The sequence below is a fragment of the Homalodisca vitripennis genome, unplaced genomic scaffold (assembly GCF_021130785.1).
Source record: "Homalodisca vitripennis isolate AUS2020 unplaced genomic scaffold, UT_GWSS_2.1 ScUCBcl_1234;HRSCAF=4599, whole genome shotgun sequence".
Taxonomy (NCBI): Eukaryota; Metazoa; Arthropoda; class Insecta; order Hemiptera; family Cicadellidae; genus Homalodisca; species Homalodisca vitripennis.
In genome coordinates this window covers 83071-155159 of record NW_025777402.1, presented here as the reverse complement: position 1 = coordinate 155159, position 72089 = coordinate 83071, and the positions used below count along the sequence as shown (strand labels likewise).

The window sequence follows — 72089 nt, the reverse complement described above, 5'->3', positions numbered from 1 at the left end:
TCTCGGAGCCGACCCTGACCGTATCGTAGAGTTGGATGGCGAGCAGGTGACGCTTCTGCAGCTCGCAGTGAGTTTGTACAATTTTAAAATCGTACGGCTGTTGTTGGAGAATGGTGCGGATCCAGACAAAAGTGCCCCCGCGACGGGAGAAACAGCGTTACACGTCGCCGCACGCGCCCGTCCACTCGAGAGAAGAAAGCTGATAGCTCTGCAATCCACGTTGTACACATTGATTGCGCGCGGCGCCTCACTCGAGACGACACGAAACGATGGTTTTACCCCATTACAGGTGGCCATATTGTATAGGAGATATGATGAGGCAAGGATTTTAATCATCGGCGGATCAAGACTGAACAGTACAATCGAACGAGGTGAATTTCGGGGGCGTACGTCATTTCATTTAGCTGCAAGTTCGCTGGACGTCGATTTGATCGATCTCTGTTTGAAGTATGGAGCCGACGTGAACGTGTGTGACAGGCACGACGGGATAAACCTTCCGGCCAGTACTTTGATGGCCGCGATATACGATTTTAAAGATAAAGGAGTGGACAATTCCGAAGTCGTGGTGGAAATTTTAAAAATGTTCACGAGGTGCAACTTTCCAGTCAATGTTATACAGGATTTTTGGGAGTGTGTTAAAATATTTACATTAAAAATAAAATCTAGAATTGTCTTTAAAATGTTGGATTCTGCACTAAACACGCAAAATGACTTTTTAATCAAATTGATGCACCGGGATGTAAGGTGTATTGAGAAGATCGTCGCAGCGGGTGCCGAACTAAGGTGTTGCAGCCTAGGAACCCCGTTTCCTCTCAATTATATCGCCTCGAAAGGGGACGCGAGGATAATGATAATACTTCTGAGCGGAGGCGTACAGACAAACCGCTTGGATGAAAGCGGAGAGACCGCCCTGCACAAAGCGGCGAGTATGGGTTACGTCGACTGCTGTCGTCTGTTGCTGGAGTATGGGGCGATATACAACTACAAAAGTCGTCACAAGTGTCATAGGACGCCCGCACAGTTGGCGAAGTTCGTTGGGCACACGGGGGTGACATCGTTGTTGTCCACCATTGACAGATATTCCAAGCGACTGCAGATTGGTAAATTTAAACAGCCCAACCCCGACGACGAACTGTTTACTGCCGTTATGAACTGTCGTTCCAGTGGAGGAACCACCCTGCTAGGAAGCGCCGTCCACCTCGCACTGAAAAGAGAAGCCGAAATTTTGATGGGTCTAAGGTTAGGAATGAGTGATGGTGATTCATAATCTTTTGTGAAATAAAGCTAATATTTCAACATTGTTGTACATATTTTCAGACATCCTCCTATCCCTGTCCTTTCACGAGGGCACGTGTTGAAAAACCTCCCTCGTATTGTTCCTAATGGTAGGTTCATTGGTCATGTTTGATGTATAGAGGAGAAAAACGTGATACCCGAGAAGTTATTATCCATTCGCTTTTGCCCGAAAAATGAACGGTCGTATCTACAGCCTTGATGTTTATATCTAATAGCGACAGATAACTCGTGAACTTGTTATAAATAGACAGTAGGGAAAAGAAATTGTTGATATTGACTCTATCATGACATTGTAACCCTAGACATGATCTAAACACCGACAGTCTTCTGGTGAAATAAATTACAAATCAATACAATGTAAATCGTTTATTATTCATATATATATATTTATGAAAACAGGTACTGGTTTTGTGAACAGCCGCTGCAGATACGATACACGTGGTTCCATTTCTCACAGTACAGTCGCCAGAAATATGCACAGAAATTTTCGTCTCCTCTGACAACGCGACGAACGGTGTTGTAAGGTAGCCAAGCTAAGATCTCGTACTGAACTTCCAGTGGCAGGTGTGCGACGGCTTCGAGAACAAATACGCTCTCATCGGCTTCCAGAGGTTATGGAAAAAGAACCTTTACGCACCCGATAGATTTTTCAAAACGAAGATGTACGAAAGTATCAAGGAACTACGTTGGGACACAAAGATGTTAACAGTAAAGGGAAACGACGGTCACGAACAGTCTAACCATCGTCTGGGCTCGGACGTGAGACGAGGAGATGTGGTCTCTATTTACTATTAGTTTTATTTTGTACGACATAGGATTTTGTACGATTTCATGTGGGTGACAATAAAACATTTTATACGTTTTGTACACATTCTGTTCTTTGATTGACCCTTGAATAACGTTCCTGCAAGCAAAACAGACATTTCCCAGTGAATGAATATTCTCAGGCATTATTTTAGACTTGTATTGTTGTTTCGTTCAGAAATTCAGAAACTTCTGTAATTTGCAACGGAACTATGTGTAGTTTTTCATCATAAGTATAGATATTTACAGACATTTTTTGATAGTAGTACTTTGAATTGTGGCTTCGTTTCTTAAATAATCGTATATTTTTCAAAGACATTGGATACTCAAAACCAGAAAATATATCACCATTCGTAAATTTTTCGTATTGCTTTGATCTGTCGACATGAGTCTCGGGTTTTTCAATTGCGCATCTGATCAGAGTAAATAAAACAGAAATCATCTTTATTCTTTATATTTACACAAGCTTTTTTCACCTTTATCTCCCGTGGTAAGTCGATATATGGTCCAGCATTCATAACTTCGTGTTTATTAAGGCTCAAAATTAGTTGTTTACATCTTATAAATGTCCAACCAGAACCTCTATTTGGATGATTTGTTTGTTCACGATGTGTTAATTTATTTCATTGCCTAAAAATAAAGTAGTTTACGTCAATGATTTCGTCAGCTATTATAGCAAAGTACATTGGACAAGTTTGTGGTTCACCGTTCACTAAAGTTCTTTCATATTCGCATTCCAAAGAGAGATAACCTTTCATATTTTTAACATTTTCTTAAAAATTTTGGATGAAACTTTTAATTTCTGGACGAATAATGGAAAGATATTTGTAAATTGACATGGAATTATTGTTTAAATTTGTTAAAATGTATTGCTTATATAGACCGTGCATAGATGACAAAACTTCGACATCAATGATATTATCAGGATTTTCGTTAAGAGTTTTGCCTATTTCTTCGATCATTTCAGACTTAGTTTTATCGTTTCTTTCAATGGACAGTTTTTCAGCGATTAAATAAACTTTTTCATAATTAAATAGATCAAAATTTTTCTTTTCAACTTTGAAATTTCTCTTTATACATGTTTTGGTGATCATCGATTTGATTCTCTTTAGCCCACAGTCTTAAAAAATTCAGTTCTTTCTCGTAAATTTCTTTGTTTTTCAGATGATTTTTCGAATTATAATGTCGGGTATAATGGTGTTCAAAGATCTTTTTTGCACTATGGACATGATATCTTTTTTCGCTCCATTTAAAGAAGAAAAATTATACGTATGTCAAAAGTTTCCCTATTTAGTAAAATTTAATGAAAAGAATAGAGTAAAAATGAATGTGTCCGGTCACTCAAATGACTGAAGAAAGAATGGTGTGTCGTCTGGTTCAGTGCTGCTATTCTTTATTGTGTAGCACAAAAATTCCCATTCGAGTATTGCCAACATAAATTCCATGGAAAATTCCACACATTGTCCTTGAAAGGTTTCTTGAATACAGATTATCATAGTTATTTTAGATTTCTATGGTAAATTATTTCTTCAAATTTATTGTTAGCACTGTATTGTAAATTGTTTTTTTCATACTTGTCTTTTAAACAGTAATTATATTGATTTTCGGTCTGTCCCAAAAGTGGTCTAGGAACCCCCTATTACTATCTACTTGTATATATAAAATAGCCATCGCTCCATCGTAATATATACGATAAGAAAATGTTTATATAATCAAACTGAAACACGAAAATCCAACAGTTCGAGGTCTTTACAGATCGGGATACCGATCCGGACGGTTGACAGCCTCGTAGTCACGCCGGAAACAAACAACATACCATTGACAGAAGTGGGAACGAGGTGGGGAGGGGTTGTCACGAACACGACGACAACTCAAATTTGTCAGTAAACGTCGGTGACTCGATAGGTAATATTGTTTCAACTCGGGTTACCGACTGCCACGATTAAGTTTTTTTTATCGGGGTCTTTTATATATAACAGGGAACCGTATCACTACTGCCCAGTTAATCTCCAGTCCCCTCAACCGGAAGATATCGTCCACTCTTCACGGAATTGGCCTACAGTTGTGCGAGTTGGGCGCGAAAATATACTCAATCGAGTCTTCACTCTTAACAACGGAGTTGTCAAGATACACAGTGGTCTTTCATCGAGCAGTCTTTCAAGTAGAACCAACACGTGGTCGATCTAGATGTCGCGTCGAGTTGTGTCTTCTACTCGGGAGAATAAACGGATAAGGATAGATGGAAATCCGAAAATGGAGGAGAACGCCCTTAAGGTCTTCCGCATCACATTCGAGTCGGGCAGCCTTTTTAGTGTCCGGTGTGAAAAAACTCATCAGTGTGGGATTTAACATAAACCGTATAATCGATCGGGAAACAGGATTGAGCATCTTACACTACGCGGTGAAATCAACCGATTTCCAATTTATTACATTTCTACTGAGTGTTAACGCGGATCCAAACAATCCAGACAAAAACGGACGGACGCCTTTGCATTATTCCGTCTTCAATAACCTACCTACCCGCCTATGTGAAACTTCTGGTTAAGAACGGTGCCGACCCGAACCGCGAGTGCAACGAACATCTTACACCAACAGCACTCGCCATCATCGAAGACAATTCAGAGATGCTGACACTCCTAATATCTCTCGGAGCCGACCCTGACCGTATCGTAGAGTTGGATGGCGAGCAGGTGACGCTTCTGCAGCTCGCAGTGAGTTTGTACAATTTTAAAATCGTACGGCTGTTGTTGGAGAATGGTGCGGATCCAGACAAAAGTGCCCCCGCGACGGGAGAAACAGCGTTACACGTCGCCGCACGCGCCCGTCCACTCGAGAGAAGAAAGCTGATAGCTCTGCAATCCACGTTGTACACATTGATTGCGCGCGGCGCCTCACTCGAGACGACACGAAACGATGGTTTTACCCCATTACAGGTGGCCATATTGTATAGGAGATATGATGAGGCAAGGATTTTAATCATCGGCGGATCAAGACTGAACAGTACAATCGAACGAGGTGAATTTCGGGGGCGTACGTCATTTCATTTAGCTGCAAGTTCGCTGGACGTCGATTTGATCGATCTCTGTTTGAAGTATGGAGCCGACGTGAACGTGTGTGACAGGCACGACGGGATAGACCTTCCGGCCAGTACTTTGATGGCCGCGATATACGATTTTAAAGATAAAGGAGTGGACAATTCCGAAGTCGTGGTGGAAATTTTAAAAATGTTCACGAGGTGCAACTTTCCAGTCAATGTTATACAGGATTTTTGGGAGTGTGTTAAAATATTTACATTAAAAATAAAATCTAGAATTGTCTTTAAAATGTTGGATTCTGCACTAAACACGCAAAATGACTTTTTAATCAAATTGATGCACCGGGATGTAAGGTGTATTGAGAAGATCGTCGCAGCGGGTGCCGAACTAAGGTGTTGCAGCCTAGGAACCCCGTTTCCTCTCAATTATATCGCCTCGAAAGGGGACGCGAGGATAATGATAATACTTCTGAGCGGAGGCGTACAGACAAACCGCTTGGATGAAAGCGGAGAGACCGCCCTGCACAAAGCGGCGAGTATGGGTTACGTCGACTGCTGTCGTCTGTTGCTGGAGTATGGGGCGATATACAACTACAAAAGTCGTCACAAGTGTCATAGGACGCCCGCACAGTTGGCGAAGTTCGTTGGGCACACGGGGGTGACATCGTTGTTGTCCACCATTGACAGATATTCCAAGCGACTGCAGATTGGTAAATTTAAACAGCCCAACCCCGACGACGAACTGTTTACTGCCGTTATGAACTGTCGTTCCAGTGGAGGAACCACCCTGCTAGGAAGCGCCGTCCACCTCGCATTGAAAAGAGAAGCCGAAATTTTGATGGGTCTAAGGTTAGGAATGAGTGATGGTGATTCATAATCTTTTGTGAAATAAAGCTAATATTTCAACATTGTTGTACATATTTTCAGACATCCTCCTATCCCTGTCCTTTCACGAGGGCACGTGTTGAAAAACCTCCCTCGTATTGTTCCTAATGGTAGGTTCATTGGTCATGTTTGATGTATAGAGGAGAAAACGTGATACCCGAGAAGTTATTATCCATTCGCTTTTGCCCGAAAAATGAACGGTCGTATCTACAGCCTTGATGTTTATATCTAATAGCGACAGATAACTCGTGAACTTGTTATAAATAGACAGTAGGGAAAAGAAATTGTTGATATTGACTCTATCATGACATTGTAACCCTAGACATGATCTAAACACCGACAGTCTTCTGGTGAAATAAATTACAAATCAATACAATGTAAATCGTTTATTATTCATATATATATATTTATGAAAACAGGTACTGGTTTTGTGAACAGCCGCTGCAGATACGATACACGTGGTTCCATTTCTCACAGTACAGTCGCCAGAAATATGCACAGAAATTTTCGTCTCCTCTGACAACGCGACGAACGGTGTTGTAAGGTAGCCAAGCTAAGATCTCGTACTGAACTTCCAGTGGCAGGTGTGCGACGGCTTCCAGAACAAATACGCTCTCATCGGCTTCCAGAGGTTATGGAAAAAGAACCTTTACGCACCCGATAGATTTTTCAAAACGAAGATGTACGAAAGTATCAAGGAACTACGTTGGGACACAAAGATGTTAACAGTAAAGGGAAACGACGGTCACGAACAGTCTAACCATCGTCTGGGCTCGGACGTGAGACGAGGAGATGTGGTCTCTATTTACTATTAGTTTTATTTTGTACGACATAGGATTTTGTACGATTTCATGTGGGTGACAATAAAACATTTTATACGTTTTGTACACATTCTGTTCTTTGATTGACCCTTGAATAACGTTCCTGCAAGCAAAACAGACATTTCCCAGTGAATGAATATTCTCAGGCATTATTTTAGACTTGTATTGTTGTTTCGTTCAGAAATTCAGAAACTTCTGTAATTTGCAACGGAACTATGTGTAGTTTTTCATCATAAGTATAGACATTTACAGACATTTTTTGATAGTAGTACTTTGAATTGTGGCTTCGTTTCTTAAATAATCGTATATTTTTCAAAGACATTGGATACTCAAAACCAGAAAATATATCACCATCCGTAAATTTTTCGTATTGCTTTGATCTGTCGACATGAGTCTCGGGTTTTTCAATTGCGCATCTGATCAGAGTAAATAAAACAGAAATCATCTTTATTCTTTATATTTACACAAGCTTTTTTCACCTTTATCTCCCGTGGTAAGTCGATATATGGTCCAGCATTCATAACTTCGTGTTTATTAAGGCTCAAAATTAGTTGTTTACATCTTATAAATGTCCTACCAGAACCTCTATTTGGATGATTTGTTTGTTCACGATGTGTTAATTTATTTCATTGCCTAAAAATAAAGTAGTTTACGTCAATGATTTCGTCAGCTATTATAGCAAAGTACATTGGACAAGTTTGTGGTTCACCGTTCACTAAAGTTCTTTCATATTCGCATTCCAAAGAGAGATAACCTTTCATATTTTTAACATTTTCTTGAAAATTTTGGATGAAACTTTTAATTTCTGGACGAATAATGGAAAGATATTTGTAAATTGACATGGAATTATTGTTTAAATTTGTTAAAATGTATTGCTTATATAGACCGTGCATAGATGACAAAACTTCGACATCAATGATATTATCAGGATTTTCGTTAAGAGTTTTGCCTATTTCTTCGATCATTTCAGACTTAGTTTTATCGTTTCTTTCAATGGACAGTTTTTCAGCGATTAAATAAACTTTTTCATAATTAAATAGATCAAAATTTTTCTTTTCAACTTTGAAATTTCTCTTTATACATGTTTTGGTGATCATCGATTTGATTCTCTTTAGCCCACAGTCTTAAAAAATTCAGTTCTTTCTCGTAAATTTCTTTGTTTTTCAGATGATTTTTCGAATTATAATGTCGGGTATAATGGTGTTCAAAGATCTTTTTTGCACTATGGACATGATATCTTTTTTCGCTCCATTTAAAGAAGAAAAATTATACGTATGTCAAAAGTTTCCCTATTTAGTAAAATTTAATGAAAAGAATAGAGTAAAAATGAATGTGTCCGGTCACTCAAATGACTGAAGAAAGAATGGTGTGTCGTCTGGTTCAGTGCTGCTATTCTTTATTGTGTAGCACAAAAATTCCCATTCGAGTATTGCCAACATAAATTCCATGGAAAATTCCACACATTGTCCTTGAAAGGTTTCTTGAATACAGATTATCATAGTTATTTTAGATTTCTATGGTAAATTATTTCTTCAAATTTATTGTTAGAACTGTATTGTAAATTATTTCCTCATATTTAACGTTAGCACTGTATTGTAAATTGTTTTTTTCATACTTGTCTTTTAAACAGTAATTATATTGATTTTCGGTCTGTCCCAAAAGTGGTCTAGGAACCCCCTATTACTATCTACTTGTATATATAAAATAGCCATCGCTCCATCGTAATATATACGATAAGAAAATGTTTATATAATCAAACTGAAACACGAAAATCCAACAGTTCGAGGTCTTTACAGATCGGGATACCGATCCGGACGGTTGACAGCCTCGTAGTCACGCCGGAAACAAACAACATACCATTGACAAGAAGTGGGAACGAGGTGGGGAGGGGTTGTCACGAACACGACGACAACTCAAATTTGTCAGTAAACGTCGGTGACTCGATAGGTAATATTGTTTCAACTCGGGTTACCGACTGCCACGATTAAGTTTTTTTTTATCGGGGTCTTTTATATATAACAGGGAACCGTATCACTACTGCCCAGTTAATCTCCAGTCCCCTCAACCGGAAGATATCGTCCACTCTTCACGGAATTGGCCTACAGTTGTGCGAGTTGGGCGCGAAAATATACTCAATCGAGTCTTCACTCTTAACAACGGAGTTGTCAAGATACACAGTGGTCTTTCATCGAGCAGTCTTTCAAGTAGAACCAACACGTGGTCGATCTAGATGTCGCGTCGAGTTGTGTCTTCTACTCGGGAGAATAAACGGATAAGGATAGATGGAAATCCGAAAATGGAGGAGAACGCCCTTAAGGTCTTCCGCATCACATTCGAGTCGGGCAGCCTTTTTAGTGTCCGGTGTGAAAAAACTCATCAGTGTGGGATTTAACATAAACCGTATAATCGATCGGGAAACAGGATTGAGCATCTTACACTACGCGGTGAAATCAACCGATTTCCAATTTATTACATTTCTACTGAGTGTTAACGCGGATCCAAACAATCCAGACAAAAACGGACGGACGCCTTTGCATTATTCCGTCTTCAATAACCTACCTACCCGCCTATGTGAAACTTCTGGTTAAGAACGGTGCCGACCCGAACCGCGAGTGCAACGAACATCTTACACCAACAGCACTCGCCATCATCGAAGACAATTCAGAGATGCTGACACTCCTAATATCTCTCGGAGCCGACCCTGACCGTATCGTAGAGTTGGATGGCGAGCAGGTGACGCTTCTGCAGCTCGCAGTGAGTTTGTACAATTTTAAAATCGTACGGCTGTTGTTGGAGAATGGTGCGGATCCAGACAAAAGTGCCCCCGCGACGGGAGAAACAGCGTTACACGTCGCCGCACGCGCCCGTCCACTCGAGAGAAGAAAGCTGATAGCTCTGCAATCCACGTTGTACACATTGATTGCGCGCGGCGCCTCACTCGAGACGACACGAAACGATGGTTTTACCCCATTACAGGTGGCCATATTGTATAGGAGATATGATGAGGCAAGGATTTTAATCATCGGCGGATCAAGACTGAACAGTACAATCGAACGAGGTGAATTTCGGGGGCGTACGTCATTTCATTTAGCTGCAAGTTCGCTGGACGTCGATTTGATCGATCTCTGTTTGAAGTATGGAGCCGACGTGAACGTGTGTGACAGGCACGACGGGATAGACCTTCCGGCCAGTACTTTGATGGCCGCGATATACGATTTTAAAGATAAAGGAGTGGACAATTCCGAAGTCGTGGTGGAAATTTTAAAAATGTTCACGAGGTGCAACTTTCCAGTCAATGTTATACAGGATTTTTGGGAGTGTGTTAAAATATTTACATTAAAAATAAAATCTAGAATTGTCTTTAAAATGTTGGATTCTGCACTAAACACGCAAAATGACTTTTTAATCAAATTGATGCACCGGGATGTAAGGTGTATTGAGAAGATCGTCGCAGCGGGTGCCGAACTAAGGTGTTGCAGCCTAGGAACCCCGTTTCCTCTCAATTATATCGCCTCGAAAGGGGACGCGAGGATAATGATAATACTTCTGAGCGGAGGCGTACAGACAAACCGCTTGGATGAAAGCGGAGAGACCGCCCTGCACAAAGCGGCGAGTATGGGTTACGTCGACTGCTGTCGTCTGTTGCTGGAGTATGGGGCGATATACAACTACAAAAGTCGTCACAAGTGTCATAGGACGCCCGCACAGTTGGCGAAGTTCGTTGGGCACACGGGGGTGACATCGTTGTTGTCCACCATTGACAGATATTCCAAGCGACTGCAGATTGGTAAATTTAAACAGCCCAACCCCGACGACGAACTGTTTACTGCCGTTATGAACTGTCGTTCCAGTGGAGGAACCACCCTGCTAGGAAGCGCCGTCCACCTCGCATTGAAAAGAGAAGCCGAAATTTTGATGGGTCTAAGGTTAGGAATGAGTGATGGTGATTCATAATCTTTTGTGAAATAAAGCTAATATTTCAACATTGTTGTACATATTTTCAGACATCCTCCTATCCCTGTCCTTTCACGAGGGCACGTGTTGAAAAACCTCCCTCGTATTGTTCCTAATGGTAGGTTCATTGGTCATGTTTGATGTATAGAGGAGAAAACGTGATACCCGAGAAGTTATTATCCATTCGCTTTTGCCCGAAAAATGAACGGTCGTATCTACAGCCTTGATGTTTATATCTAATAGCGACAGATAACTCGTGAACTTGTTATAAATAGACAGTAGGGAAAAGAAATTGTTGATATTGACTCTATCATGACATTGTAACCCTAGACATGATCTAAACACCGACAGTCTTCTGGTGAAATAAATTACAAATCAATACAATGTAAATCGTTTATTATTCATATATATATATTTATGAAAACAGGTACTGGTTTTGTGAACAGCCGCTGCAGATACGATACACGTGGTTCCATTTCTCACAGTACAGTCGCCAGAAATATGCACAGAAATTTTCGTCTCCTCTGACAACGCGACGAACGGTGTTGTAAGGTAGCCAAGCTAAGATCTCGTACTGAACTTCCAGTGGCAGGTGTGCGACGGCTTCCAGAACAAATACGCTCTCATCGGCTTCCAGAGGTTATGGAAAAAGAACCTTTACGCACCCGATAGATTTTTCAAAACGAAGATGTACGAAAGTATCAAGGAACTACGTTGGGACACAAAGATGTTAACAGTAAAGGGAAACGACGGTCACGAACAGTCTAACCATCGTCTGGGCTCGGACGTGAGACGAGGAGATGTGGTCTCTATTTACTATTAGTTTTATTTTGTACGACATAGGATTTTGTACGATTTCATGTGGGTGACAATAAAACATTTTATACGTTTTGTACACATTCTGTTCTTTGATTGACCCTTGAATAACGTTCCTGCAAGCAAAACAGACATTTCCCAGTGAATGAATATTCTCAGGCATTATTTTAGACTTGTATTGTTGTTTCGTTCAGAAATTCAGAAACTTCTGTAATTTGCAACGGAACTATGTGTAGTTTTTCATCATAAGTATAGACATTTACAGACATTTTTTGATAGTAGTACTTTGAATTGTGGCTTCGTTTCTTAAATAATCGTATATTTTTCAAAGACATTGGATACTCAAAACCAGAAAATATATCACCATTCGTAAATTTTTCGTATTGCTTTGATCTGTCGACATGAGTCTCGGGTTTTTCAATTGCGCATCTGATCAGAGTAAATAAAACAGAAATCATCTTTATTCTTTATATTTACACAAGCTTTTTTCACCTTTATCTCCCGTGGTAAGTCGATATATGGTCCAGCATTCATAACTTCGTGTTTATTAAGGCTCAAAATTAGTTGTTTACATCTTATAAATGTCCTACCAGAACCTCTATTTGGATGATTTGTTTGTTCACGATGTGTTAATTTATTTCATTGCCTAAAAATAAAGTAGTTTACGTCAATGATTTCGTCAGCTATTATAGCAAAGTACATTGGACAAGTTTGTGGTTCACCGTTCACTAAAGTTCTTTCATATTCGCATTCCAAAGAGAGATAACCTTTCATATTTTTAACATTTTCTTAAAAATTTTGGATGAAACTTTTAATTTCTGGGCGAATAATGGAAAGATATTTGTAAATTGACATGGAATTATTGTTTAAATTTGTTAAAATGTATTGCTTATATAGACCGTGCATAGATGACAAAACTTCGACATCAATGATATTATCAGGATTTTCGTTAAGAGTTTTGCCTATTTCTTCGATCATTTCAGACTTAGTTTTATCGTTTCTTTCAATGGACAGTTTTTCAGCGATTAAATAAACTTTTTCATAATTAAATAGATCAAAATTTTTCTTTTCAACTTTGAAATTTCTCTTTATACATGTTTTGGTGATCATCGATTTGATTCTCTTTAGCCCACAGTCTTAAAAAATTCAGTTCTTTCTCGTAAATTTCTTTGTTTTTCAGATGATTTTTCGAATTATAATGTCGGGTATAATGGTGTTCAAAGATCTTTTTTGCACTATGGACATGATATCTTTTTTCGCTCCATTTAAAGAAGAAAAATTATACGTATGTCAAAAGTTTCCCTATTTAGTAAAATTTAATGAAAAGAATAGAGTAAAAATGAATGTGTCCGGTCACTCAAATGACTGAAGAAAGAATGGTGTGTCGTCTGGTTCAGTGCTGCTATTCTTTATTGTGTAGCACAAAAATTCCCATTCGAGTATTGCCAACATAAATTCCATGGAAAATTCCACACATTGTCCTTGAAAGGTTTCTTGAATACAGATTATCATAGTTATTTTAGATTTCTATGGTAAATTATTTCTTCAAATTTATTGTTAGAACTGTATTGTAAATTATTTCCTCATATTTAACGTTAGCACTGTATTGTAAATTGTTTTTTTCATACTTGTCTTTTAAACAGTAATTATATTGATTTTCGGTCTGTCCCAAAAGTGGTCTAGGAACCCCCTATTACTATCTACTTGTATATATAAAATAGCCATCGCTCCATCGTAATATATACGATAAGAAAATGTTTATATAATCAAACTGAAACACGAAAATCCAACAGTTCGAGGTCTTTACAGATCGGGATACCGATCCGGACGGTTGACAGCCTCGTAGTCACGCCGGAAACAAACAACATACCATTGACAGAAGTGGGAACGAGGTGGGGAGGGGTTGTCACGAACACGACGACAACTCAAATTTGTCAGTAAACGTCGGTGACTCGATAGGTAATATTGTTTCAACTCGGGTTACCGACTGCCACGATTAAGTTTTTTTTTATCGGGGTCTTTTATATATAACAGGGAACCGTATCACTACTGCCCAGTTAATCTCCAGTCCCCTCAACCGGAAGATATCGTCCACTCTTCACGGAATTGGCCTACAGTTGTGCGAGTTGGGCGCGAAAATATACTCAATCGAGTCTTCACTCTTAACAACGGAGTTGTCAAGATACACAGTGGTCTTTCATCGAGCAGTCTTTCAAGTAGAACCAACACGTGGTCGATCTAGATGTCGCGTCGAGTTGTGTCTTCTACTCGGGAGAATAAACGGATAAGGATAGATGGAAATCCGAAAATGGAGGAGAACGCCCTTAAGGTCTTCCGCATCACATTCGAGTCGGGCAGCCTTTTTAGTGTCCGGTGTGAAAAAACTCATCAGTGTGGGATTTAACATAAACCGTATAATCGATCGGGAAACAGGATTGAGCATCTTACACTACGCGGTGAAATCAACCGATTTCCAATTTATTACATTTCTACTGAGTGTTAACGCGGATCCAAACAATCCAGACAAAAACGGACGGACGCCTTTGCATTATTCCGTCTTCAATAACCTACCTACCCGCCTATGTGAAACTTCTGGTTAAGAACGGTGCCGACCCGAACCGCGAGTGCAACGAACATCTTACACCAACAGCACTCGCCATCATCGAAGACAATTCAGAGATGCTGACACTCCTAATATCTCTCGGAGCCGACCCTGACCGTATCGTAGAGTTGGATGGCGAGCAGGTGACGCTTCTGCAGCTCGCAGTGAGTTTGTACAATTTTAAAATCGTACGGCTGTTGTTGGAGAATGGTGCGGATCCAGACAAAAGTGCCCCCGCGACGGGAGAAACAGCGTTACACGTCGCCGCACGCGCCCGTCCACTCGAGAGAAGAAAGCTGATAGCTCTGCAATCCACGTTGTACACATTGATTGCGCGCGGCGCCTCACTCGAGACGACACGAAACGATGGTTTTACCCCATTACAGGTGGCCATATTGTATAGGAGATATGATGAGGCAAGGATTTTAATCATCGGCGGATCAAGACTGAACAGTACAATCGAACGAGGTGAATTTCGGGGGCGTACGTCATTTCATTTAGCTGCAAGTTCGCTGGACGTCGATTTGATCGATCTCTGTTTGAAGTATGGAGCCGACGTGAACGTGTGTGACAGGCACGACGGGATAGACCTTCCGGCCAGTACTTTGATGGCCGCGATATACGATTTTAAAGATAAAGGAGTGGACAATTCCGAAGTCGTGGTGGAAATTTTAAAAATGTTCACGAGGTGCAACTTTCCAGTCAATGTTATACAGGATTTTTGGGAGTGTGTTAAAATATTTACATTAAAAATAAAATCTAGAATTGTCTTTAAAATGTTGGATTCTGCACTAAACACGCAAAATGACTTTTTAATCAAATTGATGCACCGGGATGTAAGGTGTATTGAGAAGATCGTCGCAGCGGGTGCCGAACTAAGGTGTTGCAGCCTAGGAACCCCGTTTCCTCTCAATTATATCGCCTCGAAAGGGGACGCGAGGATAATGATAATACTTCTGAGCGGAGGCGTACAGACAAACCGCTTGGATGAAAGCGGAGAGACCGCCCTGCACAAAGCGGCGAGTATGGGTTACGTCGACTGCTGTCGTCTGTTGCTGGAGTATGGGGCGATATACAACTACAAAAGTCGTCACAAGTGTCATAGGACGCCCGCACAGTTGGCGAAGTTCGTTGGGCACACGGGGGTGACATCGTTGTTGTCCACCATTGACAGATATTCCAAGCGACTGCAGATTGGTAAATTTAAACAGCCCAACCCCGACGACGAACTGTTTACTGCCGTTATGAACTGTCGTTCCAGTGGAGGAACCACCCTGCTAGGAAGCGCCGTCCACCTCGCATTGAAAAGAGAAGCCGAAATTTTGATGGGTCTAAGGTTAGGAATGAGTGATGGTGATTCATAATCTTTTGTGAAATAAAGCTAATATTTCAACATTGTTGTACATATTTTCAGACATCCTCCTATCCCTGTCCTTTCACGAGGGCACGTGTTGAAAAACCTCCCTCGTATTGTTCCTAATGGTAGGTTCATTGGTCATGTTTGATGTATAGAGGAGAAAACGTGATACCCGAGAAGTTATTATCCATTCGCTTTTGCCCGAAAAATGAACGGTCGTATCTACAGCCTTGATGTTTATATCTAATAGCGACAGATAACTCGTGAACTTGTTATAAATAGACAGTAGGGAAAAGAAATTGTTGATATTGACTCTATCATGACATTGTAACCCTAGACATGATCTAAACACCGACAGTCTTCTGGTGAAATAAATTACAAATCAATACAATGTAAATCGTTTATTATTCATATATATATATTTATGAAAACAGGTACTGGTTTTGTGAACAGCCGCTGCAGATACGATACACGTGGTTCCATTTCTCACAGTACAGTCGCCAGAAATATGCACAGAAATTTTCGTCTCCTCTGACAACGCGACGAACGGTGTTGTAAGGTAGCCAAGCTAAGATCTCGTACTGAACTTCCAGTGGCAGGTGTGCGACGGCTTCCAGAACAAATACGCTCTCATCGGCTTCCAGAGGTTATGGAAAAAGAACCTTTACGCACCCGATAGATTTTTCAAAACGAAGATGTACGAAAGTATCAAGGAACTACGTTGGGACACAAAGATGTTAACAGTAAAGGGAAACGACGGTCACGAACAGTCTAACCATCGTCTGGGCTCGGACGTGAGACGAGGAGATGTGGTCTCTATTTACTATTAGTTTTATTTTGTACGACATAGGATTTTGTACGATTTCATGTGGGTGACAATAAAACATTTTATACGTTTTGTACACATTCTGTTCTTTGATTGACCCTTGAATAACGTTCCTGCAAGCAAAACAGACATTTCCCAGTGAATGAATATTCTCAGGCATTATTTTAGACTTGTATTGTTGTTTCGTTCAGAAATTCAGAAACTTCTGTAATTTGCAACGGAACTATGTGTAGTTTTTCATCATAAGTATAGACATTTACAGACATTTTTTGATAGTAGTACTTTGAATTGTGGCTTCGTTTCTTAAATAATCGTATATTTTTCAAAGACATTGGATACTCAAAACCAGAAAATATATCACCATTCGTAAATTTTTCGTATTGCTTTGATCTGTCGACATGAGTCTCGGGTTTTTCAATTGCGCATCTGATCAGAGTAAATAAAACAGAAATCATCTTTATTCTTTATATTTACACAAGCTTTTTTCACCTTTATCTCCCGTGGTAAGTCGATATATGGTCCAGCATTCATAACTTCGTGTTTATTAAGGCTCAAAATTAGTTGTTTACATCTTATAAATGTCCTACCAGAACCTCTATTTGGATGATTTGTTTGTTCACGATGTGTTAATTTATTTCATTGCCTAAAAATAAAGTAGTTTACGTCAATGATTTCGTCAGCTATTATAGCAAAGTACATTGGACAAGTTTGTGGTTCACCGTTCACTAAAGTTCTTTCATATTCGCATTCCAAAGAGAGATAACCTTTCATATTTTTAACATTTTCTTAAAAATTTTGGATGAAACTTTTAATTTCTGGACGAATAATGGAAAGATATTTGTAAATTGACATGGAATTATTGTTTAAATTTGTTAAAATGTATTGCTTATATAGACCGTGCATAGATGACAAAACTTCGACATCAATGATATTATCAGGATTTTCGTTAAGAGTTTTGCCTATTTCTTCGATCATTTCAGACTTAGTTTTATCGTTTCTTTCAATGGACAGTTTTTCAGCGATTAAATAAACTTTTTCATAATTAAATAGATCAAAATTTTTCTTTTCAACTTTGAAATTTCTCTTTATACATGTTTTGGTGATCATCGATTTGATTCTCTTTAGCCCACAGTCTTAAAAAATTCAGTTCTTTCTCGTAAATTTCTTTGTTTTTCAGATGATTTTTCGAATTATAATGTCGGGTATAATGGTGTTCAAAGATCTTTTTTGCACTATGGACATGATATCTTTTTTCGCTCCATTTAAAGAAGAAAAATTATACGTATGTCAAAAGTTTCCCTATTTAGTAAAATTTAATGAAAAGAATAGAGTAAAAATGAATGTGTCCGGTCACTCAAATGACTGAAGAAAGAATGGTGTGTCGTCTGGTTCAGTGCTGCTATTCTTTATTGTGTAGCACAAAAATTCCCATTCGAGTATTGCCAACATAAATTCCATGGAAAATTCCACACATTGTCCTTGAAAGGTTTCTTGAATACAGATTATCATAGTTATTTTAGATTTCTATGGTAAATTATTTCTTCAAATTTATTGTTAGAACTGTATTGTAAATTATTTCCTCATATTTAACGTTAGCACTGTATTGTAAATTGTTTTTTTCATACTTGTCTTTTAAACAGTAATTATATTGATTTTCGGTCTGTCCCAAAAGTGGTCTAGGAACCCCCTATTACTATCTACTTGTATATATAAAATAGCCATCGCTCCATCGTAATATATACGATAAGAAAATGTTTATATAATCAAACTGAAACACGAAAATCCAACAGTTCGAGGTCTTTACAGATCGGGATACCGATCCGGACGGTTGACAGCCTCGTAGTCACGCCGGAAACAAACAACATACCATTGACAGAAGTGGGAACGAGGTGGGGAGGGGTTGTCACGAACACGACGACAACTCAAATTTGTCAGTAAACGTCGGTGACTTGATAGGTAATATTGTTTCAACTCGGGTTACCGACTGCCACGATTAAGTTTTTTTTTATCGGGGTCTTTTATATATAACAGGGAACCGTATTACTACTGCCCAGTTAATCTCCAGTCCCCTCAACCGGAAGATATCGTCCACTCTTCACGGAATTGGCCTACAGTTGTGCGAGTTGGGCGCGAAAATATACTCAATCGAGTCTTCACTCTTAACAACGGAGTTGTCAAGATACACAGTGGTCTTTCATCGAGCAGTCTTTCAAGTAGAACCAACACGTGGTCGATCTAGATGTCGCGTCGAGTTGTGTCTTCTACTCGGGAGAATAAACGGATAAGGATAGATGGAAATCCGAAAATGGAGGAGAACGCCCTTAAGGTCTTCCGCATCACATTCGAGTCGGGCAGCCTTTTTAGTGTCCGGTGTGAAAAAACTCATCAGTGTGGGATTTAACATAAACCGTATAATCGATCGGGAAACAGGATTGAGCATCTTACACTACGCGGTGAAATCAACCGATTTCCAATTTATTACATTTCTACTGAGTGTTAACGCGGATCCAAACAATCCAGACAAAAACGGACGGACGCCTTTGCATTATTCCGTCTTCAATAACCTACCTACCCGCCTATGTGAAACTTCTGGTTAAGAACGGTGCCGACCCGAACCGCGAGTGCAACGAACATCTTACACCAACAGCACTCGCCATCATCGAAGACAATTCAGAGATGCTGACACTCCTAATATCTCTCGGAGCCGACCCTGACCGTATCGTAGAGTTGGATGGCGAGCAGGTGACGCTTCTGCAGCTCGCAGTGAGTTTGTACAATTTTAAAATCGTACGGCTGTTGTTGGAGAATGGTGCGGATCCAGACAAAAGTGCCCCCGCGACGGGAGAAACAGCGTTACACGTCGCCGCACGCGCCCGTCCACTCGAGAGAAGAAAGCTGATAGCTCTGCAATCCACGTTGTACACATTGATTGCGCGCGGCGCCTCACTCGAGACGACACGAAACGATGGTTTTACCCCATTACAGGTGGCCATATTGTATAGGAGATATGATGAGGCAAGGATTTTAATCATCGGCGGATCAAGACTGAACAGTACAATCGAACGAGGTGAATTTCGGGGGCGTACGTCATTTCATTTAGCTGCAAGTTCGCTGGACGTCGATTTGATCGATCTCTGTTTGAAGTATGGAGCCGACGTGAACGTGTGTGACAGGCACGACGGGATAGACCTTCCGGCCAGTACTTTGATGGCCGCGATATACGATTTTAAAGATAAAGGAGTGGACAATTCCGAAGTCGTGGTGGAAATTTTAAAAATGTTCACGAGGTGCAACTTTCCAGTCAATGTTATACAGGATTTTTGGGAGTGTGTTAAAATATTTACATTAAAAATAAAATCTAGAATTGTCTTTAAAATGTTGGATTCTGCACTAAACACGCAAAATGACTTTTTAATCAAATTGATGCACCGGGATGTAAGGTGTATTGAGAAGATCGTCGCAGCGGGTGCCGAACTAAGGTGTTGCAGCCTAGGAACCCCGTTTCCTCTCAATTATATCGCCTCGAAAGGGGACGCGAGGATAATGATAATACTTCTGAGCGGAGGCGTACAGACAAACCGCTTGGATGAAAGCGGAGAGACCGCCCTGCACAAAGCGGCGAGTATGGGTTACGTCGACTGCTGTCGTCTGTTGCTGGAGTATGGGGCGATATACAACTACAAAAGTCGTCACAAGTGTCATAGGACGCCCGCACAGTTGGCGAAGTTCGTTGGGCACACGGGGGTGACATCGTTGTTGTCCACCATTGACAGATATTCCAAGCGACTGCAGATTGGTAAATTTAAACAGCCCAACCCCGACGACGAACTGTTTACTGCCGTTATGAACTGTCGTTCCAGTGGAGGAACCACCCTGCTAGGAAGCGCCGTCCACCTCGCATTGAAAAGAGAAGCCGAAATTTTGATGGGTCTAAGGTTAGGAATGAGTGATGGTGATTCATAATCTTTTGTGAAATAAAGCTAATATTTCAACATTGTTGTACATATTTTCAGACATCCTCCTATCCCTGTCCTTTCACGAGGGCACGTGTTGAAAAACCTCCCTCGTATTGTTCCTAATGGTAGGTTCATTGGTCATGTTTGATGTATAGAGGAGAAAACGTGATACCCGAGAAGTTATTATCCATTCGCTTTTGCCCGAAAAATGAACGGTCGTATCTACAGCCTTGATGTTTATATCTAATAGCGACAGATAACTCGTGAACTTGTTATAAATAGACAGTAGGGAAAAGAAATTGTTGATATTGACTCTATCATGACATTGTAACCCTAGACATGATCTAAACACCGACAGTCTTCTGGTGAAATAAATTACAAATCAATACAATGTAAATCGTTTATTATTCATATATATATTTATGAAAACAGGTACTGGTTTTGTGAACAGCCGCTGCAGATACGATACACGTGGTTCCATTTCTCACAGTACAGTCGCCAGAAATATGCACAGAAATTTTCGTCTCCTCTGACAACGCGACGAACGGTGTTGTAAGGTAGCCAAGCTAAGATCTCGTACTGAACTTCCAGTGGCAGGTGTGCGACGGCTTCCAGAACAAATACGCTCTCATCGGCTTCCAGAGGTTATGGAAAAAGAACCTTTACGCACCCGATAGATTTTTCAAAACGAAGATGTACGAAAGTATCAAGGAACTACGTTGGGACACAAAGATGTTAACAGTAAAGGGAAACGACGGTCACGAACAGTCTAACCATCGTCTGGGCTCGGACGTGAGACGAGGAGATGTGGTCTCTATTTACTATTAGTTTTATTTTGTACGACATAGGATTTTGTACGATTTCATGTGGGTGACAATAAAACATTTTATACGTTTTGTACACATTCTGTTCTTTGATTGACCCTTGAATAACGTTCCTGCAAGCAAAACAGACATTTCCCAGTGAATGAATATTCTCAGGCATTATTTTAGACTTGTATTGTTGTTTCGTTCAGAAATTCAGAAACTTCTGTAATTTGCAACGGAACTATGTGTAGTTTTTCATCATAAGTATAGACATTTACAGACATTTTTTGATAGTAGTACTTTGAATTGTGGCTTCGTTTCTTAAATAATCGTATATTTTTCAAAGACATTGGATACTCAAAACCAGAAAATATATCACCATTCGTAAATTTTTCGTATTGCTTTGATCTGTCGACATGAGTCTCGGGTTTTTCAATTGCGCATCTGATCAGAGTAAATAAAACAGAAATCATCTTTATTCTTTATATTTACACAAGCTTTTTTCACCTTTATCTCCCGTGGTAAGTCGATATATGGTCCAGCATTCATAACTTCGTGTTTATTAAGGCTCAAAATTAGTTGTTTACATCTTATAAATGTCCTACCAGAACCTCTATTTGGATGATTTGTTTGTTCACGATGTGTTAATTTATTTCATTGCCTAAAAATAAAGTAGTTTACGTCAATGATTTCGTCAGCTATTATAGCAAAGTACATTGGACAAGTTTGTGGTTCACCGTTCACTAAAGTTCTTTCATATTCGCATTCCAAAGAGAGATAACCTTTCATATTTTTAACATTTTCTTAAAAATTTTGGATGAAACTTTTAATTTCTGGACGAATAATGGAAAGATATTTGTAAATTGACATGGAATTATTGTTTAAATTTGTTAAAATGTATTGCTTATATAGACCGTGCATAGATGACAAAACTTCGACATCAATGATATTATCAGGATTTTCGTTAAGAGTTTTGCCTATTTCTTCGATCATTTCAGACTTAGTTTTATCGTTTCTTTCAATGGACAGTTTTTCAGCGATTAAATAAACTTTTTCATAATTAAATAGATCAAAATTTTTCTTTTCAACTTTGAAATTTCTCTTTATACATGTTTTGGTGATCATCGATTTGATTCTCTTTAGCCCACAGTCTTAAAAAATTCAGTTCTTTCTCGTAAATTTCTTTGTTTTTCAGATGATTTTTCGAATTATAATGTCGGGTATAATGGTGTTCAAAGATCTTTTTTGCACTATGGACATGATATCTTTTTTCGCTCCATTTAAAGAAGAAAAATTATACGTATGTCAAAAGTTTCCCTATTTAGTAAAATTTAATGAAAAGAATAGAGTAAAAATGAATGTGTCCGGTCACTCAAATGACTGAAGAAAGAATGGTGTGTCGTCTGGTTCAGTGCTGCTATTCTTTATTGTGTAGCACAAAAATTCCCATTCGAGTATTGCCAACATAAATTCCATGGAAAATTCCACACATTGTCCTTGAAAGGTTTCTTGAATACAGATTATCATAGTTATTTTAGATTTCTATGGTAAATTATTTCTTCAAATTTATTGTTAGAACTGTATTGTAAATTATTTCCTCATATTTAACGTTAGCACTGTATTGTAAATTGTTTTTTTCATACTTGTCTTTTAAACAGTAATTATATTGATTTTCGGTCTGTCCCAAAAGTGGTCTAGGAACCCCCTATTACTATCTACTTGTATATATAAAATAGCCATCGCTCCATCGTAATATATACGATAAGAAAATGTTTATATAATCAAACTGAAACACGAAAATCCAACAGTTCGAGGTCTTTACAGATCGGGATACCGATCCGGACGGTTGACAGCCTCGTAGTCACGCCGGAAACAAACAACATACCATTGACAGAAGTGGGAACGAGGTGGGGAGGGGTTGTCACGAACACGACGACAACTCAAATTTGTCAGTAAACGTCGGTGACTCGATAGGTAATATTGTTTCAACTCGGGTTACCGACTGCCACGATTAAGTTTTTTTTTATCGGGGTCTTTTATATATAACAGGGAACCGTATCACTACTGCCCAGTTAATCTCCAGTCCCCTCAACCGGAAGATATCGTCCACTCTTCACGGAATTGGCCTACAGTTGTGCGAGTTGGGCGCGAAAATATACTCAATCGAGTCTTCACTCTTAACAACGGAGTTGTCAAGATACACAGTGGTCTTTCATCGAGCAGTCTTTCAAGTAGAACCAACACGTGGTCGATCTAGATGTCGCGTCGAGTTGTGTCTTCTACTCGGGAGAATAAACGGATAAGGATAGATGGAAATCCGAAAATGGAGGAGAACGCCCTTAAGGTCTTCCGCATCACATTCGAGTCGGGCAGCCTTTTTAGTGTCCGGTGTGAAAAAACTCATCAGTGTGGGATTTAACATAAACCGTATAATCGATCGGGAAACAGGATTGAGCATCTTACACTACGCGGTGAAATCAACCGATTTCCAATTTATTACATTTCTACTGAGTGTTAACGCGGATCCAAACAATCCAGACAAAAACGGACGGACGCCTTTGCATTATTCCGTCTTCAATAACCTACCTACCCGCCTATGTGAAACTTCTGGTTAAGAACGGTGCCGACCCGAACCGCGAGTGCAACGAACATCTTACACCAACAGCACTCGCCATCATCGAAGACAATTCAGAGATGCTGACACTCCTAATATCTCTCGGAGCCGACCCTGACCGTATCGTAGAGTTGGATGGCGAGCAGGTGACGCTTCTGCAGCTCGCAGTGAGTTTGTACAATTTTAAAATCGTACGGCTGTTGTTGGAGAATGGTGCGGATCCAGACAAAAGTGCCCCCGCGACGGGAGAAACAGCGTTACACGTCGCCGCACGCGCCCGTCCACTCGAGAGAAGAAAGCTGATAGCTCTGCAATCCACGTTGTACACATTGATTGCGCGCGGCGCCTCACTCGAGACGACACGAAACGATGGTTTTACCCCATTACAGGTGGCCATATTGTATAGGAGATATGATGAGGCAAGGATTTTAATCATCGGCGGATCAAGACTGAACAGTACAATCGAACGAGGTGAATTTCGGGGGCGTACGTCATTTCATTTAGCTGCAAGTTCGCTGGACGTCGATTTGATCGATCTCTGTTTGAAGTATGGAGCCGACGTGAACGTGTGTGACAGGCACGACGGGATAGACCTTCCGGCCAGTACTTTGATGGCCGCGATATACGATTTTAAAGATAAAGGAGTGGACAATTCCGAAGTCGTGGTGGAAATTTTAAAAATGTTCACGAGGTGCAACTTTCCAGTCAATGTTATACAGGATTTTTGGGAGTGTGTTAAAATATTTACATTAAAAATAAAATCTAGAATTGTCTTTAAAATGTTGGATTCTGCACTAAACACGCAAAATGACTTTTTAATCAAATTGATGCACCGGGATGTAAGGTGTATTGAGAAGATCGTCGCAGCGGGTGCCGAACTAAGGTGTTGCAGCCTAGGAACCCCGTTTCCTCTCAATTATATCGCCTCGAAAGGGGACGCGAGGATAATGATAATACTTCTGAGCGGAGGCGTACAGACAAACCGCTTGGATGAAAGCGGAGAGACCGCCCTGCACAAAGCGGCGAGTGTTGCTGGAGTATGGGGCGATATACAACTACAAAAGTCGTCACAAGTGTCATAGGACGCCCGCACAGTTGGCGAAGTTCGTTGGGCACACGGGGTGACATCGTTGTTGTCCACCATTGACAGATATTCCAAGCGACTGCAGATTGGTAAATTTAAACAGCCCAACCCCGACGACGAACTGTTTACTGCCGTTATGAACTGTCGTTCCAGTGGAGGAACCACCCTGCTAGGAAGCGCCGTCCACCTCGCATTGAAAAGAGAAGCCGAAATTTTGATGGGTCTAAGGTTAGGAATGAGTGATGGTGATTCATAATCTTTTGTGAAATAAAGCTAATATTTCAACATTGTTGTACATATTTTCAGACATCCTCCTATCCCTGTCCTTTCACGAGGGCACGTGTTGAAAAACCTCCCTCGTATTGTTCCTAATGGTAGGTTCATTGGTCATGTTTGATGTATAGAGGAGAAAACGTGATACCCGAGAAGTTATTATCCATTCGCTTTTGCCCGAAAAATGAACGGTCGTATCTACAGCCTTGATGTTTATATCTAATAGCGACAGATAACTCGTGAACTTGTTATAAATAGACAGTAGGGAAAAGAAATTGTTGATATTGACTCTATCATGACATTGTAACCCTAGACATGATCTAAACACCGACAGTCTTCTGGTGAAATAAATTACAAATCAATACAATGTAAATCGTTTATTATTCATATATATATATTTATGAAAACAGGTACTGGTTTTGTGAACAGCCGCTGCAGATACGATACACGTGGTTCCATTTCTCACAGTACAGTCGCCAGAAATATGCACAGAAATTTTCGTCTCCTCTGACAACGCGACGAACGGTGTTGTAAGGTAGCCAAGCTAAGATCTCGTACTGAACTTCCAGTGGCAGGTGTGCGACGGCTTCCAGAACAAATACGCTCTCATCGGCTTCCAGAGGTTATGGAAAAAGAACCTTTACGCACCCGATAGATTTTTCAAAACGAAGATGTACGAAAGTATCAAGGAACTACGTTGGGACACAAAGATGTTAACAGTAAAGGGAAACGACGGTCACGAACAGTCTAACCATCGTCTGGGCTCGGACGTGAGACGAGGAGATGTGGTCTCTATTTACTATTAGTTTTATTTTGTACGACATAGGATTTTGTACGATTTCATGTGGGTGACAATAAAACATTTTATACGTTTTGTACACATTCTGTTCTTTGATTGACCCTTGAATAACGTTCCTGCAAGCAAAACAGACATTTCCCAGTGAATGAATATTCTCAGGCATTATTTTAGACTTGTATTGTTGTTTCGTTCAGAAATTCAGAAACTTCTGTAATTTGCAACGGAACTATGTGTAGTTTTTCATCATAAGTATAGACATTTACAGACATTTTTTGATAGTAGTACTTTGAATTGTGGCTTCGTTTCTTAAATAATCGTATATTTTTCAAAGACATTGGATACTCAAAACCAGAAAATATATCACCATTCGTAAATTTTTCGTATTGCTTTGATCTGTCGACATGAGTCTCGGGTTTTTCAATTGCGCATCTGATCAGAGTAAATAAAACAGAAATCATCTTTATTCTTTATATTTACACAAGCTTTTTTCACCTTTATCTCCCGTGGTAAGTCGATATATGGTCCAGCATTCATAACTTCGTGTTTATTAAGGCTCAAAATTAGTTGTTTACATCTTATAAATGTCCTACCAGAACCTCTATTTGGATGATTTGTTTGTTCACGATGTGTTAATTTATTTCATTGCCTAAAAATAAAGTAGTTTACGTCAATGATTTCGTCAGCTATTATAGCAAAGTACATTGGACAAGTTTGTGGTTCACCGTTCACTAAAGTTCTTTCATATTCGCATTCCAAAGAGAGATAACCTTTCATATTTTTAACATTTTCTTAAAAATTTTGGATGAAACTTTTAATTTCTGGACGAATAATGGAAAGATATTTGTAAATTGACATGGAATTATTGTTTAAATTTGTTAAAATGTATTGCTTATATAGACCGTGCATAGATGACAAAACTTCGACATCAATGATATTATCAGGATTTTCGTTAAGAGTTTTGCCTATTTCTTCGATCATTTCAGACTTAGTTTTATCGTTTCTTTCAATGGACAGTTTTTCAGCGATTAAATAAACTTTTTCATAATTAAATAGATCAAAATTTTTCTTTTCAACTTTGAAATTTCTCTTTATACATGTTTTGGTGATCATCGATTTGATTCTCTTTAGCCCACAGTCTTAAAAAATTCAGTTCTTTCTCGTAAATTTCTTTGTTTTTCAGATGATTTTTCGAATTATAATGTCGGGTATAATGGTGTTCAAAGATCTTTTTTGCACTATGGACATGATATCTTTTTTCGCTCCATTTAAAGAAGAAAAATTATACGTATGTCAAAAGTTTCCCTATTTAGTAAAATTTAATGAAAAGAATAGAGTAAAAATGAATGTGTCCGGTCACTCAAATGACTGAAGAAAGAATGGTGTGTCGTCTGGTTCAGTGCTGCTATTCTTTATTGTGTAGCACAAAAATTCCCATTCGAGTATTGCCAACATAAATTCCATGGAAAATTCCACACATTGTCCTTGAAAGGTTTCTTGAATACAGATTATCATAGTTATTTTAGATTTCTATGGTAAATTATTTCTTCAAATTTATTGTTAGAACTGTATTGTAAATTATTTCCTCATATTTAACGTTAGCACTGTATTGTAAATTGTTTTTTTCATACTTGTCTTTTAAACAGTAATTATATTGATTTTCGGTCTGTCCCAAAAGTGGTCTAGGAACCCCCTATTACTATCTACTTGTATATATAAAATAGCCATCGCTCCATCGTAATATATACGATAAGAAAATGTTTATATAATCAAACTGAAACACGAAAATCCAACAGTTCGAGGTCTTTACAGATCGGGATACCGATCCGGACGGTTGACAGCCTCGTAGTCACGCCGGAAACAAACAACATACCATTGACAGAAGTGGGAACGAGGTGGGGAGGGGTTGTCACGAACACGACGACAACTCGAAATTTGTCAGTAAACGTCGGTGACTCGATAGGTAATATTGTTTCAACTCGGGTTACCGACTGCCACGATTAAGTTTTTTTTTATCGGGGTCTTTTATATATAACAGGGAACCGTATCACTACTGCCCAGTTAATCTCCAGTCCCCTCAACCGGAAGATATCGTCCACTCTTCACGGAATTGGCCTACAGTTGTGCGAGTTGGGCGCGAAAATATACTCAATCGAGTCTTCACTCTTAACAACGGAGTTGTCAAGATACACAGTGGTCTTTCATCGAGCAGTCTTTCAAGTAGAACCAACACGTGGTCGATCTAGATGTCGCGTCGAGTTGTGTCTTCTACTCGGGAGAATAAACGGATAAGGATAGATGGAAATCCGAAAATGGAGGAGAACGCCCTTAAGGTCTTCCGCATCACATTCGAGTCGGGCAGCCTTTTTAGTGTCCGGTGTGAAAAAACTCATCAGTGTGGGATTTAACATAAACCGTATAATCGATCGGGAAACAGGATTGAGCATCTTACACTACGCGGTGAAATCAACCGATTTCCAATTTATTACATTTCTACTGAGTGTTAACGCGGATCCAAACAATCCAGACAAAAACGGACGGACGCCTTTGCATTATTCCGTCTTCAATAACCTACCTACCCGCCTATGTGAAACTTCTGGTTAAGAACGGTGCCGACCCGAACCGCGAGTGCAACGAACATCTTACACCAACAGCACTCGCCATCATCGAAGACAATTCAGAGATGCTGACACTCCTAATATCTCTCGGAGCCGACCCTGACCGTATCGTAGAGTTGGATGGCGAGCAGGTGACGCTTCTGCAGCTCGCAGTGAGTTTGTACAATTTTAAAATCGTACGGCTGTTGTTGGAGAATGGTGCGGATCCAGACAAAAGTGCCCCCGCGACGGGAGAAACAGCGTTACACGTCGCCGCACGCGCCCGTCCACTCGAGAGAAGAAAGCTGATAGCTCTGCAATCCACGTTGTACACATTGATTGCGCGCGGCGCCTCACTCGAGACGACACGAAACGATGGTTTTACCCCATTACAGGTGGCCATATTGTATAGGAGATATGATGAGGCAAGGATTTTAATCATCGGCGGATCAAGACTGAACAGTACAATCGAACGAGGTGAATTTCGGGGGCGTACGTCATTTCATTTAGCTGCAAGTTCGCTGGACGTCGATTTGATCGATCTCTGTTTGAAGTATGGAGCCGACGTGAACGTGTGTGACAGGCACGACGGGATAGACCTTCCGGCCAGTACTTTGATGGCCGCGATATACGATTTTAAAGATAAAGGAGTGGACAATTCCGAAGTCGTGGTGGAAATTTTAAAAATGTTCACGAGGTGCAACTTTCCAGTCAATGTTATACAGGATTTTTGGGAGTGTGTTAAAATATTTACATTAAAAATAAAATCTAGAATTGTCTTTAAAATGTTGGATTCTGCACTAAACACGCAAAATGACTTTTTAATCAAATTGATGCACCGGGATGTAAGGTGTATTGAGAAGATCGTCGCAGCGGGTGCCGAACTAAGGTGTTGCAGCCTAGGAACCCCGTTTCCTCTCAATTATATCGCCTCGAAAGGGGACGCGAGGATAATGATAATACTTCTGAGCGGAGGCGTACAGACAAACCGCTTGGATGAAAGCGGAGAGACCGCCCTGCACAAAGCGGCGAGTATGGGTTACGTCGACTGCTGTCGTCTGTTGCTGGAGTATGGGGCGATATACAACTACAAAAGTCGTCACAAGTGTCATAGGACGCCCGCACAGTTGGCGAAGTTCGTTGGGCACACGGGGGTGACATCGTTGTTGTCCACCATTGACAGATATTCCAAGCGACTGCAGATTGGTAAATTTAAACAGCCCAACCCCGACGACGAACTGTTTACTGCCGTTATGAACTGTCGTTCCAGTGGAGGAACCACCCTGCTAGGAAGCGCCGTCCACCTCGCATTGAAAAGAGAAGCCGAAATTTTGATGGGTCTAAGGTTAGGAATGAGTGATGGTGATTCATAATCTTTTGTGAAATAAAGCTAATATTTCAACATTGTTGTACATATTTTCAGACATCCTCCTATCCCTGTCCTTTCACGAGGGCACGTGTTGAAAAACCTCCCTCGTATTGTTCCTAATGGTAGGTTCATTGGTCATGTTTGATGTATAGAGGAGAAAACGTGATACCCGAGAAGTTATTATCCATTCGCTTTTGCCCGAAAAATGAACGGTCGTATCTACAGCCTTGATGTTTATATCTAATAGCGACAGATAACTCGTGAACTTGTTATAAATAGACAGTAGGGAAAAGAAATTGTTGATATTGACTCTATCATGACATTGTAACCCTAGACATGATCTAAACACCGACAGTCTTCTGGTGAAATAAATTACAAATCAATACAATGTAAATCGTTTATTATTCATATATATATATTTATGAAAACAGGTACTGGTTTTGTGAACAGCCGCTGCAGATACGATACACGTGGTTCCATTTCTCACAGTACAGTCGCCAGAAATATGCACAGAAATTTTCGTCTCCTCTGACAACGCGACGAACGGTGTTGTAAGGTAGCCAAGCTAAGATCTCGTACTGAACTTCCAGTGGCAGGTGTGCGACGGCTTCCAGAACAAATACGCTCTCATCGGCTTCCAGAGGTTATGGAAAAAGAACCTTTACGCACCCGATAGATTTTTCAAAACGAAGATGTACGAAAGTATCAAGGAACTACGTTGGGACACAAAGATGTTAACAGTAAAGGGAAACGACGGTCACGAACAGTCTAACCATCGTCTGGGCTCGGACGTGAGACGAGGAGATGTGGTCTCTATTTACTATTAGTTTTATTTTGTACGACATAGGATTTTGTACGATTTCATGTGGGTGACAATAAAACATTTTATACGTTTTGTACACATTCTGTTCTTTGATTGACCCTTGAATAACGTTCCTGCAAGCAAAACAGACATTTCCCAGTGAATGAATATTCTCAGGCATTATTTTAGACTTGTATTGTTGTTTCGTTCAGAAATTCAGAAACTTCTGTAATTTGCAACGGAACTATGTGTAGTTTTTCATCATAAGTATAGATATTTACAGACATTTTTTGATAGTAGTACTTTGAATTGTGGCTTCGTTTCTTAAATAATCGTATATTTTTCAAAGACATTGGATACTCAAAACCAGAAAATATATCATCATTCATAAATTTTTCGTATTGCTTTGATCTGTCGACATGAGTCTCGGGTTTTTCAATTGCGCATCTGATCAGAGTAAATAAAACAGAAATCATCTTTATTCTTTATATTTACACAAGCTTTTTTCACCTTTATCTCCCGTGGTAAGTCGATATATGGTCCAGCATTCATAACTTCGTGTTTATTAAGGCTCAAAATTAGTTGTTTACATCTTATAAATGTCCTACCAGAACCTCTATTTGGATGATTTGTTTGTTCACGATGTGTTAATTTATTTCATTGCCTAAAAATAAAGTAGTTTACGTCAATGATTTCGTCAGCTATTATAGCAAAGTACATTGGACAAGTTTGTGGTTCACCGTTCACTAAAGTTCTTTCATATTCGCATTCCAAAGAGAGATAACCTTTCATATTTTTAACATTTTCTTAAAAATTTTGGATGAAACTTTTAATTTCTGGACGAATAATGGAAAGATATTTGTAAATTGACATGGAATTATTGTTTAAATTTGTTAAAATGTATTGCTTATATAGACCGTGCATAGATGACAAAACTTCGACATCAATGATATTATCAGGATTTTCGTTAAGAGTTTTGCCTATTTCTTCGATCATTTCAGACTTAGTTTTATCGTTTCTTTCAATGGACAGTTTTTCAGCGATTAAATAAACTTTTTCATAATTAAATAGATCAAAATTTTTCTTTTCAACTTTGAAATTTCTCTTTATACATGTTTTGGTGATCATCGATTTGATTCTCTTTAGCCCACAGTCTTAAAAAATTCAGTTCTTTCTCGTAAATTTCTTTGTTTTTCAGATGATTTTTCGAATTATAATGTCGGGTATAATGGTGTTCAAAGATCTTTTTTGCACTATGGACATGATATCTTTTTTCGCTCCATTTAAAGAAGAAAAATTATACGTATGTCAAAAGTTTCCCTATTTAGTAAAATTTAATGAAAAGAATAGAGTAAAAATGAATGTGTCCGGTCACTCAAATGACTGAAGAAAGAATGGTGTGTCGTCTGGTTCAGTGCTGCTATTCTTTATTGTGTAGCACAAAAATTCCCATTCGAGTATTGCCAACATAAATTCCATGGAAAATTCCACACATTGTCCTTGAAAGGTTTCTTGAATACAGATTATCATAGTTATTTTAGATTTCTATGGTAAATTATTTCTTCAAATTTATTGTTAGAACTGTATTGTAAATTATTTCCTCATATTTAACGTTAGCACTGTATTGTAAATTGTTTTTTTCATACTTGTCTTTTAAACAGTAATTATATTGATTTTCGGTCTGTCCCAAAAGTGGTCTAGGAACCCCCTATTACTATCTACTTGTATATATAAAATAGCCATCGCTCCATCGTAATATATACGATAAGAAAATGTTTATATAATCAAACTGAAACACGAAAATCCAACAGTTCGAGGTCTTTACAGATCGGGATACCGATCCGGACGGTTGACAGCCTCGTAGTCACGCCGGAAACAAACAACATACCATTGACAGAAGTGGGAACGAGGTGGGGAGGGGTTGTCACGAACACGACGACGACAACTCGAAATTTGTCAGTAAACGTCGGTGACTCGATAGGTAATATTGTTTCAACTCGGGTTACCGACTGCCACGATTAAGTTTTTTTTTTATCGGGGTCTTTTATATATAACAGGGAACCGTATCACTACTGCCCAGTTAATCTCCAGTCCCCTCAACCGGAAGATATCGTCCACTCTTCACGGAATTGGCCTACAGTTGTGCGAGTTGGGCGCGAAAATATACTCAATCGAGTCTTCACTCTTAACAACGGAGTTGTCAAGATACACAGTGGTCTTTCATCGAGCAGTCTTTCAAGTAGAACCAACACGTGGTCGATCTAGATGTCGCGTCGAGTTGTGTCTTCTACTCGGGAGAATAAACGGATAAGGATAGATGGAAATCCGAAAATGGAGGAGAACGCCCTTAAGGTCTTCCGCATCACATTCGAGTCGGGCAGCCTTTTTAGTGTCCGGTGTGAAAAAACTCATCAGTGTGGGATTTAACATAAACCGTATAATCGATCGGGAAACAGGATTGAGCATCTTACACTACGCGGTGAAATCAACCGATTTCCAATTTATTACATTTCTACTGAGTGTTAACGCGGATCCAAACAATCCAGACAAAAACGGACGGACGCCTTTGCATTATTCCGTCTTCAATAACCTACCTACCCGCCTATGTGAAACTTCTGGTTAAGAACGGTGCCGACCCGAACCGCGAGTGCAACGAACATCTTACACCAACAGCACTCGCCATCATCGAAGACAATTCAGAGATGCTGACACTCCTAATATCTCTCGGAGCCGACCCTGACCGTATCGTAGAGTTGGATGGCGAGCAGGTGACGCTTCTGCAGCTCGCAGTGAGTTTGTACAATTTTAAAATCGTACGGCTGTTGTTGGAGAATGGTGCGGATCCAGACAAAAGTGCCCCCGCGACGGGAGAAACAGCGTTACACGTCGCCGCACGCGCCCGTCCACTCGAGAGAAGAAAGCTGATAGCTCTGCAATCCACGTTGTACACATTGATTGCGCGCGGCGCCTCACTCGAGACGACACGAAACGATGGTTTTACCCCATTACAGGTGGCCATATTGTATAGGAGATATGATGAGGCAAGGATTTTAATCATCGGCGGATCAAGACTGAACAGTACAATCGAACGAGGTGAATTTCGGGGGCGTACGTCATTTCATTTAGCTGCAAGTTCGCTGGACGTCGATTTGATCGATCTCTGTTTGAAGTATGGAGCCGACGTGAACGTGTGTGACAGGCACGACGGGATAGACCTTCCGGCCAGTACTTTGATGGCCGCGATATACGATTTTAAAGATAAAGGAGTGGACAATTCCGAAGTCGTGGTGGAAATTTTAAAAATGTTCACGAGGTGCAACTTTCCAGTCAATGTTATACAGGATTTTTGGGAGTGTGTTAAAATATTTACATTAAAAATAAAATCTAGAATTGTCTTTAAAATGTTGGATTCTGCACTAAACACGCAAAATGACTTTTTAATCAAATTGATGCACCGGGATGTAAGGTGTATTGAGAAGATCGTCGCAGCGGGTGCCGAACTAAGGTGTTGCAGCCTAGGAACCCCGTTTCCTCTCAATTATATCGCCTCGAAAGGGGACGCGAGGATAATGATAATACTTCTGAGCGGAGGCGTACAGACAAACCGCTTGGATGAAAGCGGAGAGACCGCCCTGCACAAAGCGGCGAGTATGGGTTACGTCGACTGCTGTCGTCTGTTGCTGGAGTATGGGGCGATATACAACTACAAAAGTCGTCACAAGTGTCATAGGACGCCCGCACAGTTGGCGAAGTTCGTTGGGCACACGGGGGTGACATCGTTGTTGTCCACCATTGACAGATATTCCAAGCGACTGCAGATTGGTAAATTTAAACAGCCCAACCCCGACGACGAACTGTTTACTGCCGTTATGAACTGTCGTTCCAGTGGAGGAACCACCCTGCTAGGAAGCGCCGTCCACCTCGCACTGAAAAGAGAAGCCGAAATTTTGATGGGTCTAAGGTTAGGAATGAGTGATGGTGATTCATAATCTTTTGTGAAATAAAGCTAATATTTCAACATTGTTGTACATATTTTCAGACATCCTCCTATCCCTGTCCTTTCACGAGGGCACGTGTTGAAAAACCTCCCTCGTATTGTTCCTAATGGTAGGTTCATTGGTCATGTTTGATGTATAGAGGAGAAAACGTGATACCCGAGAAGTTATTATCCATTCGCTTTTGCCCGAAAAATGAACGGTCGTATCTACAGCCTTGATGTTTATATCTAATAGCGACAGATAACTCGTGAACTTGTTATAAATAGACAGTAGGGAAAAGAAATTGTTGATATTGACTCTATCATGACATTGTAACCCTAGACATGATCTAAACACCGACAGTCTTCTGGTGAAATAAATTACAAATCAATACAATGTAAATCGTTTATTATTCATATATATATTTATGAAAACAGGTACTGGTTTTGTGAACAGCCGCTGCAGATACGATACACGTGGTTCCATTTCTCACAGTACAGTCGCCAGAAATATGCACAGAAATTTTCGTCTCCTCTGACAACGCGACGAACGGTGTTGTAAGGTAGCCAAGCTAAGATCTCGTACTGAACTTCCAGTGGCAGGTGTGCGACGGCTTCCAGAACAAATACGCTCTCATCGGCTTCCAGAGGTTATGGAAAAAGAACCTTTACGCACCCGATAGATTTTTCAAAACGAAGATGTACGAAAGTATCAAGGAACTACGTTGGGACACAAAGATGTTAACAGTAAAGGGAAACGACGGTCACGAACAGTCTAACCATCGTCTGGGCTCGGACGTGAGACGAGGAGATGTGGTCTCTATTTACTATTAGTTTTATTTTGTACGACATAGGATTTTGTACGATTTCATGTGGGTGACAATAAAACATTTTATACGTTTTGTACACATTCTGTTCTTTGATTGACCCTTGAATAACGTTCCTGCAAGCAAAACAGACATTTCCCAGTGAATGAATATTCTCAGGCATTATTTTAGACTTGTATTGTTGTTTCGTTCAGAAATTCAGAAACTTCTGTAATTTGCAACGGAACTATGTGTAGTTTTTCATCATAAGTATAGACATTTACAGACATTTTTTGATAGTAGTACTTTGAATTGTGGCTTCGTTTCTTAAATAATCGTATATTTTTCAAAGACATTGGATACTCAAAACCAGAAAATATATCATCATTCATAAATTTTTCGTATTGCTTTGATCTGTCGACATGAGTCTCGGGTTTTTCAATTGCGCATCTGATCAGAGTAAATAAAACAGAAATCATCTTTATTCTTTATATTTACACAAGCTTTTTTCACCTTTATCTCCCGTGGTAAGTCGATATATGGTCCAGCATTCATAACTTCGTGTTTATTAAGGCTCAAAATTAGTTGTTTACATCTTATAAATGTCCTACCAGAACCTCTATTTGGATGATTTGTTTGTTCACGATGTGTTAATTTATTTCATTGCCTAAAAATAAAGTAGTTTACGTCAATGATTTCGTCAGCTATTATAGCAAAGTACATTGGACAAGTTTGTGGTTCACCGTTCACTAAAGTTCTTTCATATTCGCATTCCAAAGAGAGATAACCTTTCATATTTTTAACATTTTCTTAAAAATTTTGGATGAAACTTTTAATTTCTGGACGAATAATGGAAAGATATTTGTAAATTGACATGGAATTATTGTTTAAATTTGTTAAAATGTATTGCTTATATAGACCGTGCATAGATGACAAAACTTCGACATCAATGATATTATCAGGATTTTCGTTAAGAGTTTTGCCTATTTCTTCGATCATTTCAGACTTAGTTTTATCGTTTCTTTCAATGGACAGTTTTTCAGCGATTAAATAAACTTTTTCATAATTAAATAGATCAAAATTTTTCTTTTCAACTTTGAAATTTCTCTTTATACATGTTTTGGTGATCATCGATTTGATTCTCTTTAGCCCACAGTCTTAAAAAATTCAGTTCTTTCTCGTAAATTTCTTTGTTTTTCAGATGATTTTTCGAATTATAATGTCGGGTATAATGGTGTTCAAAGATCTTTTTTGCACTATGGACATGATATCTTTTTTCGCTCCATTTAAAGAAGAAAAATTATACGTATGTCAAAAGTTTCCCTATTTAGTAAAATTTAATGAAAAGAATAGAGTAAAAATGAATGTGTCCGGTCACTCAAATGACTGAAGAAAGAATGGTGTGTCGTCTGGTTCAGTGCTGCTATTCTTTATTGTGTAGCACAAAAATTCCCATTCGAGTATTGCCAACATAAATTCCATGGAAAATTCCACACATTGTCCTTGAAAGGTTTCTTGAATACAGATTATCATAGTTATTTTAGATTTCTATGGTAAATTATTTCTTCAAATTTATTGTTAGAACTGTATTGTAAATTATTTCCTCATATTTAACGTTAGCACTGTATTGTAAATTGTTTTTTTCATACTTGTCTTTTAAACAGTAATTATATTGATTTTCGGTCTGTCCCAAAAGTGGTCTAGGAACCCCCTATTACTATCTACTTGTATATATAAAATAGCCATCGCTCCATCGTAATATATACGATAAGAAAATGTTTATATAATCAAACTGAAACACGAAAATCCAACAGTTCGAGGTCTTTACAGATCGGGATACCGATCCGGACGGTTGACAGCCTCGTAGTCACGCCGGAAACAAACAACATACCATTGACAGAAGTGGGAACGAGGTGGGGAGGGGTTGTCACGAACACGACGACAACTCGAATTTGTCAGTAAACGTCGGTGACTCGATAGGTAATATTGTTTCAACTCGGGTTACCGACTGCCACGATTAAGTTTTTTTTTATCGGGGTCTTTTATATATAACAGGGAACCGTATCACTACTGCCCAGTTAATCTCCAGTCCCCTCAACCGGAAGATATCGTCCACTCTTCACGGAATTGGCCTACAGTTGTGCGAGTTGGGCGCGAAAATATACTCAATCGAGTCTTCACTCTTAACAACGGAGTTGTCAAGATACACAGTGGTCTTTCATCGAGCAGTCTTTCAAGTAGAACCAACACGTGGTCGATCTAGATGTCGCGTCGAGTTGTGTCTTCTACTCGGGAGAATAAACGGATAAGGATAGATGGAAATCCGAAAATGGAGGAGAACGCCCTTAAGGTCTTCCGCATCACATTCGAGTCGGGCAGCCTTTTTAGTGTCCGGTGTGAAAAAACTCATCAGTGTGGGATTTAACATAAACCGTATAATCGATCGGGAAACAGGATTGAGCATCTTACACTACGCGGTGAAATCAACCGATTTCCAATTTATTACATTTCTACTGAGTGTTAACGCGGATCCAAACAATCCAGACAAAAACGGACGGACGCCTTTGCATTATTCCGTCTTCAATAACCTACCTACCCGCCTATGTGAAACTTCTGGTTAAGAACGGTGCCGACCCGAACCGCGAGTGCAACGAACATCTTACACCAACAGCACTCGCCATCATCGAAGACAATTCAGAGATGCTGACACTCCTAATATCTCTCGGAGCCGACCCTGACCGTATCGTAGAGTTGGATGGCGAGCAGGTGACGCTTCTGCAGCTCGCAGTGAGTTTGTACAATTTTAAAATCGTACGGCTGTTGTTGGAGAATGGTGCGGATCCAGACAAAAGTGCCCCCGCGACGGGAGAAACAGCGTTACACGTCGCCGCACGCGCCCGTCCACTCGAGAGAAGAAAGCTGATAGCTCTGCAATCCACGTTGTACACATTGATTGCGCGCGGCGCCTCACTCGAGACGACACGAAACGATGGTTTTACCCCATTACAGGTGGCCATATTGTATAGGAGATATGATGAGGCAAGGATTTTAATCATCGGCGGATCAAGACTGAACAGTACAATCGAACGAGGTGAATTTCGGGGGCGTACGTCATTTCATTTAGCTGCAAGTTCGCTGGACGTCGATTTGATCGATCTCTGTTTGAAGTATGGAGCCGACGTGAACGTGTGTGACAGGCACGACGGGATAGACCTTCCGGCCAGTACTTTGATGGCCGCGATATACGATTTTAAAGATAAAGGAGTGGACAATTCCGAAGTCGTGGTGGAAATTTTAAAAATGTTCACGAGGTGCAACTTTCCAGTCAATGTTATACAGGATTTTTGGGAGTGTGTTAAAATATTTACATTAAAAATAAAATCTAGAATTGTCTTTAAAATGTTGGATTCTGCACTAAACACGCAAAATGACTTTTTAATCAAATTGATGCACCGGGATGTAAGGTGTATTGAGAAGATCGTCGCAGCGGGTGCCGAACTAAGGTGTTGCAGCCTAGGAACCCCGTTTCCTCTCAATTATATCGCCTCGAAAGGGGACGCGAGGATAATGATAATACTTCTGAGCGGAGGCGTACAGACAAACCGCTTGGATGAAAGCGGAGAGACCGCCCTGCACAAAGCGGCGAGTATGGGTTACGTCGACTGCTGTCGTCTGTTGCTGGAGTATGGGGCGATATACAACTACAAAAGTCGTCACAAGTGTCATAGGACGCCCGCACAGTTGGCGAAGTTCGTTGGGCACACGGGGGTGACATCGTTGTTGTCCACCATTGACAGATATTCCAAGCGACTGCAGATTGGTAAATTTAAACAGCCCAACCCCGACGACGAACTGTTTACTGCCGTTATGAACTGTCGTTCCAGTGGAGGAACCACCCTGCTAGGAAGCGCCGTCCACCTCGCATTGAAAAGAGAAGCCGAAATTTTGATGGGTCTAAGGTTAGGAATGAGTGATGGTGATTCATAATCTTTTGTGAAATAAAGCTAATATTTCAACATTGTTGTACATATTTTCAGACATCCTCCTATCCCTGTCCTTTCACGAGGGCACGTGTTGAAAAACCTCCCTCGTATTGTTCCTAATGGTAGGTTCATTGGTCATGTTTGATGTATAGAGGAGAAAACGTGATACCCGAGAAGTTATTATCCATTCGCTTTTGCCCGAAAAATGAACGGTCGTATCTACAGCCTTGATGTTTATATCTAATAGCGACAGATAACTCGTGAACTTGTTATAAATAGACAGTAGGGAAAAGAAATTGTTGATATTGACTCTATCATGACATTGTAACCCTAGACATGATCTAAACACCGACAGTCTTCTGGTGAAATAAATTACAAATCAATACAATGTAAATCGTTTATTATTCATATATATATATTTATGAAAACAGGTACTGGTTTTGTGAACAGCCGCTGCAGATACGATACACGTGGTTCCATTTCTCACAGTACAGTCGCCAGAAATATGCACAGAAATTTTCGTCTCCTCTGACAACGCGACGAACGGTGTTGTAAGGTAGCCAAGCTAAGATCTCGTACTGAACTTCCAGTGGCAGGTGTGCGACGGCTTCCAGAACAAATACGCTCTCATCGGCTTCCAGAGGTTATGGAAAAAGAACCTTTACGCACCCGATAGATTTTTCAAAACGAAGATGTACGAAAGTATCAAGGAACTACGTTGGGACACAAAGATGTTAACAGTAAAGGGAAACGACGGTCACGAACAGTCTAACCATCGTCTGGGCTCGGACGTGAGACGAGGAGATGTGGTCTCTATTTACTATTAGTTTTATTTTGTACGACATAGGATTTTGTACGATTTCATGTGGGTGACAATAAAACATTTTATACGTTTTGTACACATTCTGTTCTTTGATTGACCCTTGAATAACGTTCCTGCAAGCAAAACAGACATTTCCCAGTGAATGAATATTCTCAGGCATTATTTTAGACTTGTATTGTTGTTTCGTTCAGAAATTCAGAAACTTCTGTAATTTGCAACGGAACTATGTGTAGTTTTTCATCATAAGTATAGACATTTACAGACATTTTTTGATAGTAGTACTTTGAATTGTGGCTTCGTTTCTTAAATAATCGTATATTTTTCAAAGACATTGGATACTCAAAACCAGAAAATATATCACCATTCGTAAATTTTTCGTATTGCTTTGATCTGTCGACATGAGTCTCGGGTTTTTCAATTGCGCATCTGATCAGAGTAAATAAAACAGAAATCATCTTTATTCTTTATATTTACACAAGCTTTTTTCACCTTTATCTCCCGTGGTAAGTCGATATATGGTCCAGCATTCATAACTTCGTGTTTATTAAGGCTCAAAATTAGTTGTTTACATCTTATAAATGTCCTACCAGAACCTCTATTTGGATGATTTGTTTGTTCACGATGTGTTAATTTATTTCATTGCCTAAAAATAAAGTAGTTTACGTCAATGATTTCGTCAGCTATTATAGCAAAGTACATTGGACAAGTTTGTGGTTCACCGTTCACTAAAGTTCTTTCATATTCGCATTCCAAAGAGAGATAACCTTTCATATTTTTAACATTTTCTTAAAAATTTTGGATGAAACTTTTAATTTCTGGGCGAATAATGGAAAGATATTTGTAAATTGACATGGAATTATTGTTTAAATTTGTTAAAATGTATTGCTTATATAGACCGTGCATAGATGACAAAACTTCGACATCAATGATATTATCAGGATTTTCGTTAAGAGTTTTGCCTATTTCTTCGATCATTTCAGACTTAGTTTTATCGTTTCTTTCAATGGACAGTTTTTCAGCGATTAAATAAACTTTTTCATAATTAAATAGATCAAAATTTTTCTTTTCAACTTTGAAATTTCTCTTTATACATGTTTTGGTGATCATCGATTTGATTCTCTTTAGCCCACAGTCTTAAAAAATTCAGTTCTTTCTCGTAAATTTCTTTGTTTTTCAGATGATTTTTCGAATTATAATGTCGGGTATAATGGTGTTCAAAGATCTTTTTTGCACTATGGACATGATATCTTTTTTCGCTCCATTTAAAGAAGAAAAATTATACGTATGTCAAAAGTTTCCCTATTTAGTAAAATTTAATGAAAAGAATAGAGTAAAAATGAATGTGTCCGGTCACTCAAATGACTGAAGAAAGAATGGTGTGTCGTCTGGTTCAGTGCTGCTATTCTTTATTGTGTAGCACAAAAATTCCCATTCGAGTATTGCCAACATAAATTCCATGGAAAATTCCACACATTGTCCTTGAAAGGTTTCTTGAATACAGATTATCATAGTTATTTTAGATTTCTATGGTAAATTATTTCTTCAAATTTATTGTTAGAACTGTATTGTAAATTATTTCCTCATATTTAACGTTAGCACTGTATTGTAAATTGTTTTTTTCATACTTGTCTTTTAAACAGTAATTATATTGATTTTCGGTCTGTCCCAAAAGTGGTCTAGGAACCCCCTATTACTATCTACTTGTATATATAAAATAGCCATCGCTCCATCGTAATATATACGATAAGAAAATGTTTATATAATCAAACTGAAACACGAAAATCCAACAGTTCGAGGTCTTTACAGATCGGGATACCGATCCGGACGGTTGACAGCCTCGTAGTCACGCCGGAAACAAACAACATACCATTGACAGAAGTGGGAACGAGGTGGGGAGGGGTTGTCACGAACACGACGACAACTCAAATTTGTCAGTAAACGTCGGTGACTCGATAGGTAATATTGTTTCAACTCGGGTTACCGACTGCCACGATTAAGTTTTTTTTTATCGGGGTCTTTTATATATAACAGGGAACCGTATCACTACTGCCCAGTTAATCTCCAGTCCCCTCAACCGGAAGATATCGTCCACTCTTCACGGAATTGGCCTACAGTTGTGCGAGTTGGGCGCGAAAATATACTCAATCGAGTCTTCACTCTTAACAACGGAGTTGTCAAGATACACAGTGGTCTTTCATCGAGCAGTCTTTCAAGTAGAACCAACACGTGGTCGATCTAGATGTCGCGTCGAGTTGTGTCTTCTACTCGGGAGAATAAACGGATAAGGATAGATGGAAATCCGAAAATGGAGGAGAACGCCCTTAAGGTCTTCCGCATCACATTCGAGTCGGGCAGCCTTTTTAGTGTCCGGTGTGAAAAAACTCATCAGTGTGGGATTTAACATAAACCGTATAATCGATCGGGAAACAGGATTGAGCATCTTACACTACGCGGTGAAATCAACCGATTTCCAATTTATTACATTTCTACTGAGTGTTAACGCGGATCCAAACAATCCAGACAAAAACGGACGGACGCCTTTGCATTATTCCGTCTTCAATAACCTACCTACCCGCCTATGTGAAACTTCTGGTTAAGAACGGTGCCGACCCGAACCGCGAGTGCAACGAACATCTTACACCAACAGCACTCGCCATCATCGAAGACAATTCAGAGATGCTGACACTCCTAATATCTCTCGGAGCCGACCCTGACCGTATCGTAGAGTTGGATGGCGAGCAGGTGACGCTTCTGCAGCTCGCAGTGAGTTTGTACAATTTTAAAATCGTACGGCTGTTGTTGGAGAATGGTGCGGATCCAGACAAAAGTGCCCCCGCGACGGGAGAAACAGCGTTACACGTCGCCGCACGCGCCCGTCCACTCGAGAGAAGAAAGCTGATAGCTCTGCAATCCACGTTGTACACATTGATTGCGCGCGGCGCCTCACTCGAGACGACACGAAACGATGGTTTTACCCCATTACAGGTGGCCATATTGTATAGGAGATATGATGAGGCAAGGATTTTAATCATCGGCGGATCAAGACTGAACAGTACAATCGAACGAGGTGAATTTCGGGGGCGTACGTCATTTCATTTAGCTGCAAGTTCGCTGGACGTCGATTTGATCGATCTCTGTTTGAAGTATGGAGCCGACGTGAACGTGTGTGACAGGCACGACGGGATAGACCTTCCGGCCAGTACTTTGATGGCCGCGATATACGATTTTAAAGATAAAGGAGTGGACAATTCCGAAGTCGTGGTGGAAATTTTAAAAATGTTCACGAGGTGCAACTTTCCAGTCAATGTTATACAGGATTTTTGGGAGTGTGTTAAAATATTTACATTAAAAATAAAATCTAGAATTGTCTTTAAAATGTTGGATTCTGCACTAAACACGCAAAATGACTTTTTAATCAAATTGATGCACCGGGATGTAAGGTGTATTGAGAAGATCGTCGCAGCGGGTGCCGAACTAAGGTGTTGCAGCCTAGGAACCCCGTTTCCTCTCAATTATATCGCCTCGAAAGGGGACGCGAGGATAATGATAATACTTCTGAGCGGAGGCGTACAGACAAACCGCTTGGATGAAAGCGGAGAGACCGCCCTGCACAAAGCGGCGAGTATGGGTTACGTCGACTGCTGTCGTCTGTTGCTGGAGTATGGGGCGATATACAACTACAAAAGTCGTCACAAGTGTCATAGGACGCCCGCACAGTTGGCGAAGTTCGTTGGGCACACGGGGGTGACATCGTTGTTGTCCACCATTGACAGATATTCCAAGCGACTGCAGATTGGTAAATTTAAACAGCCCAACCCCGACGACGAACTGTTTACTGCCGTTATGAACTGTCGTTCCAGTGGAGGAACCACCCTGCTAGGAAGCGCCGTCCACCTCGCATTGAAAAGAGAAGCCGAAATTTTGATGGGTCTAAGGTTAGGAATGAGTGATGGTGATTCATAATCTTTTGTGAAATAAAGCTAATATTTCAACATTGTTGTACATATTTTCAGACATCCTCCTATCCCTGTCCTTTCACGAGGGCACGTGTTGAAAAACTTCCCTCGTATTGTTCCTAACGGTAGGTTCATTGGTCATGTTTGATGTATAGAGGAGAAAACGTGATACCCGAGAAGTTATTATCCATTCGCTTTTGCCCGAAAAATGAACGGTCGTATCTACAGCCTTGATGTTTATATCTAATAGCGACAGATAACTCGTGACCTTGTTATAAATAGACAGTAGGGAAAAGAACTTGTTGATATTGACTCTATCATGACATTGTAACCCTAGACATGATCTAAACACCGACAGTATTCTGGTGAAATAAATTACAAATCAATACAATGTAAATCGTTTATTATTCATATATATATATTTATGAAAAACAGGTACTGGTTTTGTGAACAGCCGCTGCAGATACGATACACGTGGTTCCATTTCTCACAGTACAGTCGCCAGAAATATGCACAGAAATTTTCGTCTCCTCTGACAACGCGACGAACGGTGTTGTAAGGTAGCCAAGCTAAGATCTCGTACTGAACTTCCAGTGGCAGGTGTGCGACGGCTTCCAGACCAGATACGCTCTCATCGGCATCCAGAGGTTATGGAAAAAGCACCTTTACGCACCCGATAGATTTTTCAAAACGAAGATGTACGAAAGTATCAAGGAACTACGTTGGGACACAAAGATGTTAACAGTAAAGGGAAACGACGGTCACGAACAGTCTAACCATCGTCTGGGCTCGGACGTGAGACAAGGAGATGTGGTCTCTATTTACTATTAGTTTTATTTTGTACGACATAGGATTTTGTACGATTTCATGTGGGTGACAATAAAACATTTTATACGTTTTGTACACATTCTGTTCTTTGATTGACCCTTGAATAACGTTCCTGCAAGCAAAACAGACATTTCCCAGTGAATGAATATTCTCAGGCATTATTTTAGACTTGTATTGTTGTTTCGTTCAGAAATTCAGAAACTTCTGTAATTTGCAACGGAACTATGTGTAGTTTTTCATCATAAGTATAGACATTTACAGACATTTTTTGATAGTAGTACTTTGAATTGTGGCTTCGTTTCTTAAATAATCGTATATTTTTCAAAGACATTGGATACTCAAAACCAGAAAATATATCACCATTCGTAAATTTTTCGTATTGCTTTGATCTGTCGACATGAGTCTCGGGTTTTTCAATTGCGCATCTGATAGAGTAAATAAAACAGAAATCATCTTTATTCTTTATATTTACACAAGCTTTTTTCACCTTTATCTCCCGTGGTAAGTCGATATATGGTCCAGCATTCATAACTTCGTGTTTATTAAGGCTCAAAATTAGTTGTTTACATCTTATAAATGTCCTACCAGAACCTCTATTTGGATGATTTGTTTGTTCACGATGTGTTAATTTATTTCATTGCCTAAAAATAAAGTAGTTTACGTCAATGATTTCGTCAGCTATTATAGCAAAGTACATTGGACAAGTTTGTGGTTCACCGTTCACTAAAGTTCTTTCATATTCGCATTCCAAAGAGAGATAACCTTTCATATTTATAACATTTTCTTAAAAATTTTGGATGAAACTTTTAATTTCTGGACGAATAATGGAAAGATATTTGTAAATTGACATGGAATTATTGTTTAAATTTGTTAAAATGTATTGCTTATATAGACCGTGCATAGATGACAAAACTTCGACATCAATGATATTATCAGGATTTTCGTTAAGAGTTTTGCCTATTTCTTCGATCATTTCAGACTTAGTTTTATCGTTTCTTTCAATGGACAGTTTTTCAGCGATTAAATAAACTTTTTCATAATTAAATAGATCAAAATTTTTCTTTTCAACTTTGAAATTTCTCTTTATACATGTTTTGGTGATCATCGATTTGATTCTCTTTAGCCCACAGTCTTAAAAAATTCAGTTCTTTCTCGTAAATTTCTTTGTTTTTCAGATGATTTTTCGAATTATAATGTCGGGTATAATGGTGTTCAAAAATCTTTTTTGCACTATGGACATGATATCTTTTTTCGCTCCATTTAAAGAAGAAAAATTATACGTATGTCAAAAGTTTCCCTATTTAGTAAAATTTAATGAAAAGAATAGAGTAAAAATGAATGTGTCCGGTCACTCAAATGACTGAAGAAAGAATGGTGTGTCGTCTGGTTCAGTGCTGCTATTCTTTATTGTGTAGCACAAAAATTCCCATTCGAGTATTGCCAACATAAATTCCATGGAAAATTCCACACATTGTCCTTGAAAGGTTTCTTGAATACAGATTATCATAGTTATTTTAGATTTCTATGGTAAATTATTTCTTCAAATTTATTGTTAGAACTGTATTGTAAATTATTTCCTCATATTTAACGTTAGCACTGTATTGTAAATTGTTTTTTTCATACTTGTCTTTTAAACAGTAATTATATTGATTTTCGGTCTGTCCCAAAAGTGGTCTAGGAACCCCCTATTACTATCTACTTGTATATATAAAATAGCCATCGCTCCATCGTAATATATACGATAAGAAAATGTTTATATAATCAAACTGAAACACGAAAATCCAACAGTTCGAGGTCTTTACAGATCGGGATACCGATCCGGACGGTTGACAGCCTCGTAGTCACGCCGGAAACAAACAACATACCATTGACAGAAGTGGGAACGAGGTGGGGAGGGGTTGTCACGAACACGACGACAACTCAAATTTGTCAGTAAACGTCGGTGACTCGATAGGTAATATTGTTTCAACTCGGGTTACCGACGTGCCACGATTAAGTTTTTTTTTATCGGGGTCTTTTATATATAACAGGGAACCGTATCACTACTGCCCAGTTAATCTCCAGTCCCCTCAACCGGAAGATATCGTCCACTCTTCACGGAATTGGCCTACAGTTGTGCGAGTTGGGCGCGAAAATATACGCAATCGAGTCTTCACTCTTAACAACGGAGTTGTCAAGATACACAGTGGTCTTTCATCGAGCAGTCTTTCAAGTAGAACCAACACGTGGTCGATCTAGATGTCGCGTCGAGTTGTGTCTTCTACTCGGGAGAATAAACGGATAAGGATAGATGGAAATCCGAAAATGGAGGAGAACGCCCTTAAGGTCTTCCGCATCACATTCGAGTCGGGCAGCCTTTTTAGTGTCGGGTGTGAAAAAACTCATCAGTGTGGGATTTAACATAAACCGTATAATCGATCGGGAAACAGGATTGAGCATCTTACACTACGCGGTGAAATCAACCGATTTCCAATTTATTACATTTCTACTGAGTGTTAACGCGGATCCAAACAATCCAGACAAAAACGGACGGACGCCTTTGCATTATTCCGTCTTCAATAACCTACCTACCCGCCTATGTGAAACTTCTGGTTAAGAACGGTGCCGACCCGAACCGCGAGTGCAACGAACATCTTACACCAACAGCACTCGCCATCATCGAAGACAATTCAGAGATGCTGACACTCCTAATATCTCTCGGAGCCGACCCTGACCGTATCGTAGAGTTGGATGGCGAGCAGGTGACGCTTCTGCAGCTCGCAGTGAGTTTGTACAATTTTAAAATCGTACGGCTGTTGTTGGAGAATGGTGCGGATCCAGACAAAAGTGCCCCCGCGACGGGAGAAACAGCGTTACACGTCGCCGCACGCGCCCGTCCACTCGAGAGAAGAAAGCTGATAGCTCTGCAATCCACGTTGTACACATTGATTGCGCGCGGCGCCTCACTCGAGACGACACGAAACGATGGTTTTACCCCATTACAGGTGGCCATATTGTATAGGAGATATGATGCGGCAAGGATTTTAATCATCGGCGGATCAAGACTGAACAGTACAATCGAACGAGGTGAATTTCGGGGGCGTACGTCATTTCATTTAGCTGCAAGTTCGCTGGACGTCGATTTGATCGATCTCTGTTTGAAGTATGGAGCCGACGTGAACGTGTGTGACAGGCACGACGGGATAGACCTTCCGGCCAGTACTTTGATGGCCGCGATATACGATTTTAAAGATAAAGGAGTGGACAATTCCGAAGTCGTGGTGGAAATTTTAAAAATGTTCACGAGGTGCAACTTTCCAGTCAATGTTATACAGGATTTTTGGGAGTGTGTTAAAATATTTACATTAAAAATAAAATCTAGAATTGTCTTTAAAATGTTGGATTCTGCACTAAACACGCAAAATGACTTTTTAATCAAATTGATGCACCGGGATGTAAGGGGTATTGAGAAGATCGTCGCAGCGGGTGCCGAACTAAGGTGTTGCAGCCTAGGAACCCCGTTTCCTCTCAATTATATCGCCTCGAAAGGGGACGCGAGGATAATGATAATACTTCTGAGCGGAGGCGTACAGACAAACCGCTTGGATGAAACCGGAGAGACCGCCCTGCACAAAGCGGCGAGTATGGGTTACGTCGACTGCTGTCGTCTGTTGCTGGAGTATGGGGCGATATACAACTACAAAAGTCGTCACAAGTGTCATAGGACGCCCGCACAGTTGGCGAAGTTCGTTGGGCACACGGGGGTGACATCGTTGTTGTCCACCATTGACAGATATTTCAAGCGACTGCAGATTGGTAAATTTAAACAGCCCAACCCCGACGACGAACTGTTTACTGCCGTTATGAACTGTCGTTCCAGTGGAGGAACCACCCTGCTAGGAAGCGCCGTCCACCTCGCATTGAAAAGAGAAGCCGAAATTTTGATGGGTCTAAGGTTAGGAATGAGTGATGTGATTCATAATCTTTTGTGAAATAAAGCTAATATTTCAACATTGTTGTACATATTTTCAGACATCCTCCTATCCCTGTCCTTTCACGAGGGCACGTGTTGAAAAAAACTTCCCTCGTATTGTTCCTAACGGTAGGTTCATTGGTCATGTTTGATGTATAGAGGAGAAAACGTGATACCCGAGAAGTTATTATCCATTCGCTTTTGCCCCGAAAAATGAACGGTCGTATCTACAGCCTTGATGTTTATATCTAATAGCGACAGATAACTCGTGACCTTGTTATAAATAGACAGTAGGGAAAAGAACTTGTTGATATTGACTCTATCATGACATTGTAACCCTAGACATGATCTAAACACCGACAGTATTCTGGTGAAATAAATTACAAATCAATACAATGTAAATCGTTTATTATTCATATATATATTTATGAAAACAGGTACTGGTTTTGTGAACAGCCGCTGCAGATACGATACACGTGGTTCCATTTCTCACAGTACAGTCGCCAGAAATATGCACAGAAATTTTCGTCTCCTCTGACAACGCGACGAACGGTGTTGTAAGGTAGCCAAGCTAAGATCTCGTACTGAACTTCCAGTGGCAGGTGTGCGACGGCTTCCAGAACAAATACGCTCTCATCGGCATCCAGAGGTTATGGAAAAAGAACCTTTAACGCACCCGATAGATTTTTCAAAAACGAAGATGTACGAAAGTATCAAGGAACTACGTTGGGACACAAAGATGTTAACAGTAAAGGGAAACGACGGTCACGAACAGTCTAACCATCGTCTGGGCTCGGACGTGAGACGAGGAGATGTGGTCTCTATTTACTATTAGTTTTTATTTTGTACGACATAGGATTTTGTACGATTTCATGTGGGTGGACAATAAACACATTTTATACGTTTTGTACACATTCTGTTCTTTGATTGACCCTTGAATAACGTTCCTGCAAGCAAAACAGACATTTCCCAGTGAATGAATATTCTCAGGCATTATTTTAGACTTGTATTGTTGTTTCGTTTCAGAAATTCAGAAACTTTCTGTAATTTGCAATGGAACTATGTGTAGTTTTTCATCATAAGTATAGACATTTACAGACATTTTTTGATAGTAGTAACTTTGAATTGTGGCTTCGTTTCTTAAATAATCGTATATTTTTCAAAGACATTGGATACTCAAAACCAGAAAATATATCATCATTCATAAATTTTTCGTATTGCTTTGATCTGTCGACATGAGTCTCGGGTTTTTTTCAATTGCGCATCTGATCAGAGTAAATAAAACAGAAATCATCTTTATTCTTTATATTTACACAAGCTTTTTTCAACCTTTATCTCCCGTGGTAAGTCGATATATGGTCCAGCATTCATAACTTCGTGTTTATTAAGGCTCAAAATTAGTTGTTTACATCTTATAAATGTCCAAACCAGAACCTCTATTTGGATGATTTGTTTGTTCACGATGTGTTAATTTATTTCATTGCCTAAAAATAAAGTAGTTTACGTCAAAGATTTCGTCAGCTATTATAGCAAAGTACATTGGACAGTTTGTGGTTCACCGTTCACTAAAGTTCTTTCATATTCGCATTCCAAAGAGAGATAACCTTTCATATTTTTAACATTTTCTAGAAATTTTTGGATGAAACTTTTTAATTTCTGGGCGAATAATGGAAAGATATTTGTAAATTGACATGGAATTATTGTTTAAATTTGTTAAAATGTATTGCTTAAATAGACCGTGCATAGATGACAAAACTTCGACATCAATGATATTATCAGGATTTTCGTTAAGAGTTTTGCCTATTTCTTCGATCATTTCAGACTTAGTTTTATCGTTTCTTTCAATGGACAGTTTTTCCAGCGATTAAATAAACTTTTTCATAATTAAATAGATCAAAATTTTTCTTTTCAACTTTGAAATTTCTCTTTATACATGTTTTGGTGATCATCGATTTGATTCTCTTTAGCCCACAGTCTTAAAAAATTCAGTTCTTTCTCGTAAATTTCTTTGTTTTTCAGATGATTTTTCGAATTATAATGTCGGGTATAATGGTGTTCAAAAATCTTTTTTTCACTATGGACATGATATCTTTTTTCGCTCCATTTAAAGAAGAAAAATTATACGTATGTCAAAAGTTTCCCTATTTAGTAAAATTTAATGAAAAGAATAGAGTAAAAATGAATGTGTCCGGTCACTCAAATGACTGAAGAAAGAATGGCGTGTCGTCTGGTTCAGTGCTGCTATTCTTAATTGTGTAGCACAAAAATTCCCACTCGAGTATTGCCAACATAAATTCCATGGAAAATTCTCAGCACCTCTTGGATTGAGAGACTCAGACCAAAAATTGAAGTATTTCAGGCCTTCTTCCATTGTATGCCAAAAGTTTTACATGGAGGTTAGGGTATATTGGAGTGATGGGGGAGGCACAACATATTTTGCTAATGAGAACCATCGTATCAAATGCAGCTACAAGCGCAAATAATAATTGCTACTGCAACCGGCTCAGTAACCCTCGGGTTTGTAAACCTATACTCCCAGTTGGGGACATTATTCCATGCGCCTGACAAAAATCTAACAAGGATTACTATTCAGGCGAAGGAAGATAAAATACCCAACTTAGATATTATTTTGGACAAAGAGGAACTCAAAACATTAGATTCCGAAAACAATCCCATCCTCGTCGCCATTTGTGATGTTCGTGGCCGGTGGTAATAAAACTGGGTAATGAAATTACACCAATTAAGGAAAACTATTGGACTACATCTTGGTCTGGAGGACGCGGGTTTCACGGACCGTGGGTAAAACTGGACTGGGGGAGAACACTCGCTGCTGGAACGGTAAGGAACGTTGGCGGGGAGAAGTGGCGTGACCTCAGTAGCCAATAGGATCTATTTCAAAAAGTATGGTCTCATATGACGTCACATACATGTAACCGCCAACGGCCAGATTGACAATCACCATTCCTATCTTAACAAATATATTTTAGATAGCTGACTATTTATATTGGATTCAGATATGTACACCACAGTTTTGAGATAGCTTTTTACCAAAGTTGGAATTAGACAAAACACCACCATCTGAGTTTCTTCCGTAGCTTCCGACATCTACAAAAATGAAGTTGTACCGAGCATCAACTACAGCTAAAAGAACAATGGAGTACGTTTTCTTGTAGTTCCAATAGAGACTTCCTGACGATTTTGGAGCTTGTATTGTTACATGCTTACCGTCCATAGCACCAATGCAATTGGGAAACTGCCACTTTTTCCAAAATTCTATTGCTATTTCATTCCACTTGTCCATTTCAACCACTTGTTCATGGTGTACCAGCTGTACTGGAATCAGATAATATGCCTTTCAATTCAGCAGAGTTTAAAACATTTTCAAAACGATGGGGTTTTGAACAGTCCATATCCTCTCCAAACTTCCCAAGAGCAAACGGATTGGCAGAGAGGTTTTGGAAGAACGATGTCAAGAAACAGATTTGAATTAATATTAAGATGTTTATGCTTCTACGATCCTGACACCAACCCCTTTAACAAGCTGTGCAAAATCAGTAACGTTTTGGATCACATACTACAAAATTTCACAATAGTATATAGTCCAGGAAAACATATATCCTTAGACGACGCTATGGTCCTGTGGCGAGGAAGGCTTTCCTTCCGTCAGTATATCAAGAAGAAGCGCCACAAATATGGCATAAAGCTATATGAGTTATGCACATATGATGGCTACATTCTTAACATTATTATATACTGCGGAAAAGGTACATTGGTGATTGATGAAAAATCGCACACATTTTCAGTAGTCACGTGTTTGATGGAAAATTACCTCAACAAGGGACACACTGTTTTCCTTGATAACTTTTATAACAGTGTTGAATTAACTGAATACTTGATGAATGCCAAAACAAACGTGTGGTACGCTGCAGCTACACAGATCAGGAAATCCGCCAGTTGTTGTGGATACACCACTTAAGAAAGGAGAGTCTATTAGCCGCCAAAAGAATGACATCACAGTCTTAAAATGGAGAGATAAGAGAAATGTTACGATGCTATCGACCACTGATGGGCCAGGCTTTCAACAAACAACTAACAAAAAAGGAAAAGCGGTGTTAAAGCCCACCATGATCATGAATTATAATAAACATATGAGTGGCATTGACAGGAGTGACCAAATGGTCGCGTATTACTCAACCCCCCCAAATGGTCGCGTATTACTCAACCCCGAGAGCCCACCATGATTATAAATTATAATAAACATATGAGTAGCATTGACAGGAGTGACCAAATGGTCGCATATTACTCAACCCCGAGAGCCCACCATGATTATAAATTATAATAAACATATGAGTGGCATTGACAGGAGTGACCAAATGGTCGCATATTACTCAACCCCGAGAAAATCTATCAGGTGGTATTTGAAGGTATTTTTTCATTTGGACGATGCAGCCTTATGGAACGGTGCATACTTGTATTCAAAAATTTCTGGAAAACCCTGTCCCTACCTTGCATTCAGAGACAAGATAATAATTAGCTTTATAAAGCACCTGCCATCCCTCGTCGCCCAAGCAGTGTATCAACATCAACACAACATGTAATAGTCAAGTTGGACAAGAGGCTCAGATGCCGTCTCCGCAAAAAGAAACACAACAAAAAAGGACCTAAACAGTCTTTTCTTGTACTGTTTGCAAGGACGAGAAGGGCAATTGCATTGGACTCTGCACTACACCCTGCTTTGCAGAATGGCACAACAATATGTAATTGTACTTACTTACAAATTGTAATTAGTAATTGTACTTTTCTTTTGACAAGGTTAGGCATATATTGTAATATCAGTACTTTTCTTAGATATTTTATAAGTAATAAATAGTATGTTTATTACAATATGGTGTAATTTTCATTTCCGCTACGAATTTTTGGTATTGACTCTTAAAACCCATTAGCCTACTTCGACGAGACCATCTCGCCGCTAGCGCTATGCACGGTATTGTAGACAAGTTATAGCATGACAGGTGACCGAGATGCGCCGTAGGCAAAGACGGAACTAAAGTGGTGGGGGGTGGAGCGGCTCAGTCTGTTGCCGTATTCAGCCTTGTGAACTTCGGTCACCAGTCTTCTATACGTGCCGCCCAAAAAAGATTCGCTTGTGCCAATTCACGAGTTGTAATACAATTTGTGAATTAACACGTAAGCTGCCAACCCCGAAAAATACGTTTTAGCGCTAAAGCGCCAAATTTTTAAAAGATAAATTGTTATAACCTTTTGTTATTTTTCTCTTCTTTGGTTACTAATAAACATGATTTTATGATTTATGTATATTTATTACGTTTATAAAGCGTCGTGCACATTGGCCCGACAGAGCTTTTTACAAGGCGATATATTACATAAATCATTTGCCGTCGGGCCTATACGCCCGACGCCTGATTCAGGGATACTTCGTTTTGTTGATGTGCAGCCTGAATAATTCCCGCGCTTTAGTTCTCTGTCTGCAATTGCATCAGCTTACTTCTAACCCGCCTTTTCCTCCTAGCTGAGTGCCAATTGACGCGTTTTGTTACTGGAATCCTACTTTGTGTTTTTTATAAGTAATGTTTCGATAGTTGTGTGCGTGTATACTACTGATCGGTAAAAATGAGTGGCGATAATCTTCTTACGGATGAAATCGAACGTATGATTGAGAATCCGTCTTCCCCGGGTGATTTGTTTGCCGAAATAAGTGATGATGACAGTGTGGAGTCAATGGTGGTTAGTGATATACCGGATGACACTGATAGCGACCTAGACTTTATTCCTGGTACTGATTCAGAATATTACTCTGATGACAATCAAGAATCAAACGTGGAACTTAATTCTACTGATGCTAATGGAACAGTTACAGATATCACAGGTACTTCCTTGATTTCTACAAACGCCAAGGACAATGATTTGGGCTGGGAAATGTTTGAGGGTAAGCAGAAAACGTTTCAGTTCACTCAGACAACAAAATTTAATTTTTGTTTACCGAACAACAGAAAACCAATAGATTTTTTTCGTCATTACTTGAAGATGAAGTAGTTGAACTTATGGTTGTTGAAACTAATCATAATGCAAATGAAGTAATTTCAAAGCTGCGACTAAGTCGTAAGAGTAGGCTAAAAGACTGGAAAAATACCAATCATGGGGAAATGAAACAATTTATTGGCCTTCTTTTATATATGGGTTTAGTAGGACTTCCAAGAATCAGTGATTATTGGTCAAAAAATCCTTTGTATAAATTCTCAGTTGCCCGAAAAATAATGAGTAGAAACAGGTTTCAGTTACTCTTACGTTTCTGGCATTTTAACAGTAATGAAAACCTCAAAAGAGATGGGCGAATTGGTAAAATAAAACCTCTGCTTCTAGCACTAAACAATTTATTCTTCACTTTGAAAGTAGCAGAGCAAGATTTAGTTATTGATGAAACTATGGTGCCGTTTCGTGGTAGACTAGGTTTCCGGCAGTATATTCCCGGAAAGGCCCACAAGTATGGGATAAAAATATTCAAGCTGTGTGATAAAACGGGTTATACTTATGCAGTAAAAGTATACATGGGGAAAGGTACTGTAGAAGTGACAAAAGACAGATCTGTTGCGACTAAAGTGGTACTGGAACTCATGACAAACTTTTTAAATAAAGGCCACAAATTATATACGGACAACTACTATACATCAGTAGAATTGGCTGATGCTTTGTTGTCAAACAAAACACATCTTGCTGGTACCGTGAGAAAAAGTCGTAAAGGCCTATCAAAAAACCTTTTAAAACAAAAACTTTGTAAAGGTGAAATGGTTTGTTCCGAAAATAAAGATGGTGTAGTTGTTACCAAGTGGAAAGACAAAAGGGAGGTACACATGCTTTCCACATTCCATAGGCCAGAGTACGTCGTCCTTGACCAAAAAAAAAGTTGGAGGGCCAAATGTAATGAAGCCATTAGTCATCGTTGACTACAATAAGGCGAAGGTTGGGATAGACGTATCCGATCAAATGTCATCATACAACACTGCATTACGGAAGACAATGCGTTGGTTCCACAAACTAGCTGAAGAACTTCTTCTTGGAACTGCAGTGGTAAATAGTTGGTTGGCCTACAATAATTTTCTTAACCACACTACATCTCATAATAAAAATAAACAAAACTTAGTCTCTATCACTAAGTTCAGAGAGGAATTGGCCTGTTCCTTGATGAACGTGCAGGAAGAGCCACGCATTCCAAATGTGACCACTACAGGGCACCACTACCTGACGTCATCTGATTTTGTTGGTGGAGGAGTACAAAAACGCCGACAAAGAAAGGTGTGCAAGTTGTGCTACAAAAATGTATCAGAGGAAAAAGGACGTAAGGTAGCAAGAAATTTGACACAAGTAACTACGTTTTGCAGTGAATGTCCAGAAAAACCATTTTTGTGTGAAAAATGCTTCAAAATTATACACAAATAGTATATCTTCATTCATCTTTTGTATAGGGTAATTTTGTATTTACTTATTTTTCTTTACTTATAAGATTGAATTATTAGAATAGTAAGGAAAGCAAAAAATATGAAAATAAATAAGATACAACTTTTTATTTACTACATTTACTTTTTGTGAAACTTGTGAAATAAATCTCTTTTTACTGTAAAATAACAAATCATATATTTTATTCTTCCTGGTAGCAATAATAAGGCTAAAACCTTATTATTTTATATTCTAACACTTATAAAAATACCCGAAAATGTCCAATATAGCAATCTCATTCATATCACTAATAACGAAAATAAACACAACAAACAACGTTCTATTAATAGCAGAACTCTTTATAGTTCAATCAGTTTCAGTTAGAGTCGTCAGGGTGCAGCACAGGCACGAAGGTAATCAAAATGGCGGGTACCGTCATTGTTATGCTCTCGGGCCACTTTACCCGACGTGCAATCTCTTAAAGACGTAGAGCGTCGGTCCATTTGGCCCGACGTGGCAGCTAACGTGTTAATTGCGTTGTGCTCATTACGTTTTAAGTAAAGAGTTTGTGATGGATCGTAATGTAAAAAGTAAAATTGGAGGTAGAAAGGTTATACACGGCCAAACAAGAGAAGTGATTGCAAATGTTTACCATTTTATGAAACGGGAAGCAGAAACCAACACACTTATAAATTTGAAGAAAGTTCAACAGCGTGCCGTAGAGGCAACTGGAATTTCTGAAAGTACGCCGAGACGAATTTTGAAGGAGGAAAAAAAAAGTCCAATTGGCAATTCTTTTATACGCCCAACAAAGTAAGAAAACGCAAACATACTAAAAGTGATCTGGACAATTTTGATTTGGGTGTAGTTCGAAGAACAATAAATAATTTTCATCGACAACGGGGTTTTGTTATGTTAACTATTGCGTGTGGATCGTTGGCGTTATTGTTATTTTAAGTATACATCATTAAATTAACTTGATACAAGTTGGTAGATAAAACTGAGCTTTTTCTTATTCTACTGTGTATATTGACAAATTATTTTAACCAGTTTTATATTAATTTTTAATTTAGCAGCTAGGCTATGTCAGTTGAAAAATGTTTAGTGTATAATTGTATAATAATAATATAAATTCCTACCCCTTCCCAATTTATGAGAACCCTTTCTTACCACCAGGTATCTCTACTACGAACTCATTAAGAAGGGTGAGCTATGAACACAATTTCGGCAGAACATAGTCATTGTTAAGATCACGTACATCCGGTCCCAATATTTCCAAGATTTCCTGTATTGAATTCCCCATCATAAAAGTCCGTCGCCGTAACTACAAAAGAGTCTAGAAATGTTCAAATATTCTCAAGGTCTCCTATACTAAATAGCTCATCATAAAAGACCACCGTGGTAAGAACATAAGGGTCTAGAAATGTTGGCAAACACTACAATATTCGGCTCCCGCCACCACTATGAGCCGGGAGCCGAAAACTCTCAGTAGGGGTAGTAGCACCGTATTCACTCCCCTACTCTAGATTGTGCCCCCACGCGCTCACCTCCTCCACTCCTCACGCGCATCCCACCGGTCATGCTATAACTTCCCTACAATAAAATACTTTGACGAAACCATCTCGCCACCAAGTAGTTCGCCTATTTCTCACAAGATGTCAGCACCATTCAGTCCTAACTTCGTTTCTGTGTTCTATGCAATAATGGGGATTGAATAATTTAACTTTACAGCTTGGCAACACTGCAGTTGGGGAAGGGGAACATAAACAGACGATCGGAACAAGTAAACAGCTGACTCGAGTAAACAAACTAAGCGTGTGTACAATGGCGCGACATGGAGCTTTACGTAGTAGTGAAATTGATCGTTATATTGACAATGACGGATTTATTTTAAGTGAATCTGATGGTGAAATCGGTTCTAATCATGTGGAAGAAGAGTTGAGGATTGATGGTGATGAAGAATTCAGCGACGGTGAGTCTGGTAATGCCCTCTCAGATATTGATTTTGAAGAGATGGACGTAAGCCTAAACAATGCCGATGATCCTATGAATGATTTACATTTACGGAATGTTGAAGACGTTATTAGCAGTGTGGCTTCTGGTGTAACTGGATTATGGAATTTTCCAATATGGAATGACGAGCCAAACGAACCTAAAAATATTGTGTTTTTAGGCTTTTTTATAAAAGATTTTTATTTTTAAATTAACTTAAAATTAACCAAAATTAACATTAACTTACTATTTTTAAGTCGACAGTATTTTATACTCAAAAACATTGTAATAATAAATAATTGTCAGTAAAAAATAAAAAGTGTTTATTTTGTAATTAACATACAATTAACACAAATTAACAAAATTAAAAAAATTAACATTAACTTTTTAATTTTTTTGTGTGAAAAATATAGTTTAGGATGCTTTTATTAAATATCCCAAGTTTTATTAAAATCTAAACAGTACAACTAGAGTAATGGAATTTCAAGTAAAATTCTCCATTTTGGGCCAAATCAATTGGATTCACTGTGGAGTTGAGAGGCTGGGAATACTAGTAGGCCAATGAGCTAAATGAGCCATCGGTCAGTTATAATATTTTAATGCATTTCAACCACTCCTGACCGATGGCTCATTTTTTGTGAGCCGCATACAAAGTGATTATTTTCTGGTTACTATAGCAACAAATATTATATTGTTCTTTTTTATATTTATTTCACACCATATACATAATATGTTTTCACAAATATCAAATTTTTGTCTGGGGAGACGAAAAGTTTAATTGCATAGTAGTCTATGATAAGGATCAATGTTTTAACAACTGGTCTCTAAAAGAAGAATCACAGTAGCTCTTAAATGAGCCAATGGTATTGAACGTGTTAATATTCCATTGTATAAGAATGGTTTTAGAGGAGAGTTGCCATGATCGTACCGTATCCTTCATCGTACCAGCCCCAATTTTCCCACTAACAGTGATGCTAGAGCACTCAAGCGGCGTCAGTAGGTACTAGCTATTGTAGAGTGTCAGTAGCAGAAATTGCACGTGTTTTGTTGCAGTGGTTCATATTTTATATTACTTTATTTGTTTATGGATGGTTCCATGTAAGATTTCATCATCTTTCGTAAGCTTACAGATTCTTTTACGGTAAGAGTAACTCACTTTACTACGTATACTTACTCCAGTGGGCGCGCGGGTTACTAGGGTAGACCACAGGTATTGTTTTCACTGTAGCTCTTTGTACCGCGCGGTGATGGTGGGGGTGGGGGGGTTAGGGACCTTCAAACTGGCTCCCCAGCCACTCAGTCAGTGCCCAGTGCATTAGTCAGCGGGTGCGTGGCATGGTTCGTGTGCTGGGTCCAAACAAAGTGTAGTGGGCTACAGTTGTATACCGCGCGCCTATTCCTGTTACGTAATGGCGAAGCGTCAATGTTTGTGTGACAACGCTTTGATTCATGATTTGTTGACTGCTGATAGTTCTGACGAAGATGTTTATGTGGAAAACGACAGTGATGACGGCGAAGAAGATATTGTTAAAGTGGAGGAACAATTTTCTGACACTGAGGACGTACAGGTAAACCAAACCGAGGATAACATGAGTTTGGAACCAAGTGATGATTCTGAACTTGATGATACACCATACACTTGATGATATACCATTGGCTAATCTGTACATGGTGCGGGACAAAAAATGTTATGAAGTGGAAGAAAACTCCTCAACAATCCAGGAATGTGCGTACAAGATCTGACAATCTGGTGATTCGCCTACCTGGACCAAAGGGAGAAGCTTGAGGTAAAAGTTCCGAATTAGACTGCTTCAATTTGTTTATGATTAACACCGTAATTAGTACAATAGTTACTTCTACAAACACATACATTGATCTTGCGAGGGTCAAATTTGATCGTGATAGAGATGCCAGAAACACAAGTGAGGTTGAGATTCGTGCCTTTATTGGCATCCTACTACTTTCAGGGACATTAGGCAGCAGCAGAAAAAAGACTTCACAAATTTGGGATAATTCCACAGGCTCTGGTGTGGAAGCTTGCTATCTAGCTATGAGTGATAAAAGGGTTCACTTCCTGACGCGTTGCTTGAGATTTGACGACATGAGAGACCGAACGCAGCGTTCAGAAGTTGACAACCTTGCCCCTATCAGAGAAGTCTTAGAGCTTGTTGTACAAAACTTTCAAAATAATTTCACACCAAGTGAGTACTGCACTATTGATGAGCAGTTAGTTGCATTCCGTGGAAATTGTAAATTCAAAGTGTACACGCCCAAGAAACCTGCAAGGTATGGAATAAAAATGTATTCCCTAGTTTGTGCAAGATCCATGTATACATTGAGCTTAGAAATTTATCCTGCAAAGCAACCAAATGGGCCTTATAACTTATCCAATTCTTCAGATCAAGTGACACTCAGAATGGTGGAGCCGATCTCCAACACAAACCGTAACGTGACTACTGATAATTGGTTCACGTCTGTACCATTAGCTGAGACACTTCTAAAAGAAAAAAAAACTGACTATGGTTGGAACAATAAGGTCCACGCGTATTGGAGTTCCACATGAACTAAGACCCAACAAACAAAGACAGTCTACATCGTCTCTGTTTGCCTTTCACAAAAAAGACTAGCTTTTTAAAACGGCTTTTTATCAAACTCTTGCTGTCAACTTCCACTCCTCTTCTGATTTTGGGATCTGAAAAAATAACTTAATTGAAAATAATATAAGTAAGTTTAATTTTTAATTGTACGTTACAGTCAGGGAACGATATATTTGTTTATTTTCAGATTGAACGTTCAACTGTAAAAGCTGGACCTCCCAAAGAGCAGAGGTGAACGCAAACGAAGAGTTATTGGCGATAGCCCGTAAACGGCTTGAGACACCCCCAGATGATTATGAGAAGATAGCTATGGCTTGGGCTGTGGAATTAAAGAAAATGGACCCTAACCAGCAATTGTTTGCCAAAAAAGCTATAAATGATATTTTGTTTGAAGGACAAATGGGTATCTTAAGACGAGATTCTGTTCAAATTAATTTACCCATAAGCCGCGCATCTACTCCGTTTACTGGTTCACACACTAGTCCAATCTTTTTAGATCAACAGCAGACACTTAATAACTTTAGAACTGCAAACAATTTACACAATTTACAACCTGTACATCAGGGACATCAATATCAATCAATGCAGTACATCTCAAATTCGCAATCATCAGGGTCAGCTAGCGCTTCAACCTACCTGGCTAATTTCAAACCCATATAATAACTTCAAAACTCGACAGCAAAAGAGCATTACTACTCTTTACAGTTACAGTACAGTTTAAAAATATAGGCTATATTATGCAGTAAATCTTTTTGAGTTAAACGTAAATTCTAAAATAAATAAATGTTGTAATTTAATAGAATGCAATATTTATCTTACCGGTTGTGACAATAGAGCTATTTTTGTAGTGTTATTGAAAGACTTTAGTGTTGTGCTAAATAAATCCATGTTGCCTAAAGTTGCATCTGCTTAAGAGAAGGCATGGGGATGTTTAGCCGACCAGTTTTCGAAAGACGTTGGGAAGCAAACTAGTGTTGGACAGTTAAAAAAAGCTATTGAACAATATGAAAACCGCAGTCAAGAAAAAAAAAACTTATGTCAACGCAACAGGATATAAACCAATAACATTGTTGTCGTAGGAGGAGGATTTCCTAAAAATTTCCGAGTCAAACGAGAACCCAATTTATTGCAAAATACCTTGGGCTTCATGCGTTGGATTGGGAGCAAGTTCTACGTCGCCATTTCCTGAACTCAATGAGGATAATGAGAATAGTGAAGACGAAGATGACCCCGTTGACATGTTAGCATTAAACCAGCCCATCACACCAGTGACTTGCAAACGTAATAGCGATGCGACGAAGTTGAAAAAAAAAAATAAGAAATTGAAACTCTCAGCTGAAACTGAAGAAACGTCAAAGTTGACAACTGGTGAGCTGCAGCGTTTATCATTACTTGAGCAAATTAAGCTAACAAGACTTCAGGCTGAACGTGAACAAATGATGATAACGGAGTTGAACCTAAGGGTAATAACGCACTGGAGCGACCGCGACCGCGACCGCGACCACGACCACGACCGCGACCGGTCGCTAGCGACCAAATTAACATAGACAGGCATGTACCAACGTGCATTGAACGACCGCGACCGCGACCAGAGCTGTTGGCCGCGGCGACCAGAATATTTGGTCGTGGTCGCTGCGGCCAGACGATGTGACGCGACCACAGCCAACATGAGATGGCATGGGAGAACACGCACTAGTCCGCGACCAGTCGCTGTTGTGATAGCTTCTCTCTTTTTGAGTAGTGTCTTTAATTTTGAGGTTAGTAGGCAATAATGAGTGAAGTCAATTTCGATACAGAAAAGTTTATTCTTAGTGTTAAGGAAAGGCAATGTTTGTGGGACATGACAAAAGAAGAATACAGCAACAAAAATAAGAGGAAGAAAGCATGGCAAGAGATTACACAGTTGTTTAGCAGTGCAGAAGCAACCACTAAAGAAAAAATACACTATGTAAGTAACTGTTAATTACATTATTTATTTTACTTAGCAAATAAGTTACCTAATTTAATAAAGTACCAGTGTGTCATGCAATGAGAAAAACAACATCAACAAGTTCTTGTTAATTATATTTCATTCTTGCTATTATTAAAGGTAGTGGTTTTGCCATGAAACTGCTCCTTCGTTTGCGAAATATTCTGCTAGAATGTTTCTTGCGTTTGAATTGTATTGACGTGTGTGTGTGTGTCTCCTCTTATGTTGTCATCACTTGGAAACCTATATAATGTGTCTGCAAACTGTAAACCATCTCTACTTCGTACGTAATTGTGCAAAACACAACACGCCTTAATAATGTCTATAGCTAACTCAATATTAACATTCAAAGCCCGATGGAAAATACGCCATTTATTGGCTAAGATTCCGAAGGTACATTCAACGTATCTTCTACCTCTGCAATGTCTGTAGTTAAACAATCTTTTCTTCATATTAAGCTGCTTTCCAATGAAAGGACACATAATTCTTTGAGACTGTGAGAAAGCATCATCAGCAAGAAACACAAATGGAATTGGTGTAGTACGTTTTTGTGATATTGGTCTGTCCTCGGGAATATCCATAGTACCAGTATTTATTCTTTGGTACAAAGTTGATTGTTGGAATATAGTAGAGTCTCCACATTTTCCGTATGATCCAATATCAACATATACAAATTGATAGTTTGCATCGGTCACTGCCATAAGGATGATGGAGAAGTAGTTTTTGTAGTTATAGTACAGTGATGCACTGTTTGGGGGTTTTACAATTCTAATATGCTTTCCGTCAACAGCGCCTAGACAATTAGGAAAGTTTGCCCTCTTTTCAAATTCAGCTGCAGTTCTTAACCAGTCTTCTTTTGTTGGTTCAGGTAGACATTCCTTCTGTAGAATATTCCATAGTGCAGAACATACTCTTGAAACAATTTCTTTTATTGTAGTTACTCCCAGACGATAAGAGTGGTGTAAGTCCACAAATGAATTTCCAGTCGCCAGATACCTGAAAATAAGAATCTGAGCTGTACTATTTATAGTATAATTAAACTGCAAATATTTTGGAAGTAACATTATGTAGTACAGCTTGTTACTTTCCTACTAAAATATACTACAAATTGAAGAAAAACAAAACCTCTAATTTAATAAGCGCTGTATTTGCAGAGATACGACTTCACTGGTTTTTTTTTCAGGTACGCACCTACAGAAAAAATGGAAGAGTGTGAAGGATTGTTACAAGAGGGAGAGAAGGAGGTTGAGTGGTGGAAAGAGTGGTTCAGCTGCTAACAGAAAAAACACCATACATATACTACCACATGTTGTCATTCTTGAATTCCAACAACCCACCAACCAATACCCATTCCAATGTGTCATATCCTCCAGATGAAGATGACATCGATCTTGAAAATACCCAATTGGACCAGGGACCAGAATCTGAAACACCTACTGCAACTACAGCGACGGCAGAGCCGTATGCAACACGGGTAACAGCCAAAAAAAGAAAACCAGAGGATAAGTTGGTCAACAATTAGTAAAAATATTGAAAGAATCAGCTGATGAAAGGCGCAGACATGATACAGAAGTTGGATGTGATGAGGATAGGTTATTCCTCTTGTCTTTAGTGTCGAATATAAAAAAATTCCAGACCATTTAAAATTATCAGTCCGACGCCAAATTATAAATATCATTGAGCAGAATACAGTTCCTACCCAGCACTACCCAACACCTAATACTAATTACTCTCAAGGATACAGCACTAATTACAGTATTGATAATAACTTTCATTTCAGCCAACAAACTTCACCTCCACAATCAACAGGAAGAAATGAATACAACAGCAGTAATAGCTCTCCAGTTTTTCAATGTTTTGAACAAAGTGAATAACGTCTTATAATAAGAGTATTTTGTTTGAAGTTCGTTTTGTTCATATCCAAACTTATTTTTACAATCTTGCACATTGCAATATTACTTTTCTGTAATAAACACAAATAAACTTACCTTAATGTAACAAGTAGCTTTTCTTCATTTCCAATACATGACCGCATTGCTGTGTCTATTCCTCTAATACTATCTGCAATTTTACTTAGTAAATAATCAAAACTAGAAACAGACATTCTTGTATAGTTAAAAAACTTTTCATCATATTGCCGTAACTCACAAAAAAATGTTGCGAATTGTCCTTTTGTTGACCTAGATTGCAAAAGGGGATGTACCCAAAACCTCCGTTTTTTACGTTTAATGTAACGAGTATACACATGCGCTACAATAGCTATTTCCTCCAGGTCCATAATATTGCAACTGAGTAGCGACCAGACTAAATTGTTCAAATTGCTGGTCGCGCGACCAGTCGACGTATTGGTCGCACATTATGCGACCGGTCGCGGTCGTGGTCGCTCCAGTGCGTTATTAGGGCTAACACGCACTACAGCGGCCGCGGCCACGGCCACGACAGCGGCCAGTTTAACATTAAGAACAATGTAACAACACGCACCAAGCGGTTGCGGTCACTACGCGGCCACCTGGCCGCCGCGACCAGAATTTTCTGTCTTGGCCGCCGCGGCCACATGTTTTTACGCGGCCAATGAAAACACGCAGTTAGATGAGACAACGCGCACTGTCAAGCGACCAGTGCGCGGCCAGATACAGTCGAGGTGAGTCTTGTTTGAGGTTAAAGTTTTAGATTTGAAATGGCTGAGGTTGAATTTGATACCGAAAGGTTCATTTTAGCTATTAAAGAAAGGCCATCTTTGTGGAATATTAGACGAGTATAGTGACAAAAACATAAAGAAGAAGATGTGGGAGGAAGTTACTCTTTTGTTTGGGGGCAGTGGGTGCTCCAACACAACTGAAAAAAATAAACTATGTAAGTAACTTTTTAATTTATTACACATCACTAAAACAACTTAACATTGTGCCTATTCAAATGTAATAATATTAGTTAATTTCCACTGCTCTTGAGTGACATAGAAGTAGTTTTGCGATGAGACTGTCCTTCTCACAGATAGTTCTAACAATCGCCTCGTCCTATTGTCGCTCGACTATTAACAGGGGTGGTGTGTGTTTGTTTGTAAGAAATTCTCTCAACTTCACTGTCATAGATGTAAGTCGATTTTGTGTAGAAGGCGTTTGTGAGTTGGCTGCAGTTAGTGTGAATATTGGACCTGGTTCTCTTCTGGTTTTGGGAGTGTATAGGCCTCCTTCTCCAGATGGGAGTGCTTTTGATAAATTTTATGATCTTACATACAGTTGTTTATCCAGGATCGTCGAGGAGAATTGCTCTACAATTGTTTTGGGAGATTTCAATGTAAATGTAGCTGAATCTACTCTGGTTACTAATAAAATTCTAAGCTTGATGAGTTCTTTTAACTTAAGAAACACAGTGCATGTTTTTACCCGAGAGTTTAAAGGATCTAAATCAATTCTTGATCATGTTTACACTGATATCGCTCTATCCCTGATACACACTTATGTTTTAGAAACTGAAATTTCTGATCATAAGGCTCAAAAAGTAGAATTGTCTCTGGCTCTTGATTGTGATGCATCTTCTGAAGTTAAGTTTAAGCTTGAGCGCGATTTTAGTGCCATCAATGTGTCCACATTTAGTAATTTTTTAAATAATGAAACTTGGGACGATGTTTTTTCTTCGACAACACTTGACGGTAAGTATAAGGCCTTTTCTTCAATTTTGCTATACTATATGGATTTGGCGTTTCCTGTTCGCAGGAAAAAAATTATTAAACGAAAGCCTACATGTAAGATTGTTCTTGATGACAGTTTATTGAGCGTAAGACGGCAGCTGTTATCTTTACACAGACAGACCAGAGATCTTGATTATCTTGACCATAGAAGGCAGGTTTATTTAAAACTAAAGAAAGATTTTAGAGCTTCAGTTCGTTCAGCCAAATCTGAGAAGGTTTTAGGGTATGTTCTAAATGCTCAATCCAAACCTAAAGCGATGTGGAGCATCATAAATGAAAATACGAATCGAAGTAGTTCAAAAACGAACTTAATTGGAAGAATCTTGGATTCAACTGGAACTCCTGTGGATGAACCTTTTGTTAAGGCAAATGTCTTTAATGACTATTTTGTAAGCCTGGGGGAGAAGTTAAATGCTAAGACCAGCATGGCTCAGGATCTTTTGTCTAACAAACTTTCAGTGAGTTCTTCGCTGTTTCTGTTCCCTACTGATGAGACTGAGTTAAAGAATGTTGTTCTATCCTTAAAGCCAAGTAGTTCTGTAGGTTTTGACGAAGTATCGTCCAAACTTCTGAAGCAATGTATAGATTTACTTACAAAGCCACTAGTTCATTTGATAAATTTTTCTTTATTGTCTGGTTCATTTCCTTCACTTCTAAAAGTTGCGATTGTAAAGCCTCTTTATAAAAAGGCTAGCAATGAGCAGTGTAACAACTATAGGCCGATCTCAATTCTCTCCACATTTTCAAAGGTGTTTGAAAAAATTTTTTCAATTAGACTTTTATCACACTTTGACAAGCACAATATTTTGTTCCGTAATCAGTTTGGGTTTCAAAAACAAAAAGGTACTCTTGACGCAATGTTCTGTTTTATTGACAAAATAGTTACTGCTCTGGATAAAAAAATGTGTGCTATGGGCCTTTTCGTCGATTTAAGCAAAGCGTTTGATTTAGTTGACCATTCGTTACTGTTAAGTAAACTACAGAGGCTGGGCGTCAGAGGTGAAGCTCATGATTGGATAGCATCGTATCTTTGCGGTCGATCTCAGCGAGTTGAAATCAGTTTTGTGGACAGCCAGGGTATTTTAACCCTCCGTGAGTCGCATCACGGAAGTAACCTCCGGGTAGCTACGATTTTCAGTATAAATGACATTTGTGAGGTTGTGTGGTGTCGGCGCTCCGCCGTACCTCACGAGCCTCCTTCCTGGAACTAAAGGACAACAAACCCCAACCCTGCCGGACTTTCTCTTATTAGTTCAGTTCAGTTTTTTCGTAGTGGACTGGAGGTAACCTCCGTGTGCGACTTCTCGTGTATTGTCATCACCCGGAGGCAACTTCCGTATGCGACTTCTCGCGCACTGGTGCTAAATAGGACTAAACTTCAAAGCGTGCTGTTTGCTTTTACTGTTTTTGTATATAATTTAGTCTATGTGTATATATTGTTAGTTTTTTTTGTATAGTCATTTTTTATATAATTTTTTTTATCGTTGTGGAAATGGAATCAGACGAAAGAAAGAAGAATTGCTCGCCTTTTGGCAAGTGTGGAACGAGAAGAATTACAAGTTCAACGACCCACAGGAGTGTTCCCTAGAGTATTGGTTTTTGACGATGACGCGGCAGTCAACGATGGAATTATTGATGATCCTGATGAATCTGGAGATGAGGTAAATGATAATATTCCAAATGACTTAGAAAATAACTTAGGTGATGATATGTGAAATAGAACTAGACGATGATGACTTTTCTGAATTTAGAAGCTTTACCAATTGCTGAAAGATTAAACGGTGAAATTGTACGCAGACAAAACAATAAGTTAGCTTTCATGAGTAAAAATCGTAAGATGTTATGGGATGTAGAACCCAAGCCACAAAATCGCAACAGACAAAGGAATATTATTCTGATGAGAATGGGACACGTCAGTTAATGCTGCAAAAAATGCTAATACTCCTCTGGAAGTGTGGAGTTTGTTTTTTAGTAATGAAATGATTGAAGAAATTACTGAGTGCACGAACATTTGGATTGATAAAAATAAAAGTAATTACAACAGAGAAAGAGACTGTACCAATACAACACCTCAAGAAATAAAAATGTGTTATTGGTTTGTTGTATTTAGCTGGCTTATACAAAGCCTCTCATTTAAATTTGGATGACCTATGGGCAGCAGATGGTAGCGGAATTGAATTCTTTAGACTAGCCATGAGTCTTAGGCGTTTCAAATTACTGCTTAGAGCATTGAGGTTCGATGATATTCGTACCAGGCCACGAAGGAAAGTCAATGATAAACTGGCTCCAGTAAGAAGAGTTTTCGAACAGTTTGTGCAAAAATGTCAAGAAAATTATGTTGTCAGCGAGTTTGTCACTGTTGACGAAAAATGCTACTAAAATTCAGGGGCAAATGTTCTTTCAGGCAATATATAAAAAAAACAAGCCTGCAAAAGTACAGAGTTAAGGTTTTTTCATCTGTTTGTGCCAAATCATTTTACACCAACAATTTAGAAATCTACCCTGGAAAACAACCAGACGGTCCATACCAGGTCAATAACTCTGGAAAGTCTGGTCGTTGAACGTATTGTAGCACCAATATCAGGCAGTAAACATAATGTTACGGTCGACAACTGGTTTTGCTCCATACCTCTTTGTGTCGACCTTTTGAGGAATCACCAACTAACACTTGTTGGTACGTTGAGGATAAATAAAAAAAGAACTCCCCCCAGCTTTTGTGGACAAAAAACAAGGAGACGTAGGAAGCTCTAAATTTGGTTTCAAAAAAGACATGACTTTAGTGTCTTACAAAGCAAAACAAAATAAAAAGGTTGTTTTGTTATCATCCATGCATGACGACGCAGCTGTAGACAGAGATGAAGCTTCAGCTACCTATGGCAAGCCAGAGGTAATACTCTTCTATAACTGTAGCAAAGGAGGAGTTGATACAGTGGATAAATACGTTTCACATTACGAATGTAGCAAGAATCTCAAACAGATGGTCTATGGTGATCTTTTATTCAATGCTGAATGTAGGTGGATTGAACTCATTCATTATTCACAAAGAAAAATGTGAACTCTCCCTGTGGCTAAGCGAAGACTTTTTTACGAACTTTAGCCAAAGAACTATGCAGAGAACACATGGCAACAAGAATAACTGTAATAAGTACTCCAACTGCAACCAAGAAAAGGCTTCGACAGATGTTGGACTTGAATGAAGAAGAGGCACGACCCGCACCCGCTGATGAGGGACACTTCAGGTAGATGCTACTCATGCAACTGGAGGAAAAAACCGTTTGTCCAAAACAAGATGTAACAGCTGCAAAAACTTCATCTGTCGTGAGCACTCTGCACCAGTGATGTGTGTCAACTGCGCAGTAAGTGAGGAAGAAGTTCACACAGACTCAGAATAAGCTCTGATTTAGTAGTCAGAAAAAAGTGTATCAATCTTCTTTGTTTTTATTATATAATTTTTTTGTACTTTTCTTTTTTATTGTATTCTTTTCATGATTAGTATGTTATCAGAAAACTTCGTTAACAAACGACATTTTTTGTATATACAGTATCAGGGTTACATTTGTTAATTTATTTGATTTAAAATGTATTGTAATTTCAACACTCACATACATATTTTTTTTTACTATAATTTTGGTACTAAAATTAAGTTTTACCTTTTTTTATATTGATTCTACATACTGTTTTGAAATTACTGTAAATAAAAGTATTAGTTTCGTGAAAATAACATTTAATTTAGTCACCTGAAAGTAACCTCCGTGTGCGACCTCTCGCGTTTTGAAATTACTCTCACGGAGGGTTAAGAAGAAAGTGTTCTAATGATCTGGTCATTAAAATGGGAGTCCCCCAAGGGTCCGTGTTAGGTCCTCTTCTCTTCTTGGTATTTATTAACGATATTAGACATTGCACCAAAAAGTCAGATCTTTGTATTTTTTGCCGATGATACATCTCTTTTGGTCACAGCTCACAATCAAGTGGATTTAGAGATCAATGGTTTTGTTGAATCCAATGCTCTTCTTCAATGGTTTACCTCAAATGGCATGATTGTGAACACAGACAAGACCCATATTCTGAATTTCACACTTAGACGTAGTTTTGTGGACAACTTACAGGTAATGCTAGGGGAGTGCATGGTATCATGTGTGGACTCAGTGAGCTTTTTAGGTCTTCAACTTGACTGCAACCTGACATTTGAATTGCATATCAATAAAATAGTAAAAAAACTAAGTTCGTGTTTGTTTGCACTGAGAAAATTGGCTTCTTTCGCTAATTCACAACTACTACTAACTTTGTACTATGGCTGCTTTTATTCTCATCTTGTTTACGCAGTTCCCATTTGGGGAAGGAACTGCAGAACCAATTTCATTTTTAAAATTGCAGAAGCAAGCTTTGCGGATTATTTTTGGGCTAAGTAGGCATCAATCTTGTAGAAATGTATTTAAAAACAACAACATTCTTACTTTCCCAAGCATATTTATTTATGAATCTTTAGTTTTTTTTTAAAAGAATGAATACTTTATGACACTAGCTAACACCAATTCAGATTATTCACTTAGAACCCGGCTTAACATTCCAGTTCCACAACATTCTACTTCTTTTTTTCAAAAAACACGTAACTTACAACTGCATTAAACTTTTCAACTCACTTCCAGATGCTTTAAAGGTGGATTGTTCTTTAACCTTGTTCAAAAATAACTTAAAACAGTTCCTCATCGACGGTTCCTTTTACAGTGTCCAGGATTTTTTGCATAAATTGTAAATAGTAGACTAAATATAGTTTTGTTTTTTTTTCTTTGATGTATACTTAGCATAACATGTAACACTGTATAAGTTAGTTAAGCTAGCCCTGTGTGTATACTTTAATGACGTTGCTAATGCATGAAAATGTTATTTTGAGCAATAAAGGATTTTGATTTTGATTTTTGATTTTTCTTTTGCCACGGCACTGCTCCTTCATTGACAAAATATTCAGCTAGGATGTTTCTTGTGTTTGAGTTGTACTGACGATTGCGATGTGTACTTTCAGAGTCATCGTTGTCAGTTGGGAATTTGTACAATGTGTCCACAAACTGTAAACCATCCCTACTTCGTACATAATTGTGCAAAATACAACACGCTTTAACAATGTCTATAGCCAAATCAACATCCACATTCAAAGGCCTGTGAAATATGCGCCATTTATTGGCTAGTATGCCAAACGTACACTCAACATATCGTCTGGCTCGACAGTGGCGATAATTAAATGTCCTTTTAGTGTCATTGAGCTGTTTTCCAATGAAAGGGCACAACACTCTGTGTGACAATGAGAAGGCGTCGTCGGCAAGAAACACAAAAGGGATGGGTGTAGACGACGAACTTGAAATCGCTCTGTCCTCTGGGAG

The 72089-nt window shown here is 39.1% G+C and overlaps 6 protein-coding genes across 6 annotated transcripts in view; all 6 read left to right on the top strand.

The window, feature by feature from the left end:
• Nucleotides 1–1267, top strand: part of LOC124371356 (ankyrin repeat domain-containing protein 42-like) — a 1724-nt gene extending 457 nt beyond the window's left edge. Inside the window, exons 2-3 of the mRNA XM_046829686.1 lie at nt 1–591; nt 745–1267. The exon at nt 1–591 is cut by the window's left edge and continues 176 nt beyond it. Coding sequence (XP_046685642.1) covers nt 1–591; nt 745–1267 — 1114 coding nt within the window. The remainder of the gene's footprint in view (nt 592–744) is intronic.
• A 689-nt stretch (nt 1268–1956) lies between these two features.
• LOC124371355 (poly [ADP-ribose] polymerase tankyrase-1-like) lies at nt 1957–6941 on the top strand. Its single transcript, XM_046829685.1, has 2 exons — nt 1957–2073; nt 4569–6941. The coding sequence occupies exons 1-2, from the start codon at nt 1957–1959 to the stop codon at nt 6009–6011; spliced, it is 1560 nt and encodes a 519-aa protein (XP_046685641.1). The 3' UTR covers nt 6012–6941.
• Nucleotides 6700–20358, top strand: LOC124371354 (serine/threonine-protein phosphatase 6 regulatory ankyrin repeat subunit C-like). The gene is made up of 9 exons (XM_046829684.1): nt 6700–6816; nt 9352–10118; nt 10272–10728; nt 11381–11599; nt 14134–14900; nt 15054–15510; nt 16163–16381; nt 18916–19682; nt 19836–20358. Exons 1-9 carry the CDS (start codon nt 6700–6702, stop codon nt 20356–20358), a joined length of 4293 nt encoding a protein of 1430 aa, XP_046685640.1.
• Nucleotides 20359–23414: 3056 nt separating this feature from the next.
• Nucleotides 23415–30824, top strand: LOC124371353 (poly [ADP-ribose] polymerase tankyrase-1-like). Its single transcript, XM_046829683.1, has 5 exons — nt 23415–23565; nt 23670–24462; nt 24616–24808; nt 25698–25916; nt 28452–30824. The coding sequence occupies exons 1-5, from the start codon at nt 23415–23417 to the stop codon at nt 29892–29894; spliced, it is 2799 nt and encodes a 932-aa protein (XP_046685639.1). The 3' UTR covers nt 29895–30824.
• On the top strand, nt 30583–34681 carry LOC124371352 (poly [ADP-ribose] polymerase tankyrase-1-like). The gene is made up of 3 exons (XM_046829682.1): nt 30583–30699; nt 33239–34005; nt 34159–34681. The coding sequence occupies exons 1-3, from the start codon at nt 30583–30585 to the stop codon at nt 34679–34681; spliced, it is 1407 nt and encodes a 468-aa protein (XP_046685638.1).
• A 2825-nt stretch (nt 34682–37506) lies between these two features.
• On the top strand, nt 37507–49687 carry LOC124371351 (serine/threonine-protein phosphatase 6 regulatory ankyrin repeat subunit B-like). The gene is given in 8 exon segments (XM_046829680.1): nt 37507–39450; nt 39908–39945; nt 40048–40266; nt 42801–43567; nt 43721–44215; nt 47411–47642; nt 47644–49014; nt 49613–49687. Coding segments are annotated over 8 exon segments (4473 nt in total). The 5' UTR covers nt 37507–38174.
• The last annotated feature ends 22402 nt before the right edge of the window (nt 49688–72089 follow it).

Excerpts from the sequence above, each read along its gene's own strand:
- LOC124371355 (XM_046829685.1), top strand. The coding sequence starts at position 1,957 with ATGTACGAAAGTATCAAGGAACTACGTTGGGACACAAAGATGTTAACA. Across the intron at positions 2,074-4,568 it reads ACGTGAGACGAGGAGATGTG|ACAAAAACGGACGGACGCCT; the intron begins GTCTCTATTTAC and ends CAAACAATCCAG.
- LOC124371354 (XM_046829684.1), top strand. The coding sequence starts at position 6,700 with ATGTACGAAAGTATCAAGGAACTACGTTGGGACACAAAGATGTTAACA. Across the intron at positions 10,119-10,271 it reads ATTTTAAAAATGTTCACGAG|GTGTATTGAGAAGATCGTCG; the intron begins GTGCAACTTTCC and ends CCGGGATGTAAG. Across the intron at positions 10,729-11,380 it reads TAGGAAGCGCCGTCCACCTC|TGGCAGGTGTGCGACGGCTT; the intron begins GCATTGAAAAGA and ends CTGAACTTCCAG.
- LOC124371353 (XM_046829683.1), top strand. The coding sequence starts at position 23,415 with ATGTCGCGTCGAGTTGTGTCTTCTACTCGGGAGAATAAACGGATAAGG. Across the intron at positions 24,463-24,615 it reads ATTTTAAAAATGTTCACGAG|GTGTATTGAGAAGATCGTCG; the intron begins GTGCAACTTTCC and ends CCGGGATGTAAG. Across the intron at positions 24,809-25,697 it reads AAGCGGCGAGTGTTGCTGGA|TGGCAGGTGTGCGACGGCTT; the intron begins GTATGGGGCGAT and ends CTGAACTTCCAG.
- LOC124371352 (XM_046829682.1), top strand. The coding sequence starts at position 30,583 with ATGTACGAAAGTATCAAGGAACTACGTTGGGACACAAAGATGTTAACA. Across the intron at positions 30,700-33,238 it reads ACGTGAGACGAGGAGATGTG|ACAAAAACGGACGGACGCCT; the intron begins GTCTCTATTTAC and ends CAAACAATCCAG. Across the intron at positions 34,006-34,158 it reads ATTTTAAAAATGTTCACGAG|GTGTATTGAGAAGATCGTCG; the intron begins GTGCAACTTTCC and ends CCGGGATGTAAG.